Source organism: Leptidea sinapis, chromosome 37 (genome assembly GCF_905404315.1).
Source record: "Leptidea sinapis chromosome 37, ilLepSina1.1, whole genome shotgun sequence".
NCBI lineage: Eukaryota > Metazoa > Arthropoda > Insecta > Lepidoptera > Pieridae > Leptidea > Leptidea sinapis.
The window spans coordinates 3,176,906-3,248,994 of NC_066301.1; the positions used below are offsets into that span (position 1 = coordinate 3,176,906).

At 35.8% G+C, this 72,089-nt stretch overlaps 1 protein-coding gene across 1 annotated transcript; it reads right to left on the reverse strand.

The window, feature by feature from the left end:
* Positions 1-4,556: 4,556 nt before the first annotated feature.
* Positions 4,557-50,491, reverse strand: LOC126975686 (lachesin-like). The gene is made up of 10 exons (XM_050823687.1): positions 50,294-50,491; positions 26,490-26,587; positions 18,324-18,528; positions 17,170-17,328; positions 11,460-11,588; positions 10,101-10,238; positions 9,106-9,255; positions 8,544-8,627; positions 7,235-7,336; positions 4,557-5,343 (listed from the first exon to the last, which is right to left on the reverse strand). The coding sequence occupies exons 1-10, from the start codon at positions 50,358-50,360 to the stop codon at positions 5,324-5,326; spliced, it is 1,152 nt and encodes a 383-aa protein (XP_050679644.1). The 5' UTR covers positions 50,361-50,491; the 3' UTR covers positions 4,557-5,323.
* Positions 50,492-72,089: the final 21,598 nt, after the last annotated feature.

Genomic DNA, 72,089 nt, shown 5'->3' on the forward strand with positions numbered 1-72,089 from the left:
TAGAGATAGATTAGATATATTTTTGTACATAAACACACATTTTTAATAATAACCTACAACTTATTCGGTCTGAAGGGCGCTGTAGCTAGTGAAATTACTGGGCAAATCAGACTTAACATCTTATATCTCCAGGGTGGCGAGCGCAGTTGCAGTGCCGCTCAGAGTTTTTGAGGATTTCAAGAATCCTCAGCGGCACTGCATTATTATAGGCAGGGCGTATCAATAACTATCAGCTAAACGTCCTGCTCGGCTCAACCCTTTTTGTCATAAAAATAAGGTTTCTTTAGTCCGACTTTATTATAGATATCTCGACCGATTCTCGTAGTAAAAGATAAACTTTAACCATCCCCTAGTTATGTGTTCCAAACAATCGTCTCAACTTTCTGTCCGCTCTTAATCCCTTTATTCCACTTGAATACAACCTTAGTATATCTTATGAGTTATTTAGTGCAAAAACAATATTGAACGAATGTTATTTCGCGGCAACTTTTCCCGTCTTAAATCACCAGATTGTCGAGGTCAATTCGTGTTCAATAAAATAAGGCTTCGTCTCAGCTTAGTCTAGTCAATCTAGACATTGCAGGTGCAGGATTACAACAAGCTGAAAATCAGAAAAATTGTTCATTCCCGTTCAGGAAAAAAAAATAGTCGAGGTAGAGTTGTTCTTGATTTTCCGCAAAATGGTAAGTTCTATTATATAAGTAACTCATACAAAATTTATAGATCATAAAATTATCTATAAAAAATGTATTTGATTGAAAATGGTTTATTTTGATTTTATGCACCTTCACTCTCATTAATGGCTTAATTGACCGGTCTATCATCACCATAATAATGGTGAAAAACAGATTGAAATAAATGCTTTATAATTTGAAATATTTAGTCAATAATGTGTAATGTCATTAAGTCGAAAAAAAAACCAAATGCATTTTTAGTTGTGACAGAACTTATGGCCAGACTAGGGCTGTATTTGATATAACTCAGTTACGGCCATTCCCAATATTTAGTTTATCTCTTACTTGAGATAAAAATCGTAACTATCGTTGAAATTTTTGTCCCAGTAAACTTATCGACGGTAACTCACCTTATCCGTACACGCTGTCTGTCAATGGGACGACGTATAGCTTACCAGCGATAGAAGTTTGTATAAAAATTGCAATTCACGCGTCCCAATATAAGGCGATAAGAATGACTTCTAATATACCCGATATTGGGACAGCTTCAGATTATTGACAGCATTATTATAGTAGAAGGTAGTAATTTATCTATATCTATTTATAAAATAAAAAATCTCTACACAGTATATTGTGAACGGCCGTTAGACATGAGATACTAAGTGTATTGTATCTGGCTTTCAATCAACATAATATCAAATATTCTTTATTATTCTCACACCGCTTCTTCAGTGTTTAAGGTCATCATAAACCATTAAAAAAAAGTAAACAGAATTATGTCAAATTACCATCTCAATATATCTAAATGCATAGTTGTCTTGAAATAATGGTTTAGAAATTGGACTTTACTTCAACTACCCACACTAATAGTTACTGAGACACACACACATACATAATTTACCGCGCACACCTTTGTGATTCCTCCGGGCGGTGTAGCAAGTGACTCCAATTTGGCCTAATTGATGTATATACATATTATATGTATACACACTATTACACAAATTATCTTGCATGAAACTAGACTAACATAGCCTGTACTATGCGTGCGACGTGTAACGATATGTTTAATACGATATCCATGCGACACATGCATAAATACTTATATACATCTACGACTCATTCAAATTCAAACAAACATTCATATTCATCATAATTATAAATGATTGCACCGGGATTCGAACTCTGGACCTCTAACTAAGTAGGCTATACGGTCGTCGCGTCGTTAGATCGTTTTTTCGTTTTCAGCCACATTGTTAGTTTAATGTTTTTTTTTCTGGCTGTAGTACACTTGTGAAATGTTTTAATAACTCTGATCGTGAAATCTGAGGTTCTGGTGATCAATAAAACAGGGTCAACCTACTCAGACACCAGCTGCTCACAAATAGCGGTTTAAAAATGTTACATTTAAGTTCCACTGTATTAGTTTAAGATCTTTTGTGGGGAGAAATAAACAGATATTATCTTAATATAGTCCAATTTTGATTTTTTTAAATATTCGCATTATTTCATCATAAGAATATTTTAGAAGTTTACTGTTTTACTTTTACCAAAAAATATGTAAAAGAACAAGTACAGAAGTCTCACTCCGCAAAACCAATTATAACTAATAGGGACTCTTGAGCACATACAATAAGGTATAATTCAGATCACACGGCGCTAATAACCTACATTTTTATTCACCTAGAAGTTGCCTCACTTTCTATCGCGTGACTTTTTCCTCTTTTGGCGACATTAGGGTTGACTTCTTTACCTAAAACTGTATCTACCTACCTAGTTTAAGGTGAACTTATAAAAATAGATTAGTATTTTGTATAATATAAATAAGTATGTAATCGTAATTTTAAACCAATATTCTTTCGCTGTCAAACCTACACTAGTTGCAGATAGTAATGTATGCGTTGGAAGACCACGACATAGTTAATCCTTTAGTATAGGAAATATATAGATATAAATAAGCTTTAATAGTTGTTTCTCCATTTTTAAAAGATCGGCTGGACCGGTGAAGTAGGTGAACAAAGCTCGTGCGTGCGTCACTACACGTGAGTCCTTACTGGATAGCCACTCTGTAGAGGCCGCAACGCATACTTACGATATTGATACCTACACGGGGAGTAAAACTACTAATATAATTTATCTGTAATATAATTTTCTTGAAGTTTCAATTTAGGCAAATACTATGAAGTGATATGATATATTTAAATTAATTAACATTTCACAGAAATTCACAAACGACTAGAAATAAATATTGATATTAGAAGCAGCAGTTGCAGCAGTTTCAGAAACTTGAAGTACCCTTACACTTCCACAAGCTGGCCTGAACTTACACTCAAGAATTAATATGAAACTTCGTGAATATTCATTATTCATTTCAGCTGCTGTGCCGGTGGGAGGAACTTCCAGTTTATTAGTATTTAACCTTATCTCAAGAGATTCTAACATGATTTCATTAGGTCTCTCAAGTGCTACACGCTTTATTTTAAACTTCATTTTATGTTGAACCGATTTTAGTTAAATTATAATAATTATATTGGAATTTTTCATATGACAGTAGAAAGTTTATTTATTTATTTAATTAAATTGCGTTACATGCGTCTTAGTTACTAAACAAAATTGTAGTACTAAATTATTATCACATGCACCTCGTAATAAGGCATAACAATGAACGACAGAGGGGCAGACATTCAAATATATTTTTCCTCTAGGTATTCATTAATAGAATAGTAACATTTTTCCAAAAGTAACTTTTTCAAAGAGCTAAAGTATTTTTTAATATTGGTTTCGGCTTTTAAGTGTTCTGGTAACTTATTATAAATTTTCACTGACTGGAAAGGGACCGGAACTGTGTAATGTTAATTTAGATTTAGTTTGCATAAGATTATTTTTATAGCGAGGTGTGTTGAGCACGTCTATGATTTTAGTGTACAGATTTGGGTGTTTTCTTACAAACTTACATATTTCGAATATATATGTCCACGGTAATGTAAGAATATTTAGTTTTTGAAAATGAGGTTTGCAGCTTTCTCTTTGTTTAATATTTGCAAGCACACGAATACATTTTTTCTGAAAAAAAAAAAAGAGTTCGTGTGCATCTACAATGTTGCCCCACAGAATGACGCCGTAGTTTAGCCTCGCTTGTGCGTAGGCGTGGTAGGCTGTCACTGCCGTTTTTAAATTTGTAGATATCTTTAGTTCTCTCTTAAGATAAATGATGCGAAAAATAAATAAAATTAACTATCTCTCGGATATGCCAAATATTCAGGTCTGACGGGTCTTATGTCGAAAAGGAATCTCCAAATTTGTAAGCTTTTATGCGGGGGTTTCCAAAGCCTCTGCGCAGTGACTAATCTAGGGCACTGGGATGCATTCCACAAATATTTAAGATTTCATTGAAATTCTAGATATTCTGTATGTCTCTTCTGATGGTACCTACCCATTTTATGTTAGTTATAGAAAAATACAAGCACCGTATGCTTTACCAGTGGGAGGCTCCTTTGCACCGGATGCCAGCTTGATTAAGGGTACCACAATGGCACCTATTTCTGCCGTGAAGCATTAATGTGTAAGCAATACTGTGATTCGGTCTGAAGGGCGCCGTAGCTAGTGAAATTACTGGGCAAATGAGACTTATGTCTCAGGGTGATAAGCGCAGTTGTAGTTCCGCTTAGAATTTTTAGGTTTTTCAAGAATCCCGAGTGGTTTCTGCATTGTAATGAGCAGGGTGTATCAATTATCATCAGCGTCATGCTCGTCTGGTACCAGTTTTTAATAAAACAAAAATATATTTATACAAAAAGAGACTTCATTGAAGTACTAGTGTAAAATATATAAATTGTAATAAAAGAAAATATTGTAAAAAAAGAGGGTAATAAAAAGGGCGTAACATTAAGGTCAAAATAAATAAGCTTTATTTATTTTTCTCCCATAAAATAATTACAGAGCACTAGCAGATACTTACTGTTATTATTAGGTTAATTGAACTGACAAATATACATAGGTTCATAACTTAGATTAAGGATTGGTCACCGCTGCGCTCCAACTAGATACCGCAGGCGTAGCAGAAAATTGCGGCATGTGTATGTGTGACGATGACGTGCCACATGTTCTGTTGAACTTTGCAACTAAAATTCCAGGTTGCGTAGTAGGACTGTAAAAATAATACTACAAGAAATAAGATAGACACTGGGATCACATATCATCAGTAATTATATTTTATTTATTTGAATGTAAAATAACACAAATTTTGAAAAATGCCATTGAGTGTCAAGATGCCACGCACACAAGCATCTAATAGTTGCCGTAATAAAAAAAGCTATTGTTCTTAGGTAGTGCGGTATTTAGTTGGAGTGCAGCGGAGACTAATCCTTTAATCTAAGGTCAATAATTATTATTTTCCTGCTTATAAAATACACAAAAACAATTGTATTTTCACACAACATTTTTGATGTAAAGTTTGTTAAAGTTCACCTACATGGCGACTGTAACAGCTTACATTAACGGCAACACTTCACTGAAATTTGAGTTTATCTTAACACTGCGCTGATCAGCACCACCACTGTTGTGGAGAATGATGGAACGGTCATTGTGGCCGCATCATGAGCTGGTGACCAGACGTCGGACCAAGGAGACTGTGCCTGCTCCTTGCTTCCTGGTCATAATGTTGTTATCATCTCTGTGTAACAAAAAGTATGTTAAAATATTATCTAAACAATTTGTTATTTCTTAAAGTGACCCTCAGTTCTGGGATTAATTATACAAATTAAATTTGAAAACAGAATTTATGAACGCGTTCCGTTGCGTGAAGCCAAAACCTGAGAGATAAACAAGACATATTCAGAACAAGACAATTTATGAACGTTACGTCATTCGAACAGTTGGCTCAGTGGAAGAGCGCTCGCACGGAGGTCACAACCCGCATAAGGTCATAAATTTTGTTTTCAAATTTAATTTGTGTAAAATATTATCGACGATTATTTACTGTATGACTTCCTACCTTCATAAAATAAATTACTCAGTACCTAATTTACCTTTTGAGCGCTAAATCATTACAGCAATAGAAAACTAATATTAAATAAGTGCAAAAAACCAGTAGTATTTTTTTTGAACAAGAAGGACAAACGACCTTACTGGTCATCTGGTCATAAGTGATCACCAGAGAAATCACAGGAGCCTTGCCGGCGTTTAACGGGCGGTGTACGCGCTTTTTTAAGGTACCCATGTCGTATCATCCCGAAAACACTTGTATGGACAAGGAAGCTCGTTCCACAGCTTTGAAGTACGTGTAAGAAAGCTCCTTGTAAACCGCACTGTGGAGGACACATCCAGATGGTGGTGATGATATCCTAATTTGTGCGTCCATGTCGTGCGAAGGTGGAATTCGGCGGCAGGAAAAAGGTGAAACAGCTCTTCACACTCCCCGTGATAAATGCGATTGAAGACACACAATGAATCAACGTCTCTACGCAACACCAAGTGATCCAGCCGTTCACAGAGCACTGGGTCCCCGACAGTTCGAGCTGCTCTGCGTTGCAAGCGTTCAAATGGATAGTAAGTAGAATTGTAATGTTTTCTTAAAACTGTACCAATTTTTTTATCAGTATTACAACAAGAAGCCATGAAAGAATTAAAATTCAAAATTATGAACCAGTATTGGCAATCATAAAATGTACAATAGTTTATATTATAAACATTTACATGTGCATTGTACCTACAATATTGACATAATATAGATAAAAAAATGTTGTTTGTATCAAAACATGTGTACCCATTTTGAAATATTATTACGTAATAACTACCAATCCATGATCTCTTGTGCTCTTAGCATTCAAATATTAACCCACTTTTAACATTAATTTAATTAGGATATTAGTCCCACCATCTGGATGTGGTCCTTCACAGTGCGGATTTCAAGGAATTTTCTTCCACGTACTACAAAGCTGTGGAATGAGCTTCCTTGTGCGGTGTTTCCGGGACGATACGACGAGGGTACCTTCAAAAAAGGCGCGTACACCTTTCTTGAATGCCGGCATCGCTCCTGAGATTCCTCTGGTTTTATACATCTAAGAACATGTACGTTAATTTGTCCTCATTTTCCATAAAAAAATTAATGCAAACGTAGCAATTAGCTACATTGAAATCAATCAATTTGTAAAAAATATTTGCAATACTCTCTTACTCACAGTACTCTCTTTTTTCCTCGAATACTCTGATTAATAAGAAATAACCCAATAAGAAAAGACATATTAATCTGTTGAAGTATTCGTAAGTAATAAGCAAAATTAAATTTCTAAAGAACAATTCTCCAATATAAAAATTTTACAATTTCACAATGATTCTCCAAGATTCTTTGTATGGCATTCAATTGAACGAAAATTGCGAAAATGAGTTCTCAATTGTGAGTTAATTTTCGCAAGCTCAATGTTACATCTTTCCAAACGATACTGCTGAGTAATTGAACGCTCGATTCTGAAAAAGTAACACGAACTAGGTCACACAGTAATTTTCCAACTTACGTTAACATTGAGTCAATTGCACGAACTTGTTAAAACTGTATGAATGCCTACCTAGATTTTGCATTTGATGTTGGCTGAGAACTACATAAGTATCTTCTTGAGCTAGATCCTCTGCCACATCTCGATCTTGTTGATCCATATGCTGGTCTTCATCTGCATATAAAACGTAGCATATTAATAAAACTCTATTAATAATTCACTGTTAATTTATTATAATATCGAAACATGATAGTTGAACGTATAAACTAAGCTTTTTCGCCAAGAACATTAGAACTTTATTCTAGACATACATATTGTTACAAATTGAATACTTCTACTTTTATTTTATTGAAAATTTGGAATGCGTTTATTGTTTTATAAATTTCGATAAATTCTCACCATAACACATTTTATTTTCAGGTAAATAAATTACAAAAATGAAATAAGGCATTAAAGAAAACACAATTACAGTGATTGCCTTGCTCAAAGTGGGTCTGGAACCGTCAGTCATTTTTAAGACACTTATTCTTCAGTATAATATATACACATGCTTTTTCGAAGACCATAAAAAATCGGGGCTGCCGCATACTGTTAGAACTAAAAAAGCTGTGAAAGTCATGGTTCAACAAAATCGTAGAAGGAAACAAAAAATTATTTAAATTTTTATGGCAAAAAAGCAGATTCCCTCTAGGATTCTTCCAAGTATCTTGATAGAAGACTTGTTACTCGTCGATCGTCGATTGATATACAGGACATACCCCCAATTCCCTACAGTTAAAGAGAGTGGCTCAATACATGCTGTCTTGATGCACCAGTCTAAATCAACAAAAAAGAAACAAAAACAACGTCAGATCTTATTGGCGATCTATTATTAAATGGCGAATTATTTGCATCATAAAATATCAAATTAAGTAGAAAATAAAAAGGACACCTCACATGTCCCACTCTCAGTTGGTGAAAAGGCTCGACAAAATAATAGTATAATTGTATTAACTGGCACTGAATAATAAATTTCACATAAATAGCTATTTAGGGAAACAAAAAGCATTATCATAATGGAACCAACCCTACAACGAATCGCTGTTTTATACTATCTGCATACAGAGTACGTGTTTTGACGCAAAAAGGTTTACAATTTACGCGCCTTTCAACCTCTTTAACCTATTTATACGTTCCAAATTTGCTTTTGGAGCTGATGTTTATCGACACTTTCCCTGTGTTTATTTCATTTTTATGTTTATTGACCTGCGAATACAAAAGTACGATATTCATTGAAGTGTTTGTAAATATGTAGTTATAGAGATTTTATTTCGTATTTTGAGGATTATAGATTTTGATAGATCTAATAAGACTCAAGAAAATAAGTAGTAAGTTTACTTACATGACACTACATTTGTTGTTGGTTGAACTGTTGTCGTTGTCGTTGTTGTTGTGGTCGTTGTTGTTGACGTCGTTGTTGTTAAAACTGTAAAAATTTTACATTTGAGATTGATTTTTAACAAATCATTAGTGCTGTTGCCTTTTTACCGTATTTGGTACGGGACCATTTCTAAGGCTATTTATTCACTTATGAGTTTCCAACGATCCTGCCACGACTGGTTACGTGTCGACTAGCACCTTCATAGCGTGCTGGTACTCTTGCGATAGAACACTCTCCCAGTGCTTCATCATCATCATCATCAGCCGGAAGACGTCCACTGACAGACAAAGGCCTCCCCCAAAGATCTCTATGACGATCGGCGCTTCCCTCATTCTACGTAATAAAGCGATCTTGACCAATCTTGTGGGGGGCCTATCAACAGTGCGTCTTCCGAAACGTGCGTTTCTGCCTCACTGGCCATCTGTCCGTCGAACTATCTGCCCTGCCCACAGCCATTTCAGTTTCGCAATCAATTAGGCTGACTTTGATGCTTATTAGCTATGTATAAAATATTCTAACGTACTGTGTAAGGATATTTCCGCTTGAGCGTTTCCAAGGTAGTTGTCCACGTGACAGCGATACGAGCCCGCGTCCTCTCGTGACATGTCGTTTACTTCCAGCGTCATGGTGTGCCGGTACTCTCGCGTTATAACGCTCACCCTGTATTTGCTACCTGTGTGTAAAAATATACTTGGAGTACACAAAAAAGAATTGAATATGTTTAATTACCACTTGTTATGTTTGAGGTTTCAAGAATTTTTATAAATTTGGATTTAGTACGGGTTCTGCTATATAATTATTGTCTTTACTAGGACATAGCGAAAACGTAAAATTAAGTTTTTGAAGTGAAACTTCTTTAGAATCGTTGTCAAGATCCCTAGTGTTGCGGATGACCATAGTGGTTGTCTCACCACTTCCCTTCAAGTAAGTCTGTTGTCCCATCTTATATAAAAATATAATCCATTCTAATAGTTGGCTTACAAAGGTTGATTTTTGCCGCACGACTAGACCACACGTCGAAAATTGATCGTCTTATTGACAATGCACCAACGATGCAAATGACCATAGTCGTAAGCCCCAAAGCCATCCGACCTTTGCCGTGTGGCGTCGAGCTGCATGCGGCAGATGATTAAAATCAAACGTGTAAATAGTAGAATGCAGGCGAGGCTCGCCGTATGAGGTGTGTTTTGCGCTGTGTTGTTCCACTGAACCATCTCAATGCCGACACGTAAAACACCCACTCTGTTCAGCATTTTGTTTGAAAATAAACTGTTTTTATCGACCAGTGTGAATGGGGATGCAATTCGATTTTTGTAACAGATGCGGCAGGTGACTTGCCGCACGGCTAAAATCGACCCAGTGTAAACTCCCTATTATCAGCTATTTAATTAATCTGAGTGATGCATAATACTCTCGCCGAGTTTAGTACAACTCTATAAAGTTAACCTTACATTACAATCCTCTACATTTGAAAGATGTTTTCTGCCCATTCCTAATAATTCAGAATAATTTACTTACTATTAGCTAATCTCTGTTCACCATTGAGTACCCAATACATGCTACGTATGGGATACGCTTCCGACGAGCACTGAAGACTAATTTTAGTACCGGACAACGCACGGATGGCAGCACGACCAGGCCTTATTGAGGGGGCGACTGTAATTAAAAATAACATTAAAAGGCATAAAAGGCATTTATTTTCTCAAAATTGATTCCTCTAGAATTATTTTTGATGTCATTTCTAATATAGTATATATATAGATACTGCATACAGATAATCTAGTACCAGGCTGTCCGATCACTTAGATATTTTATCATAGAGCTAATTTTTAATAAAACATTTAAATTTATTTATAGATAATGCCTGAACAGTGGTTGGGACTTAATTATAAAAGTGTTATACATTTACCCTTAAAGCTATTAAGTATCTCATATGGTATAGAAGCGTATGTCTGGAATTAAGTATAAAACTAAAATCCAAGTAGTTCTTTTTATTCATATGGAACAAGATTTAATAACAAAAAAAAGTTTTAAATATTTAGTGACACCTTAGTTTGAATAAATACGTAAGTGTCCATCCCTACTCTGTGGTTTGACATAGTAGCTATAAAAATTATTTTATCTAAATTTAGAGCCTAGCGAATCTCTCTCAAGAAAAAAGCCTTTGTATTGAAAGCGATTGTATGAAACGTGCAGTCATTGATAGATTGACAGATGACGGCTATAATCTTGTAATAAACGGAGATCGCCGAAATCCACTACGCTTTAAGAAACTGTTCGCTTTCAAACTTGGACGGATTTTACTTGGTCGCCAATTGCCATACTGTAATTACTAATACTTCAAACTTATGTCAAACCACTGCACGTTTTATACTAAACTAAATTTCAATTTTTGCTCAGGTAGTCTTATTTTATAGTATTTACATCCTCTTTGTAAATTTAATAAAAAGTACCAACCGAATTATGTTTAGACTTGAAATTATCATAAAGGTTACTTGTTTACCGCTTGTAGCCGTTACCATGTTGCGTATTGAATTTTCGATACTTGTGGCTCGATCGGTATGGGTCAGATCTAAGCCCTATAGCATATTTTCCAACATATAATTGACTTGGGCTCTACATACATTAGTACATAAAAACCATAATATTCACCAATACTTTATTAAATACACAATATTATTTGCGCTATTAAATTATTTAGTAAATTAAACAAATTTTCCCTAAGTTCAGCTGTTAGGTCATTTTTGTGTTAGAAGAATATTGAGACTGACAGATCTTCAAAATAGTAGAGTTTGACATATAATAAATAAATCCTACAGTTTTATATTGATGTAGGTATAGATTAACAACTTAATAGCAAAAATGTGATAGACTCACAGACAACACGAAGCAATATTCTTTTGCTAACAGACGGCGGCACCCCATTAGTGGCTATACATAGATATGCTCCTGACGTAGCTCGCTCCACATTTGATATGTTCAGCCATTTCCCGCTCCATTTCGATACTAAAATAAACAATTATAGTTTTTAAAGTAATCATAATCTAGTCCCGGGCTGTCAGATCACTTAGATATTCAGTTGTGGAGTAGTAGGATTTACGACAGAGCCATTTCTTAAAAAACATTAAAATTTATTTATATATATTGCCTAAACATTGGTTGGGACTTTATTATGAAAGTGCATACATTTACTCTGAAAGCTATTATGTATCTCATGTGGAATAGAAGCGTATGTCAGCAATCAAGCCGCAAATAAGTTTTTAAAGAAAAAACTTATTTTTCGGCGTTGCGCACTTCTCTTGGGATGGGTATTATATGTTAATCTCTCGTCAGGACACGTGACCTGATCGAAAATAGGCAAAACTGTGGCCACCTCTTACACAACCACCAAAATAATATAAAAGTAAGTATATATTTAACATTATTAACCACAATATAAAATATATCACAATACATAAATATAAAATATATATTTTGAACATATAAGATATATTATTTGTACATATTGCGGAAAAAATGAATATGCATTTAACCATTTAAATGCTTGTACTTTTATTCTGATAAATAAAGCAATTTGTGCGAAATTATTCCCTTACCATTCCAAAATCGTATTCAAAAACGCACAATGTTAATGTTCAAGTTTTCACATCTGCCGGTACTCCTGGCGTGCAACCCGTTATTTTTTTAAGTTTACAGTTTGATTCAAACGTTACTGTACTTTAAATTAGCAGGTTTGAGACGTTAAATATTTAGAAGGCATTCAGTTCTTCTCTCACTTGTTTCCATAAAAATATGAATGACGTACGATCTCATTCTTTAAACATACAAAAATGGTTAAAGATGTTTTTGTACATAGACTAATAATGTGCATTATGCAATACAATTATTCTGTTTTTTTATGAAAATAAGGGACGAGACATGCAGGACGTTCAGCTGATGAGTATTGATACGCCCTGCCCGTTACAATGCAGTACCGCTCAGGCTTCTTAAAAAAACCCTAGAAATCCTGAGTGGCACTACAATTGCGCTCGTCACCTTGAGACATAAGATGTTAGGTCTCATTTGCCCAGTAATTTCACAAGCTACGGTGCCCTTCGGACCGAAACACAGTAATGCTTACACATTACTGCTTCACGGCAGAAGTAGGCGCGTCCCAGATTCAGAAAAACTACTTTTATCAGATTAGATCATCAGTCAGAGCAGAAGTACAATATCGTTTTGTTTATTTCTGTAAATATTATAAAATAAAAATTGTCACAATTATAATTGCATCAAAAAGTAATAAAACAGTCTCCTTCATTTTCAGCACGTGTCGCCTTATGACTTTTGTCGTCTGGCCTCACGCCAGCAGTGAAAATGATTTATCTCACAACATCTCGTTATTTACTCGTTTTCAATATCAAATGCAACTTACATCTATAAGTCATTGTCAAAATGTGTGCACGAGATATTTGTCTCTAACGAACGTAGAGCAAGATAGAAAAAGAAAGCGAATTGATTGTGACTATAACTGATTTTGATTAACAAGTTGTAAATAGTCAGCCACGTTTGGAATTAGCTTACCAGTGGAAGACACCTTTACACAGGATGCCGGCTAGATTATGGGTACCGCAATGGCGCCTACTTCTGCCGTGAAGCAGTAATGTCTAAACATTACTGTGTTACGGTCTGAAGGGTGCCGTATAGCTAGTGAAATTACTGGGCAAATGAGAATTGACATCTTTTGTCTCAAGGTAACGAGCGCAGTAGTTGAGCCGCTCAGAATTTTTGGGTTTTTTAATAATCCTGATTGGCACTACATTGTAATGGGCAGGGCGTATCAATTACTATCGGCTTGTCGGTCCTGCGTCGTCAAAAATCGTCTTTTGAATATGAAACTTGCAAACCACTAGCTGACACACACACGGCTGTCAGGGCTAGTATATTCTAAGGCTATTATATTTTGTAGAAATCATAAGCGACATTTTATTACACAATATTATACCGTAACGGAACTACGTAACCTCACTAAAGTTTCTCCAATATTTTAATTTACGAAAAAGATTGTTGGAACAAAACATTAAGCGAGTTAAAAGCGTTTGCAATTCGATGTTTCTCATCGTTTCTGTTTTGCAAAGAGAATTGATATTCTGTATTTCGCGCTTAAACCAGCCTGTGGAATTAAACCATTTTCTTACAATTTAATTGCTGAATTAATTCGTCTTGTACAATATAGACAAACGTCTATGTAAAATTGTATGTCTATATGTATAGCGTAAAACTGAAGTATAAAGTGATAGTTTTAAATGTAATTACTATTTTTGTTATCTAAAAATGAATAGAAATAAGACTTTATTGAATAATATAATCAAAAAACAATATCGTAACTACACACGCAACATTAAGAACTTAGCGTGAATAACATATTTGTCATTAACTGTATTTTGTTTTATTATGGAAAAAGAGGACAAATGAGCGTACATCAAGTACCAGGGTCACCTGGTGTTAAGTAGTTACCGTCACCCACTTTGTCTTGTAACACCAGAGGAACCGTACGCGCTTATTTGAAGCTACCCATTGCGTATAGTCCCGAAAACACCGCACGTGGAAGAAAGTTCCTTGAAAACCGCACTGTGGAAGGCCGACACACATCCAGATGTTGGGGATGATATCCCAACTTTTGACGTGTCATGCAAAGGTGGAATTCGGCGGCAGGAATCAGGTGAAACAGCTGTTCGGAACAGTCCCCATGATAAATGCGGTAGAAGACACACAATAAAGTGACCTCTCTAAGCAACGTCAGGTGATCCAGCCGTCCAGAGAGCACTGGCTCCCAGACAATTCGAGCTGCTCTGCGTTACACGCGGTCAAATGGGTGCACCTGTGTTAGCTAGTGTTATGGCTTCCAGTGGCCAGATATTGTGGGTTCGAGTCCCGCATCGTTCTTTTTTTTTTCAAATTTTATTTGTGTATTAATCCTAGAAGTGAGGGTTATCACTTTAAAAACATAACAAATTGTTTAGATTTACAAGGGCGACATCTCAAGTCAATTTCCTAATATGTATCTGCATATATATATGGGTTGAGCAGGTTATCAACTGTAAAGTAGATCCTGTAGATGAAGCCACAACCTAAGAGTTGAGCAATACAAGATTTTATGACGATACGTCACTGGAACGCTTAGATCTGTTTGTTAGAGCACTGGCTCGGAACGACAAAGGTCGTGGGTGCGAGTCCCGCATCGTTCATAAAATTTTGTTTTTCAAATTTTATTTGTGTATTAATCCTTGAGGTTATCACTTTAAAAACATAACAAAATGCAATTAAATAATACAAAGCGTGGCTAACCTGACTGACCCGACAAACGTTGTTCCGTAAATAATATAAAATAATGTTTTTTTTTTGTATTTATCAATAATATTTCGTAACATTAAGAATTATTTCGTAAAACATGCTCCCTGTTGTTATAGTGAAATTGTTTTACAGAAAATACACAGTTTCGCATTATCTCATAGAAAATATGCTCATAAAAAACAATTATTGGAAATAAAAATAATAATGGGTCCAGAATCGAAATGAAAACTATCCTAAATCCCAAGTTGGACTAAACTGCACTCCATGAAGTTTAGGAGTAAACTGGAATTAAACATCGGGACACTAGATTAATTTTACATTAAGATTAATGAAAGCTTACAATAAAATATAGTTTACAACTTAATTAAAACTAAATAATAATGCCCGAAAGCTGTTTCAAATCCAGTCCTCAACTTAGTTGCTATAAAATAGATTAAATTTTCGTTGGTAGAGCTGTGGCAATGGCTAAAACACTGCATACAAATGTCTCTGTTATCGCGAAAGCTTTTTGCTAAATCAAGCAAGCTTACATCCCGCTTTAGTCCATATAGTTTCGCACAAAATAGTATTGTAATATCATAATACAAAGCAGTCTATAAATTGTTTTTGAATACATAATATACAGACTATTTTGAATTATACAATTTATATATTGGATGTAGCGCCCTACAAACTAATTTGTTTTGTATATTACAGCCATTGTAAAATACTTTATTGATTGAAACGAGTAGTCGTTGAGATTCTTGTATGTTCTTCTCGCGAGCTCAACTTTTTACGATCATTTTATTGGTAAATTCAGTAATTGTAAGAAATATTTGTATTGACGATTCATAAGCGCTTAAGCCTAATTGAATAAAATTATTTGACTTTGACTTTATAATACGTTTTGTTTTGGTACTGTATATTTATATAAACAATATTTCAAAAGATATTACAATATCTGACATTGGAACTCTTTGGTTGTAGAGTACAATCAATTTATGTTACCCTCACTTGTTTTGACACTGCAGCGTTATTATGGATTTTACATGTTTTTTTACACTTTTATGACAATAAGGGACGAGACGAGCAGGACGTTTAGCTGATGGTAATTGATACATCCTGCCCATTATATTGTGGTTCCGCTCAGGATTCTTGAACATCCCAAAAATTCTGAGCGGCACTACAATTGCGCTCGTCCACGTCTTCGAGAGATAAGATTTTAAGCCTCGTGTGCACAGTAATTTCACTAGCTATGGCGCCCTTCTGTGCTTCGGTAAACAATTACTTACACATTACTGCTTCACGGTAGAAATAGGCGCCAGAAAAGTGTGCATAATGCAAAATTTCTAATTTTATTCTTTACCTTGAATATAATTTCGCAGCTCAGCAGAGCTTCCCTACACTGAAAATCGGTATTTTGCAGCTAGTTAGCAGTGTTTTGTACGTATGCATGTTGTATATCCCACCATGAAATTTGGCCATATCTTAATTTTACTAAATCTTAACTTGGTTTTACAAAAACAACCCTCAAAAATGATCCAGATTACCTTAGTGCAATGTCATAATACCAGATTCAATGAAAGGGCATCTAATTTGCTGAGAGACAGTAACAGTGAAAGTTATAATAGGCGACTTAACATGGATTTATTGCTACAACCCCAATACAAAGGAACAGAAAAGAGCTTATTTCAGGAACAGACGAAACCAATTATAAAGGCACACGTGCTCATAAAAGATGCAAGCCTATTCATACTCATTATCTGTGACCACTACATAATATATAAGAAAGTCCTTCATAACGTCTATCTGTCTGTCTGTTCGCTATAAACTCTAAAACTACTGCATCTATCTTCACGCTGTTTTTACCAATAAGTAAAGTTTTTTAAGTGTTAAGTTTTTCTATATTTTTTTTTAAATAATAACGAAATTTGTTGGAGATGTCTGAAAAAATAAGCCGTCTGGGAGCTTTAAATGAAAACGCTGCCTAAAACCTTTGATATATAACAAAGTAATATATAGTGGAATTGTGTATCTTATATACGTCTATAAATTCCGGGATGGCTTATGTCTATCTCTTAAAGATAACATACTATATCCATTTTAATATTTTCATAATTGGCAATTATAAGGCGATAATGTGAAAAGCCGTTTGCACAAATACGATATTAATCCTTATCATTTTCTATTTGCAGAACAGCGTCAGTCGGGTCAGCTAGTAGTAATAATAAATTATTATACTAATATATAAAAATAATTAGTAAAGTGTCATCACCTAAAGTTTGATTATCAATCTTAAAATGCCTGGAGTCTTCCCTCCTCCACGTTACGGTAGGTGTAGGAGTTCCAGAGGCTACACAGCGGAGGGCAGCACTCTCTCCCTCCTTCAGTTTGATGTCACTGCTACTGGCTTCGTCATCAATGTTCGGTGGTACTGTTAACATTAGCAGCAATAATTTTCATTTATCACAAAAATTACCCGCAAGTTGGTCAGTGTGGACATAAATCTATCTCAGTGTCACCTAATATTTTTATGTTAGGTGACGCCGAGATAGATTGCGTATTATTTTTAATATAAAGATATAAAGTTTAAAGATATACTTATTTGGTGGAATAAACATACTGAAACGGCAAATAGTCAATGCGTTACACGAGTAAGTCAAAAAAGTAAATGTCAATTAATACAAAACATAAGTTATTGAGTACAGTAGCTGCATCATCCACATACACCGTAAATAAATAAAGGTATTTTGTGAGCATTTTATAAGCGATTATAAAAAATATATACAATAACTTTTAGGAATCTGAAACCGAGTCTCCGGCAACCGGATCATCCTGCCACCACAAGCAGGGCCCGTTCACGAACATGACGCATGAGCAAGCCATCGCCTTCCTCACACATATTTTAGGGTAGGGGACGACCCGTTACATGTCGCCGCCACAAGCAGTGACATTTAAAATATGGGGCTGGTGCTACTGCTTCGACTGCCGAAGACAGCAAGCATCGCAAATATGTTGGTCTTAGAGAGTCATACATATTTGTGCCATTTGGTGTCGAGACACTTGGCCCGTGGGGCCCAGAGGCGCGGAGAATGTTCAAAATACTATCTTCGCGCCTCAATAAGGCTACCCAAGCGCTGGCAGCTATTTCAGTCAACGGATCAGCCTTGCTATCCAACGTGGTAATACCAGTATTCTTGGTTCCACTTCCACTTTATGATAGTTTTAATTTTATGTAGTCATAGTATTGTAAATATAGTTGATTTGTTTTGTTTAAGTAATCAATAATTTTGAGTTGTTTATAATAACTTTAGATTGGAGCTATAGCTAAACTAGGCTGATCCGTTGACCAAAATAGATTTGATAATGGATTGCGAGTTTGAAATCACAACCACATCTAATGTATGACAATAGTGATTGTCGACTCACCCACAACGTGTAACTCGTGCAGCTGACTCATCATGGGCTCGGTGTTCACCTGACACATGTAGCTGCCCCCGTCCGCCGGCGTGACGTCACGCAGCACCAACGTCCAAGTGCCATCGCCGTGGATCACGCTGATGCGGTGGTTCTTGGTTATTACGTGAGCTGCAATCGTGAGCACTGTCTGCGTGTCGACACGGAGCCACGCCACCTAGGTGCAAGCCAATATTATTAACAATCACATGTGTCGTAAATTATTTTATAAGGAAGATCAGTCTTGTATGCATTGTTCAACTCGCAGGTTGTGGCTTCATCTACAGGATCCATTAGAGTTTATAAACTGCTCAAAACTAATATTTGTGTATATGAAAATTGACTTGAGGTGTCACTATTTCAAATCTCATCAATTTGTTATAGATTAGTAAGAGCTAAAAAAGAGGGACATCTCAAGTGAATTTCCTAATATGCAAATATTGGAGTTTAACAGGTTATCAACAACAACAACCTGATAGTTGAACAAGACATAAAATATTTATCAACGAAATGTCACTCGGACGGTTGGCTCAGCGAAAAGAACGCTCGCACGCGAACGTACGCGAGAGGTCACGGGGTCGAGTCCCGGATTGTTCATAAAAAAATAATAATTCATTTCGTTTTCAAATTTAATTGGTGTAATTTATCCCAGAAGTGAAGGTTATCACTTTAAAAAAAATAACAAATTGTTTGGAAGATGAGATCAAACAAGTGTACAATCATTTGATGCTTTGTGATTAGCCGGCATTTTGTGTGACAGACAGTATTTAGAAGCTTATTCAACTCTTTGGCTATACGTGAAAGAAAGGAAAACTGCATTTTCCGGCAACAATACACAGTTCATATCCCCCACGTGTTGAGAATGATAGTTAAATTAATGCCATGTGTTGTATAAAGTCACGCCCAATATGGCGTTACCTCTTTTAAGGAAGAGTAGGACAATACAATTTTCCAGTGGGATGCTCCTTTGCACAGGATGGCGGCTAGATTATGGGTATCACAACGATGCCAACTTCTGCCGTGAAGCAGTAATGTTTAAGCATTATTGTGTTTCGTCCTGAAGGGCGCCGTAGCTAGTGAAGTTACTGGGCAAACGAGACTAAACATATTATGTCTCAAGAAGACGAGCGCAATTGTGGTGCCGATCAGAATTTTTGGGAATTTCAATAATCCTGAGCGGTACTACATTGTCATGGGCAGGGCGTATCAACTACCATCATACGAACGTCCTGGTCGTCATAAAAAAGTATAGGTTATTATCATATTTTTTGTGGTTAACGCGCAAACTTGAGACTTCTGGTAGTTAAATTTAACAAGGTTCTCTTAAGGATGTACATTCAAGATAGGTTATAAACAGCATTAGAGAGTCTTAGAGTGTAGTAATCCCTTTTATCCTGGGCTTAAAGAGTATATAATATAATAGAGTATATTTCAAGCGCAAGACCATCCAAAAGCAATATGGCAACGTCTTAAAACTTCTACTGTATTTTTAATACAAATTTGTAACGCCTTTGTTAGTTTAGAAATATTAATGATTTCTAGCGATTCAAATTATTTATTTCGAGGCTTATAATTACAATAATCGAATGGGATATGAAAACAAAGAATTCTATTAATTGCCTTGTACAAAGTTGGTATTGGCAATCGGTCATTTTGAAGATACTCTCAAAGCTACGTATCAGTCATATATTTATATATCATAGATCGGGGTGGCCGCGTGCTGTTAATAATAAAATATATAATAACTTTTAAGAATCTGAAGCCGATCTTCTGGCAACAGGATCATCCTGCCACCATAAGCAACGCCCGTTCACGAGCATGACGCATGAGCCAGCCAGCCAGCTCCATTACAGCCATAATTCACCATCATGTTAAAAGGAAACAAGAAATGTTATCGCGATAAATGAATATTCACGGTAACCGTATCGCGTATCATCTCAGAAGACATGAGCTTGGTGCCCATCGTCGATATAGAGGATATTCCCTGAAGCAATCTCTGAAGTTAAAGCAGACACTCAATTAAAATGCTTGCTGTCAAGATACGCGGGTAATAAGTACAGTAATATCTTTTTCACTGAGGAGACACTCACAATCATGGGAGAACAAAAAAAGAAAACGCGTAAGCTCAAATCTTCAAGAAAGCTTTATAAGTTGTCGGAAAAGTTCAACCTGGTCATCATTCGGCGTGAGACGTATATACTACCTATCCTAGTATGATACCTATCCTACGTTGTACGCCACAGTTCTGAATCTGGGTCCGGACAACACATTGAACATACATCACGCGTGTTAGGAGATTGGGAACTGAAAGGGTTTACAGTATCACTGGGACTGTGACTGCGGGCAAATTATGACCTCAGCTTTACACTCGACCTCATAAAATTATTATTTGAAATATTATAAAATATATATATATATATATATACATAAAAGTAAAACTATCATTACGGGAAACCGTACCAAGAATACTGGCAGCATTTTCACGTTGGATAGCTAGGCTGATCCGCTTACAGAAATAGCTGCCAGCCCTTGGGTTTCCAGTAGCCAAGATAGTACTGTGTACATACCTCTGGGCCCCACGGGCCAAGTTTCTCGACACCAAGCACAAAGATGTATAACTCTTTGAGACCGAACTTATTTGCGACGCTTGCTGTCTTCGGCGGTCGAAGCATATAATGTACATATATTTAAATTTGCCAAGTTGTTATTATTTCTGTCAACCATTTAAGTAGCAACGTGACAAAATGAGTTACAAAGCTAAATTTTTATTAAAACGAGATAAGATTTCAGCTGAAGTGTAGCAGTGAGAGGCTCCTTTGCACAGGATGCCGGCTAGATTATGGATACCACAAAGACGCCTATTTCTGCCGTAAAGCAGTAATGTGTAAACAATACTGTGTTTCGGTCTGAAGCGCGCCGTAGCTAGTGAAATTGCTGGGAAAATGAGAATTAACATTAAGATGTTAATTGCTCGTCACCTTGAGACATAAGTGTCTCAAGGTGACGAGCGCAATAATTGTAGTGCCTAGTGTTTTTCAAGAATCCTGAGCGGCACTGCATTATAATGAGGAGGGCGTATCAATTACCATCAGCTAATCGTCCTGCTCGTATTGTCCCTTATTTTCATAAAAAAAAAACCACGGGCATAAGAACGAGTTGTTAAAGAGCTTGAGTTGTTTCAGGCAATAATTTTTTCCTAGTTACTAGGCACGCATTACCCTAACTTGGCTGGAAGTCAGCGTAACATACTTTATAAGAGTTTGAAGACATCGTTTAGCCTAGATCTGGATCCCTTGGATCATTAATTAAAGTCAGATTTAGAAGACATGGCCTACTTTACACGACACGCCGACAACTAGTCGCTCAAGAAATTTATGAAACATTCAATTAGTTAAATTCACATAGAAACAGTGTATAAATCCAAACAAAATCCCAATATAAAGGTGGTCAGTCAAATAAAATCTCAATATAAAATTCAAAGAGAGTCATTTCGAATAGAATCCATTAATGTTTCTTGCTAGGACATCAATAAATACATACATATAAGTTTTACTAAGACCACAATACGTATATAAAATAAATGCATTTTTAATTGGTTACAGCACGTATTTTTTTTTTGTACACAAACAGCAAATATGTAATTGTTATTTATAATTATTGTTATTTTTGGGATCGATAAGGGAGGACCCCTTCGCGGCCCCGCTCTCACATCGTCTTTTTGACCATTTTAATTTGATAAGTTATTTTAATTTTGAGAAAAAGTCAACCAGACTTAATTTTAACTCAATGACAAAAATTGAAAAACATCGCGGTATGGTGTACTTCAGCATTTTTTTCTGTTACCAATTTGATATTTTTAAATGTCATCTCTCACTTCTGGGATTAATTACAAAAGTTAAATTTGTAACCAAAATTTATGAACGACGCGGGACTCAAACCCGCGCCTCTTATCTATGTCTTGCTTAAGAGTTGAACAAGACATAACAAGATTTACGATCCATGTTACACTCGATCGATTGGCTCAGTTGGTAACAGCGCTCGAACGAAACCCGACAGTCGCGGGTTCGAGTCACACATCGTTCGTAAATTTTAGTTACAAATTTAATTTATTTTTTCTCATTTAATATTTCAACAAAATATTCTTTTCTTCTAAGAAAATAAGGGACGAGACGAGCAGGACGTTCAGCTGATGGTAATTGATATGCCCTGCCCATTACAATGCAGTGCCGCTCAAGAATATTGAAAACCCCAAAAATTCTGAGTGGTATTACAACTGCGCTCGTCACCTTGAGACAGAAGATGTCAAGTCTCATACACCCAGTAATTTCACTAGCTACAGCGCCCTTCAGACCGAAACACAGTAATGCTTACACATAACTGGTTCACGGCAGAAATAGGCGTTGTTGTGGTACCCATAACCTATTCAAAAACGACATAACAATTATAAAGATGAAAAGCAAACAGCTTTTTTAAGGCAGGCCCTCAAAAATACAAATTAATACTTAAAATTTAAACTTCTTTTTTACCTTATAAAATTATAATTTTAAAGCGTAGAGTCACTCTTATACCAATGTTCATAATTATGTCATTAATGTATGTAAATTGTGTAACCCAGCCCCTTTGAATTAAAACTTCCAGCTCTCATAAAACAATGTAACTAAAATTATCATATTGTTACAAAACGTTATTAAATTAACAATAAGTGGTCGCTCAGTAACCCGACAATATTTCATTTTTTTTAATAATGAACAAAATATTAGCTTTGTTGGAATCCTACTAAAAATATAAATGTAAACGTATATGAGGATGTTTGGATGTTTATCAAACACGCAAAAATGGCTTCAATGATGTAACTTAATAATAAAAAACTTTATTAATAACATAATTACAGTGCAGGATATTGTAGGTCAAAATTTATATTATTAAAAAAGGAACCTTTAACAAAATAAGTAATTTCAACATAATGTGTAACAATAATTAAAACAGACCTAGTGGAATTTAAAAAGGAATATGAAAACTCAGTATACGTCGAGCGGTCCGAGGCTAGACACTGATTTTCAGTGGGCACCGTGTTTCGCAGCTCGGACAGCGACCACGACATACAAATACATTTATAGCTTAAAATACTTACATAATACTACTATACTAAAGGAAAACTAATAAAATATAATATGTAACCCTACTATGATGTTTATAATTATAACATTACAGTTATAACTTTATGTGCAAGAATATAAAGCGTGGATTCAGACATAGGGTTGATATTTTTATTTAAAACATGAATCGATCTCGATAACCAAGAACGTTGAGTGTACTTCATCTTTCAAGATGTATCGTATATTTTTTTTAAACACAAGTCGCATAACTCTTGTCAGTATTTCTATCGAACAGTATGTTAAATAAACTTTATAACTGTAATAGAGTTCTTGGTATCTGACTAGTATTTGACTGGTATGTTTTGGTATACAACTGAAATTACAAGACAAATAAAGCAAGACGCAAGGATAATTTTCTTTATGGTAATATAAGATTTTTTATATAATTCTCAAGAATGAAATCAACAACTTGGGGCTAAATGGACGTACTACCAATTTAACACAATGATTCAGTCTGAAGGGCACCGTAGCTCACTAGCTGCGTTGCCCTTCAGACTGGATCATCACCCTTCATCACTGGGCAAATGAGACTTAACATCTTATGTCTCCAAGCTGACGAGCGCAGTTGTAGTGCCGCTCAGGGTTTTCAAGAATCATGAGCGGCACTGCATTTAATGGGCAGGGCGTATCAATTACCACCAACTGAACGTCCTGCTCGTCTCGTTCCTTATTGTAATAAAAAAACGCAGGAAGACAAATTTATTTTGTAACAGTCCCTGTATTTAAAATCTTCCAATTCGTCAAAATACGACACCCTATTTGTAAAAATAAAACCGATATTTTAATAAATTATGTCCTAACAGCAACTAATTTAAAATAACACCATGATATAAATGTTTTTCGGCTAATATTTAATATGGAAATAGTTTTGTATCGTAAGAGCAAGCACTTATATTAATCATTATTAATCAAATAAATATGAGATTAGTAAATGACCCTGTAATATTATTAGGCCCCAACATATATATTCTTAAAGAATTAACTTGTCCTTAAATAAACATTTATAAATTCATACCTTTACGTAATATTATCAGGATGAGTTTGAAAAAAAAACCGCAGATGTGCTTCTTCAAAAATTCTAATATTTACTTTTTATATCATAACGAATAGTAAGATTTTAATCAAAAAAAAAATGAATTACGAACTGGTAATGATTCCAACGTTTCTTGTGAAGATATGAAAAATATGATAAAGAAACTAACGCGTCATATAAAAAGAAGAATTAACCGCTAGTTGCAGAAAGCTCCCTTAAAGTTAATGTTTCATTAAATATAATTCCGTCACTTTCTTTTTCATTTTGACAGTCAAAGATTACATGTGATGTGTATTATTACATAATACATTAACTTTAAGGATGCTTTCTGCAACTAGCGGTGAGCCTGTTAGTAATGTAGAATCTGTCAAATATTAAAACAAGTACGGAAAAATCTTATGAAAAAAGAAATGGAGAAATTATAACAGAAAATAAGGTGTGCGAAAATCTGTTTTCTGAAAATATTAAATGTAATGCAATGTCTATAGAGAGAGCCATATTCCCTATTGAAGCACTGAAAGACGGGGCTGACTCCTCAGATGTTATAAAGTTGCACCAGAAAAAAGAAAAAAATGATCCCAAAAAGTTCCAGTCGTATGTGACAGAGGATGTAGATAGACATTAGCTTGAGGATTTTGTTGCCATAGTAACTCTCATCCTTTCTAAAGATGTTAATGCCGAAATAATCAAAATTTTATACGGTTAAAAGAATTGTGGAATCCATCCTGAAGCCGTTATGTTTGCCTTTATGTATGTCTTTATTCGACTCTCAAGTTGTGGCTTCATCTACAGGATCTACTTTACAGTTAATTGATTTCAGATGTCGCTCTTTCAAATCTTATTAATTTGTTATTTTGCGTTTTGTGCAATTGATCCCAGAAGTGAAGGTTATCTTCAAAAAAATATTATTAATTTTTGCATCAGTTATAACTTTCGGTAACTGAATTTTCGGAAAGTTATTTATTAAATTAGTAGTTAGGGTTGGAAGTTCAGGTGTCTAATAAAACAAATATCATAAATTTGTATATACGGAAAAGTATATAATTATAATATCAGTATGCTTAAGCTATTCTTTGCTTTAGAGTTTATAATGTTGTACATTGTGTCAATGTGTAAGAGAAAATTAGCTTCATCTTCTTACTAGTGAGTTAAAATATAGTATACTTATAGTAGGTGAATGGTGAGGGGCTTGTTGATATTTCGCACAGTATTTATCTAATCTGTTTTGTAATTGTGGTTAGTGGCAAGCAGATCATAGTCACATTAAGACTGATAGATATAGCAAGTATGGCATCAGGTGCCCAAAAATTTATTCGCAAATGCTTTTAAAACTAATCAGAAATATATTTCGTTGTTAACTACCATCGATACTACTCTTGAAGAAAAATAAAGCCCTATTTTGATTTTCTAACAACTGTTCTTGTTTCTGCCATTTTTATCTGTATTGTGTAACTAAAAGTAAGCTGCTGTTAGTCGGTGTCAGCCAAGTTAGGTGTGTAACTACATACATAGTTATAGGTAAGATGTGCTTGAGTCACTCGCGGGACGTGAGGAGGCGAGAGGCGGCGGGAGGACACCGGCTCCAAAAATAACAATAACCGTAATTAGATTAATTGATTAGATTGTTTAAAAATACGCAATTATTTTTATATTTTTCAGTGGATATTATTTATATCTATGGTTCGGAATGGTGTTTTTGAAGTCGGTTGTTTATTTGTTATTTTTTTTTATTTCTTTTTTCTAAATTACACCGTTGCGGAGCCGTGTAGGGCCTTCAGTTGCAGATAAATAAAAAAAAAACCTTAAACACTGACTTCATTAAAAATTGTTTAATATAAGTTATATGTATCAAAAGTGATGATGTGTATTACATCATAAACAGTTATTCTTCAATTTCTTATTTGATGACAATAATTTATTTTCATCTATTTGGTATTATAGTTTGCTTACCTTAAATGTTTGCAGGTTATCAACACTGCAGGTGAAGACGGCATCCCTGCCTACAGCTACGGTGACATTTGACCCTGGACCCACGAACCGGGGGAGATCTAAAAGAAAACAAAGATAATTTAAGTCCAACTTCTTCTCAAAGATCAAAACGAATTCCCTACACAAGAATAAAATAAATCTATAATAACTTTATCCTAACACACTGACATAATTACCTCTAAACAGGTTAAAACGATGTTAATGATATATATAATAAGTCTAGTGAAATTGTATTGCTCCTGATCGGATAAGCATTGTCAACAAGTGCGACAAGAACTCAAGGCATGACCATGTTCAACTTCGCTTTATGGGCAATCGACAACTTCGCACGAGTTGCACATACTATTTTGTATTATAACTGCGACGATTTATGTATTATTTCCGATTCCATATTCGTTTTTGAACCGTTGTAGCTTAAATTATAATTTAATTTATTAAATTAAACTGTCAAACGTGTCAATCTCAACTCCGTTTTGATATTTCGAAATTTGCGTGTGCCAAATATAATTTGCGTGCGACAAATAAGCTTTTCGCACTCAATGCACGCACCTAATTTTAAAATGGGCAAACGGCTCTTTTTCAAAAGCAACAGCGAGCGCCAAGTTACTACTTTTCCAGCATGAGTAATACAAAAACTATTTGTCATATCAACGTTGTTTGACAAAACACCTATTGCCTCGCATGCTAATGAAGAACTATTTTAAATTCTATTGTTATCTAATTGCGGATCCTCTACCTGTTAGGTAAGTGCTCGGAAGAGCTGTTTAACCTGATTCCTGTCGCTGATTTCAACAATCGCATGACGCAACACAGACTCATCCTTACCGACTAGATTTGTAGCATCTTTCCACATTTAATTTGTCAGGATGTTTTCTTGTTGCCACGTAAATCCATGAAATAATCTTATTTACTTTTTTAAACAGCGCAAATGTCTATCTAAAAGGCCAGCAACCCTTCAGTGATTACCCCGGAATCGGAAAAACTTGGGTGTTGATTATCATTATCTATCAGGTAGGTAACCAAGTAAGCTCATTATTCCTCCTATTCTTTATAACACAAAAAATATAACAATTGATAATATTTTTAACTCAATAAATACTTATATAATCAATATAAGTCTTGAAACTAATTAATCATGTTAATATTTAAATTTGTAACGAATTGTAAACGTAATAATGTGTTTTGTGGGTCTTTCGTAGTAAGTAAGTAAGATTATAATATTATAATAGTAAATAATGAATTGTTTTAAACTCAAATAAACTTTATTGTTAAACACTACAAATATTTCTCTTAAATTACTGAATTTGACATATTATGATCGTAAAAAGTTGAGCTCGTCAGAAGAACATATTAATATTATAAGAAACTCAACGGCCACTCTTTTCAATCAAATCAAAGAGTATTTTACAATGACTGTAATTTTCATAACAAACTAGTTTTAAGGTGCTTCAAATAAGTAAGGATGCTTCGTGAAAATGATGGTCGTGATTACTGTCACAATTAGTAATTGCATCCAACAAATACAATGATTTATTAACTATAACAGATCTGGTTCTGCGCAGGTCACCTAAAATTATATAGTTATATTAATTGATTTAAGCAATTTTGTTATTGTATGATTAAAAATATGGGCTGGGAGTTTCTTATCAGATCTTTTTCCAATGTGAACACCCCATTACGAACAGATATAGCTTAATGCCTTTTTACAAGTGTTGTTGAAATATATTATGTTACTGTCTATTCTATTATATTTCCCACTCAAAGACATTGCGTAAATGTGACGACTCTTTTCAAATTGAATGAGTAAAAATAAGTTTAGGGAATCGTGATTATCTCTTGAGAATCTAATAAAGTGTGTTTGACTGAGATCTAACGAGTGTATTCACGTAACATGTTACACAAACTAAATTCTCAAAAACAAGTTAGGCTTGGACTCGTCCACGCTAAGTAATTGAGTTTGCTGACCAGTCCTTTTATCTAATAAACTTTGTTTTTCTGCAAAGTTCTGATTTCATGTCTTCAGAATGAAAAAAAATATTCTTATGTGACGGTTATTTTAGAAAATTGCATTCGAAATATTATTCTTATTTGTTAAAAAGATGTTATCTTGAAGAAATGATCTTTTTTACATGACATAAAATTATTACTGTAGTTCCTGTTGTAACATACATTATTAATTTGTTTGCGCTGAGTTTGTTGCGCCCATTCTTCTCAGGCCTGAGGCATTCATTTTGGAATGGGTGGTAGTTTTTTGACTTTCAATAAGATTTTTCACATCCTCTTTTGAATAAAAATATTTGAATTTGAATTTGAACAAAATAAAGAATTTTTAAAAATATGAAACTCATTCTAAATGAAGACGTCCACTGCTGGACAAAGGCCATTGTATCGCCAATGGCCTTAATAATCCTTAAAACGTTGAGGCCATTTATCAATCCAAACAAAAACTTTCATCACAGATTAATTCTTACTTCAAATTATTACACTTAGAGCGAGCCATACTCCCTAAAACTAACTGGCCCTAAATCCAGTGGATTAAGGTGATCTAGATGAGGGTCAGATTTCAGCTCTGATAAAGTCAGAACTACAAAACTTTTAAATCCATTACACATTACAATATTTTACATTACTTTTAAATTAAATTAAATTTCTAACCAAAATTAGTGAACCATCCGGGACTCTTAACTCGCGATCTCTCGGGTTCCGTCCGAGCGCTCTTCCAACTGAGCAAACCATTCGAGTGAAGTAACAGATTGAATTTAATTAATCCCAGAAGTGATCGCTTTAAAAATAACAAATTATTCTGAAATGTTAAGTATTTAAACGTTTAGATACGGCAGCGTATCTATGACCAGACTTAATAACACCTTATTTGATGATAATAATTCTTTTCAATCATTAAATTGTACCGTTTCATCGAACATTAAATAACAATGTGATCTAGGTTTTATTAAATAATAAAATAATACTATACTTTTAAACCGACTTCAAAAAAGGAGGAGGTTTTCGATTCGTCGGTATATTATTTTTTTTTATGTTTGTTACCTCAAAACTTTCGACTGGGTGAACCGATTTTGATAATTCTTTTTTTAGTTGAAAGCTGGTGCTTTCCGTGTGATCCCATTTGTCCAGACCTGGCAGTGGCATTTATGAGAAAACCATCAAAGTCTTTTAACCAAACTCTAGAGTTTGGTTATGTTCTGATTACGGAATCCATGACAAAGTAACGGAACTCTTCAATTCTTAGGAGCAAATTAACGATATTAGGCCGAATCTTTTTTATGCTATCCGGATTTTTATTTATCTACCATAACATAGTTATAGTCAAGTAATTGTCGTAGTCGAATATGACGACCAATGGGACTCCTTAATGACTTACAGTAAGGGTGCGATCTCTGGCAGAATTTCTAAGTGTCTGTTACCAAATTGCAAAACACTTACGTTAAATGCTGCATTGAAAAATTTAGTATATCTCCACATATTTATACAAATTGTTAGTAAGTGTACTTTATATTCACTAAAAATCATAAAATAAAAAAATGTAATTGTAAGATAAGTAATATAAAATTATTGCCTATTTTTATACAACCTTATTAATTAATCTAATTCTAGTTACGATTCTTGTAATTTTTGGAGTCGGTGTCATCCAAGATAGGTTTGTAACTACATACATAGTTATTGGTGAGATGTGCTTGAGTCGTGAGAAGACGAGAGCGGGTCGCGGCGGAAGGACAAATTGGCTTCAAAGAAACTGGGCGTCATTAATAGAGCACGGCAATACTTCAAGCCGGCCCAAATACTAGCGCTCTACAAAGCGCAGGTCCGGCCACACATGGAGTATTGCTGTCATCTCTGGTCTGGCGCACCCCAGTATCAGCTCGATCCATTTGACCTCGTGCAACGCAGAGCAGCTCGAATTGTCGGGGACCCAGTGCTCTGTGAACGGCTGGATCACTTGGCGTTACGTAGAGACGTTGCTTCATTGTGTGTCTTCTACCGCATTTATCACGGGGAGTGTTCCGAAGAGCTGTTTAACCTGATTCCTGCCGCCGAATTCCACCTTCGGATACCACAAGTTAGGATATCATCCTCACCATCTGGATGTGTGGCGGTCCTCCACAGTGCTGTTTAAGGAGCTTTCTTCCACAGACTACAAAGCTGTGGAATGAGCTTCCTTGTGAGGTGTTTCCGGGACGATACGACATGGGTACCTTCAAAAAAAGCGCGTAAACCTTCCTTAAAGGCCGGCAACGCTCCTGTGATTCCTCTGGTGTTGCAAGAGATTGTGGGCGGCGGTGATCACTTAACAACAGGTGACCCGTACGCTCGTTTGTCCTCCTATTCCAAAAAAAAAAAAAAAAGAAAAAAAAATCGTAACTAGAATTAGATTAATTAATAAGATTGTATAAAATACGCAATTATTTTATATTACTTATCTTACAATTATTTTTATACTTTTTAGTGCACATTATATCTATTGTTTTGGAATAGTGTATTTGAAGTCGTTTGTTTTTTTTGTTAAATTTTTTTTTAAAAGATTAAAACGTATTTTTTTACATAAGGTATTTAAGCTTATGTAATTAAATACAGTTAAAAGTATACGCATACTAATCTTTTAAAAGTATTTTATTTATGTGTGTAACAGTTACCTTTAAAAAAAATACTATTGAATTAAACTAAATACTTAATCAAAAATTAACATTTTAAGCTTACAGTGACGGTAATTTATATTTTAGAATCAATACCCAATTAGAACTCCTTAGGAGGTCATCGGGATGCTAAGCTGCTTGGGGGAAGTAACAAATTCAATTCTTAACAATGAATAAACATCGGTAGGGGAATTTAAAGAATCCTCGCAAATTTTCTTGCCATTACAAGCTCGATGGACACCAAGTCAAAAGTGGTCTCCCTCTTTTATGTAGACAATACCATCTTGAGAGCTGAATATCTTAATCTCCTTAGACTTAAATATACCCCAGAAGGATTCAACGCTTTTATTTCTAACAGTAAAACTCAATCTAAGTATCGGAAAACTAAATAATGTTATTGCTTCTACGACTAAAGGGCGGATTTAAGTAATAAGAGTCGATCAGTGCGCACAACCGGCGCGGGCGCTAGCATGAAGACGACTGCGACTTCTCAATGAGCGCTCTACTGATGGACAATAATAACTAACTGGAATCACGTCACCGACAGTGACGTACACATTGACAACTTCAAACACACTTTGAAAGATGACGTTCGCCATCAGTTTAGCCCAATACAAAGAGTAGAATATAATCATACAGGCCATATTACTTTTATATTCTAATTCTCCGACATACATTAAGATAATTTTGTTTCTGTGATCATTTCACGCCTGTATAATATAAATTGTCATTTAATTTCAAATTAAAAAAGGTTTTCGTCAATAATATTCGATTAAATAGATTTTGTAAATTAGGATACGCTTCAGAAAACTTCAGTAAATATACGATTGAATTTATCGGATCGAGTGAAACGTGAAAAGGTTGGCGAATTGAAGGGTCCATACTGATTTGAATTGAAATTAAAATTTGTACCAACGATATTGGCCGCTCATCAAGCATACAGTGCTCTCAATAAATAAACATCTACTTGTATAATAGCTGGTAATTGATACGCCCTACCCATTAAAATGCATCGCCGCTCAGGATTCTTGAAAAACCCAAAAATTTTGAGCAGCACTACAATTGCGCCTGTCACCTTAAGACATAAGATGTGAAGTCTCATTTGCCCAGTAATTTCACTAGCTACTGCGCTCTTCAGACCGAAACACAGTAATGTTTACAGATTACTGCTTCACGGTAGAAATAGGCACCGTTGTGGTGCCCATAATCTAGCCGGCTTCGTGTGCAAAGGAGCCTCCCATTGATAAAGTTAATCATAAAATTACTATAAAATCCTTGATAAATACTTCTTTTGATTAGTTTCTTTTAAGGGCTACTTAAATGACCTTCCTCTTCTCTCTTTGGTACTACTAACCTTCTTTTTCTTATACTTTTTCTCTTACTATGTACTTACGACCTTAATAGGGGGGTGCTACAATAGCGATATTCAATGAACAGATGGGTACAACTACTTAACCGTAAAATCATAAGCAAATAAATCTTAATATTTAAGTGAATCATTGAAATTTTCAAACTTTATTTTAAAATTATATAATCTGTAATAAGTCTTATAACATATTTACAATACTATGATTACATAAAATTAAAACTATCATTACGAGGAAACGTACCAAGAATACTGGCAGCATTTCCACGTTGGATACCTAGGCTAATCGGTTGACCGAAATAGCTGTGAGCACTTGGGTTGCCAGTAGCCCTATTGAGGTGAGAAGATAGTACTTTGTACCTTCTCCGCGCCTCTGGGTCCTACGGGCCTAGTGTCTCTACACCAAACGGCACAAAGATATGACTCATTGAGACTAACATATTTGGCATGGCTTCGGTAGTCGTAGCAGCAGCCCCGGCACCAACTGACGTAACTTGGACATGAGAAGGAGGCAGAGTGTCGACGCAAGTCGCGTCCCAGACCAATTTTATATATTTAAATGTATTAATATTTTATTTGAAATTATATATTTAAAAAAAAATCCTTACGTAGGCGGCGTGGGGCAAGTAGGTGTCACATTAATGTGTAAGCATTATTATGTTTTGGTCTAAAGGGCGCCGTAGCTAGTGAAACTTCTTGGCAAATGAGACTTAACATCGTATGTCTCAAGGTGACAAGATCAGAATTTTCAGGTTTTTCAATAATCCTGAGCGAAACTGCATTGTAATGGGCAGGGCGTATCAATTGCCATCAGCTGAACTCCTGCTCGTCTCGTCCCTTACTGTCATAAAAAAAGATTATGGTTAAGTTGCTCAACAATAATATAATACACCAAATAATATGAGGTTTCTAACATAAAAAAAACAATCTGTGTTACCTAAATTGTGTGAAAGAGATGAAACCTGAAGCCTTCTGTGTCATTTCTATAAATATACTAAAGTTTTATATTATTTTGGTTAATGAATGAACATTGAATATAAACAAAAGGGGAATTAACGAAGGATAGTAAGGATTAGAGATCAGTGGGGCGAGGGATATCAGGAGGAAGGACGTGATAAAGAGAAGAAGACTGAGAGAAGAGTCGAGAGCAACTGAAAAAGATGTGATTAGGAGATCCTTCATCAAGTCCACACTTACAAGTTTTTGACAACTGACAAGCCAATGACATTAAAATGATTGGCATGACAATGATTTGACAGTTTCCCGCTAAATCAGTAAGAATCATGTATCTTAGCTAAAAATGGCAATATTACGTACTATAGAGACGTATTAGCTATCGGAGGTTTATCAATTCATCAAAGAGGACGTAATTATTTTCACGTAACAAGAAAAGAGACTGCTTAGGTAAATATTGAAATTTAGTTTAGTATGAAACATGCCGTAAATTAACATAAGTTTGAAATAGTAGTAATTACAGTATGGCGATTAGCGACGAAGTGTAATCCGGCTAAGTTTGAAACCGAACAGCTGCTTACAACGTAGTGGATTTCGGCTATCTCTGTTTTTACAAGATTATAGCCGTCATTTGTCAATCTATCAATGACTGCACGATTCATACAATCGAGTGAATCGCTTTGTTTAGAGAGTTTCGCTACGCTGCAATTGATTTCGAATAAGGAATGTTATCGAACGTTCGATAGGCTTAAAACACGTTTTAACTAATATACTTAAATAGATTCCATAAGCGTTTTATTATGAATAAGGCGGATAGAAGCTACGTCACAATTGCGTCACATTTTTCCTCCCAGAGCGTTATATAGCCGGATCATTTCACTCCGAGAAAGATAAACGGAGCGTTTTGTGGCTGTTATATCTAATAAATGACAATCATCCAGAGAAAAATATTATTTTTCCCGTTGGGCTTGGTTGATTTAGCACGTTAGCTTTTTTATTTACTTAGTGGCGTTTGATTTATGAATTATTTGTTACAAACAATGAAGCTTAGAGGATGGTTAATAGATATACAGTTTGTCCAAAGCTTGGGAAAATAAATTCCTTTAAAAAGGCTTAGTTAAATTTAATCTTATTATTAAGTAAAAAAAAAGTTATCAAAAAATAACCGACTTCAAAAAAAACTATTCCAAATCAATAGATTAGAAAACCGTACCTTCGAGATATCCACGTAAGTAGTATTCATAATACATTAAGGAGACCTCATATAAAATCCAATTTAGGACTTAACTCCCTAATTATCAGAGCTGGTGCACAATATAACATGCTTGTTAGAAAACACCCAAATATTCTATGATCCTCATGGCTCACTTAAGAATAAAATACTAAAATACTATTAAGTCATACTATAAACTAGCTATTAACATTAATTAATTTTCACATTTACTTTTATTTGCACTTAGTTATTAAACACTTAGGTACCTTTAATTATTTAAGTCAATGCTGTGCATTTCTTTTATAGGTGATCATATTAGAACTATAAATAATGTTAAGTTTATATTAATTGTAAAAGTCTTAATATGTATTCTGTTGAAGTGCCTAATAAATAAATAAATAAAAAATAAAAATATGTATAATACTAATGCCCTAAAAAGTAAAAAAAATATTACGTAAATAATAGTACAACACAAGCACATCTCACCTACTCGTACAACTATGAATATAGATAAAAAATACCGTGGCTGACACCACAATTAAAAATGGAGTTTTGTCTAAAACGCTAAACGGATATGATTGTAATGATCAGTATTTACAAAGGTAATTCGTTAAATGAATATCTAATAAGATAATATAAAGATAGAAATATTCAAATAAATTTTGTACTCTAACTGGATGGAAGATATTTTTATATTCACGTAGTGGAGGGTTAGGAAAATGTTCCGCCTGCACGGTATATGAAAGAAACATGAACGATGAAACGTGCCACTTCATATCTATCAAACAAGTTATTTTCTTTTATTATCTTCATACATTTATTATTATAAATATCATAATATAAAATGCTACCGGGAAAAAAGTGTTCATTAATTAATGATTGCAATAATAGCCTACATGGATTTTATATATAATATAATATTTTAAATATTTAACTGTTTACGATGAACAATTACTTAAATGAAACCTTGGAAATTCTTTACTTTTAAGAAAAACTGTTTGCTTCATCACTTAGTTGAGAAATATAATAGAATAATGTTTGAAAAATACAAGTTACATAATATTGTCTATGTGTACTGTACAAATAATTTTCCACATCTGGGTGTACTCAAGTATTTTATGAGGTTATAAATATTTAATTCACATATTCTGACGTGGCAATGGAACATGGTATTTTTTTTTACCCGACTTCAGAAAACCGCAAATTTGACAATTTATTTTTGATTTCTTTGCTAAGCTTGTATAACTTGAGATTCACGGGTATCAAATGAATTTTGAGTGACTGATTAATACTAGTAAACCACCAAACATTAAGTATATCTCATGGTTTTTTAATATTTTGGAATGGTTTGGGAATAATTTCACACGAATTGCCTTATTTATCAGTATAAAAGTACTAGCATTAATGTGGTTAAATACAATATTCATTTATTGCGCTATCGTACATAAAAATGACAAATTATATTACTTAAAAAATTTACACTTCAGAACTTTTACAATTATTTTACATTAAAAATTTATCTCTCAGAAAAATCAATTTTCATCCATAATTTCAACGACCATCTTACGAATTTTCGATCAGGCTACGTGTCCTTATTCGAGTTTAACATTTTATACCCATCCCAAGAAAAGTGCTCAACGCCTCTAAAGAAGTTTTCACTTCAAAAATATTTCATTATCAAGAAATTGCTGTACTGATTAAATAACAACAAGATCTATGCTGGAGACCCGTCAGATATATAATACCCAGCCATCATCCCGACATTGTACCCTCGCCCTATCCGCCAAATTGCAAGCAATTTGCCAACCGTCGTGTAGAAGTATATTTGACTTCCGAGTATGTCACATACTTCCTGTTATTTTACCATTTCAGTAAACGATGTCTTGTATGGTTTTCAATAAGTTTACAGTAAAAGCTAGACTACACAATTATTGTCTGTTATTTCGTCAACCATCTCTCAAGTTTAATTTATATAAAGAAAAAAAAATGCACTTATACGATCAAATTGAAAAAAAAATTTCCTTGTCCAGATATTTACTAGTTGTTGCTTACTTTTTGTATAAAATGGGAGATTAAAATCTTAATCAACAACTGAAATAAACATTCTCCGCCGCCAAACTGCCAAACGCCTTTTTCTGCCGTGAAGCAGTAATGTGTAAACATTACTGTGTTAGGGTCTGAAGGGCGCCGTATCTAGACAAATTACTGGGCAGATGAAACTTAACATAATATTATGTCTCAAGGTGACGAGCGTGTTAGATTATTAACCTTTTGTGTTAATATTCAATAATCATAAAGTACTAAATAACACTGAATAAAACCTAATGTGGGTGATTCAGTGTTAAAAGAGTAATGTTTTGATATCTTAAAACTAAAAAGTAGCTCATTTGGGTTTTAAAGTCAATACAGCCAATAGTTCTGTTCGACAGCCAATCAGGAACAAGCAGCTAGGATTGCCAACCTGAGACTACTAAGGTTTCGTTGGTATAGCGCAGTTATGCTTATACACATTTGGCTCGTGGCTGCTCACCGAACGGACACGTCAGAGTTAAGAATTTATAATTATTATTCGTTATATTATTCTATTTTCTGTTCTGATATTATTATAAGTTTTAATACCTATTAATAATCTAATAACGTCACTCTATGTGAATATTAAATGAGGCTAGTAAGTGTTATTTTGGTATTTTAACATAAGTACATATTATTAAAGATTCCTCAACTTGTTGGATGTATGTTGTACAGTATATTTTGTAATATTTAAAAGATGAGCTGGGAGTTTCTTATCAGCTCTTCTCCACGTGTCAAACCTCCTTTACGAACCGATGTAGAGTCATGACGTAATAAATATATACCACAAATTATATATTCGCTTTACTTGGAATTATAATTAATACTCTATTTCTCGAAGCCATTCTAACAAGCGTAATTGTAGTAATTGTGAGTGCACTGCATTGTAATGGGCAGGGCGTATCAATTACCATCAGCTGAACATCCTGCTCGTCTCATCCATTATTGTCATAAAAGGTTATGCTTAGAGCACAAGCATTAATCATTTTGGAACGTAATATTTGTAAATATCGTATTACCTTCTTACAACTAGGATCTCACCGTGAAAGCTTCTTTAGAAGTAAGCTTTTTATGTCAACTGGATCCAATAACAGGAGATGCTTCTGTATTTTTTGTATGTTTGTTACCTCTGCCTTATAGTTAAGGTTTTTTTCTTTCGCTTAAATGGGTATAGTCCCGAATTGTTACCATTTTTACAAAAAATATGAGCCGATAATGGAGAGGATAACTATGCGAACTCTTCAAGAAGCGATTTAGTTTTTTTCAACAACAATACAGAAAAGTATCATTGGGTTATCTGGACCTGAAAGTGAAGACCACATATGGCCATCAGAATGGTAAAGGTAAGATAATTTCAGGTGTGGTGACAAGATAATGAAACGACTATATACAACCAAATTCAAAGGGAAAAAAAGATAACCGAATATCAAAATGGCGTAAAAAAAATTGTCGTTTTTTTTTTGTAACAATGTTATTGTGAATTACATTAATTTCACTTTGTATTTGAAAAAATGTGTTCCTTTAAATTCTGTATGTGACATGAAAATCAGCCAAAAAATTCAAATATTCGAAAAAATAAGAAATGGCCACTAGTAAAATTAAAAAGAAATATATATTTTTTTTTAAATTACTAAAACTTTCGTGAGTCATTATTAACTTATTTATTACTACGGCTTTACTCACGTTTTATCGGTGTGGGTACCGACTAGTTTCAGACCATTCGGATGCGGGACTTTATCGCGAACCTACCACACTCACCCGGAAGAAGGAGCTCCGAATAGTACGAAACTAGTCGGTATCTACGCTGATAAAACATGAAAGCTGTATTAATAAATAAATATTTTTTTTTACCAACTTCAATCATACACGCTGACCCACACACAAACTCACAGCGTTCCCGCAACTCACCTTTGTTGGAAATTTCAAATTTAAATGCAAATTTATTTTTCGACTCAGTTCCCTACAAAATGTTATTACATTTTATTTTGTGGTGATACCTAATTTAATAGTGTTAATTAAGGTTAATAAAACAAACATAAACCACGTTTATAAAATTCTTTTACAAGAGTAATACAAATGTAAATTACTTACGCTCATTTTTTTCATTTTCATTAATAATTCACCCAACGCAGCTTTGTTTTTCTAAATCAATACTTTAAGGGGCTTAACAACAAAACGGAGGGTTAAAAACTAATGTTTTTTTTTATAGAATAGGAGGACAAACGAGCGTATGGGTCACCTGGTGTTAAGTGATCACCGCCGCGCACATTCTCTTGCAACACCAGAGGAATCACAGGAGTGTTGCCACCCTTTCAGGAAGGTGTACGCGCTTTTTTTGAAGGTACCCATGTCGTATCGTCCCGGAAACACCGCATAAGGAAGCTCATTCCACAGCTTTGAAGTACGTGGATGAAAGCTCCACGAAAACCGCACAGTGGAGGACCGCCACACGTCCAGATGGTGGGGATGATATCGTAACTTGTGGCGTGTCGTGCGAAGGTGGAATTCGGCGGCAGGAATCAGGTTAAACAGCTCTTCGGAACACTCCCCGTGATAAAAAGCTACTCTTAATATTTTTAGGATCTTTTTCAAAAAATATCATATTTGGAACTCCTTGAACAGCCTACAATGTATCTTTACTGATATTAAAAATACTAAGTTAGTTTGTTACGCTTTCTCGCCTTTACTCTTCAACCGATTATATTGAAATTTAACACATGTTCTCAAGGGTACGGAAAGGACGTGGAGTATTTTTTAACGCGAAATTTTTAAGAGCTTCGTAAGGCTAAATTAATTTTAGTTGAAAGAAATGGTGAAAGAAAGCTATCGATCGAAAAAGAAGCACTTTTAAGGTACTTCGGATGGTTTCAAGTTAATTTTGGAGTATTTGTGAAATCGATGATTGCCGCCGCATAAATACCTTACAAGTTATTTAAGTATCAATGTAAACTAAAGGTATCGTTTTTAAGATTCTCATGGTTACAGAGACTAATTTGAGGTAATTTCTTATCTAAGATGGCCAATGGGCAAAGTTATTAGAGAACGAATTAGGTATCATTTTTGAAATTCAAGATGGCCTGCGCAAATTTCTGATTCCAAGAATATGGATATTGGTTGCAAGTTTCTCGAGTTAGCAGATATTTGGGATCATTGTTGGAACCCAAGATGATTGCCACGCAAATTTATGATTACAACAGTATGGATAACATTTACAAGTTTCTCAGTAGTGCAGAGAAAGAATTTGGGTACCAATCCAAGATGGCTGCCACACAACTACTCGTATTATGATTATAACAATATGAATATTGTTTTTAAGTTCCTCGAGATAGCAGCGAATTGGGATCCATAAAAACCCGCCATTCAAATTTATCACTGCATCATTATGGATATAGTTGCAAATTTCTCAGTGCAGAGAACTAATTTGGAATCTAATCCAAGATGGCCGCCAACTGTTATGATTTCAACAATATTAATATCGTTTCCAAGATTGTTGTGGTGGCTGAGAGTAAATTCAGAATTAATAATACAATTTTTAAGTTTTATGCATCATATGTACGTATATATAAATATATATATGTCATTTAGTTCGACAGCTATCACACCAGTGAGCTATTGCGATTCTATTCATTGCGATGTTTCACATGTTTCAGACACAACACAATGTATATTTTTTAATGGAGTTACCGACGTCGGAATACGCAGTTAACGCGGACATACTGTGGATAAAAAGCTTGTATTGGATTAAAACGTAATGATGTAGAATAATGCTTTGGACATACCTAGTTATAACGATAAGGATAAAGTAAATAGCCCATTTATTATCCACGCATGGATTGAGAAGACTGTGGAAACATCAGTTTTCTAGAGAATACCAAGATTCAGTGCTCTTGGCAAATGTTACCATGATTTGTTATTGTTTCCTTCATTCTTTTCTGGCTTCATTCTTCATGACTATGATTAATTCATTCTTTTATATCACAGATAATTAAGAATATGGATTGAAAAATCAATAAATAGACAACAACTAGAAGGATTCCTTTAGTGGAGGCGCCATAGTTAATAATTGCGAAGTTATAACTACATAAAATTACTTCGTTGTTTTTACTAAAAGTTACAGCAATTAATAGTACAATTTTTACTCTTACACACACAATTGATTAAGTTTTGACGGGAGCTGAAGTGAAAGGTCAGCGCATTACATAAAACTGAATACAATATGAGATTAAGGAGTTAGGGGGATATAAGCAGGTTATTTGGGATTTGGTAGTACTTAGACGAGCCACTTCATATTTAAGTAGCATATATATAAACATTTTCTGTTCAGAGTATCATAGTTCTTAAGCGGTTATTTTGAGCTTATTTTATTTAACGTATGGACACCCCCATTATTATTTTCCCCTAATATTCATTAAATATGAAAATCATTTCATACAGAACCATAAATATGTAAATATGATAATATATAAATATGACACTAAAGCAAAAATCATCATAGGTTGGGGAAAAGTAACGAATATTTTTGAAAGTAAAATTTAAATTTATTTATTAATGTTAATATTTATGTATATTAATAGAAAAGGAATGCACAGGCATCCTGTGCTGAGCTAGATTATGGGTACCACAACGGCGTCTATTTCTACCGTGAAGCAGTAATCTCTAAGCATTACTGTGTTTCGGTGCAAAGGGCGCCGTAGCTAGTGAAATTACTGGGCAAATGAGACTTAACATCTTATGACGAGCGCAGTTGTAGTGCCGTTCACAATTTTTGGGGATTTTCAAGAATCCTCAGCGACACTGCATTATAATGGGCAGGAATCAATTACCATCAGCTGAACGTCCTGCTCGTCTCGTCTCTTATTTTCATAAAAAAAAACCTTTACTCCCTATACTCTATTCCTCGTAGCCATTCTAACACGTGTTTATATAAATAAAGATTAAGTGCGAATAATTCGATCAACTGCTATCAATACTCTGTTGTAAAATGGCTATAAACTTTTTCCCAGTTGACTCTTTATTAACGACTGTACTGGTGTGTCTACGTTATGAATGGATATCATTTAAATTGGTGCGATACATAAATCAGGAGCTGAGCACTCAGACAATGGAATCACTATCATTATTTACGGACGCGCTCACCGACTCCGAGATCCAATATATCCGTCCCATTCAATACATAAAACCAAACTTTTTAGTTCGATTTTATTAAGCAAAAGCATCTAGTCCACAAATTTATTCGCTATTACAAGAAAAGTTAATAAAATAAAAACAAATACGGGTTGCACTTCGGGAGTAGTGAAAACTTGAACATTAACATTGTGCATTTAATATTTTGGAATGGTATGGAAATTTATTGCGCTATCGTACACAAAAATGACAACTTATCTATATATATAAAAATTAATTGCTGTTCGTTGGTCTCGCTAAAACTGGAGAACGGCTGGACGGATTTGCCAAATTTAGGTCTTGCATTATTTGTGGAAGTCCAGAGAAGGTTTAAATCTATATATATAAAAATGAATTGCTGTTCGTTAGTCTCGCTAAAACTCGAGAACGGCTGGACTGATTTGGCAAATTTAGGTCTTGAATTATTTGTGGAAGTCCAGAGAAGGTTTAAAAGGAATAAATAGGAAAATGCTGCTAAATTAAATAAAAACAACAAATTTGTTTTTCCTTTGATGTGTCCATACGAAATTTCTATGAGAGAATTTATTGTCGCGCGGTTTGACAGTTCTGCTGTGAAACAATTTCATTACGACAGCAGGGTGCATATTTTACGAAGTAATTTTTGATAGATTTATGAAAAACATTACTTTATTTATTATATATACAGAACAACGTCTGTCGGGTCAGCTAGTATTACATAAAAAAATTAAAACTTCAGAACTATAACAAATAAATTAACATTAATAAGTTTACTTCTCAGAAAAATCAATTTTCATCCATAATTTCAACGACTCTTTCACCATCACATTACCAGCATCATCATCGCCAATCTCTAAAATTGATACAATAGGTTTATGGTAGTTAAGAAAGGTTGGTAAGAAACAAAATAATAGGTTACAAAGAAATACAAGTATAACTATCGCCTTATGGAGTCTTCGCTAATGGCAAAGCTTAAAAACCAAATAATTAATTAAACTGTGTAAATATTTCACGGCTAAGATTTTACCAGCGGGAAATACTTTGGCCGGAAGCCGGCTAGATTATGGGTACCATAACGGTGCCTATTTCTGCCCTGAAGCGGTAATATGTCTCAAGGTGACGAGCGCAATTGTAGTATCGCTCAGAATATATGGGTTTTTCAAGAATTCTGAGCGGTACTGCATTGTAATGGGCAGGGCGTATCAATTACCATCAGCTGAACGTCCTGTTCGTCTCGTCCCTTACTGTCATAAAAAAAAATGATTCGATCCTTCAACCTCGCGGTGTTTCGGCTTCGCAATCACAATGATTCAACCACTGGTCCAATGACCGTATGATCAGGCCATGTGTCCTGACGCGAGTTTAACATTTTATATCCATCTCAATATAAGTGCTCAACGCCACTAAAGATGTTTTCACTTCAAAAATCAAAGATTAAAAATAATTAATTCGGCCATATTCTCTTTCTGATCAATTATGCCGCAGGTATAAAGCATAAATCTTCAAAACTCTTTAAGAGTTTTTTGAAATTAGGTACTTTGCATGAAATGAAAGTTCCCCAATCCGGATCAGATTGAATATTCATAGAGTGAATTGAGAAACGCGAACGATATTCCGAGCTCTTGTTTTGTATTGAACGGTTTTGAAATATCCATTGAGTCGGTATTGAAATAATTTGCCGAATAAAAGCCGAGCGTATAAATCCCTTACTTCAAGCATTTTTTATTCTATATACAGTTTGACTCAACATATTTTTAATATTATTTATATTGCTCAAATAGCCATACTTTTTATTGGTTTAATTATATAGAAGCTGGTTTAAGGTAAGCTTTTTCGAATTGCAATGAATCTGAAAAGCCTTATGGCCTTACAAATAAACTTGATATAAAGTTACAACTGAGAATAAACCAAGAATATGCAAAATGGTTACAAATAGACATTTTGTTTATGATTGGTTTATTTGGACTGTCTGATATTCGGAAAACTGCAGATTTTTTTTTGTCTTGAGAGTATTGTCCGCGATATAGTCATAGTTTTGCATAGTTAATGATATCTTAGTAAAAAAATCTTTATATTTAATTAACAATATTTTTTTTTATTACAACTTATTCTAATATACAAATACTGTATAATTACGAAAGGTGCTAATCTTATGGAAAGGTAAGCAAAACTTGTATATGCTAAACTTGTAAATTAAAAATAAGCTCAATTAGGTCAGTTAATTTTTTTTCATTAGTGTTAATAATTAATGTACTTTAGTGATGACACGAATTATATTTGAAAACAAAATTTATGAACGACGCGGGACCCAAGCCCGTGACCTCTCTTTTCTCGTTCAACTCTCAGGTTGTGGCTTCATCTATAGTATCTATTTTATTTAAAGTTAAAGCAGATTCGAGTTAAATCCAGAATTGAGGGTTATCTATCACTTTAAAAATATCAAATTGTATACTTTACTGGCATTTAAACTAAGTAGATAAACTATATGACGTGTCGTTATCATCAAATAATTAAACACATGGAATCTTTATGGACTTAGAACCAACTTACTGTAGTTAAGGAGAGAGCTACGAGTACAATATCTTATATATAAAATTCTCGTGTCACGGTGTACGTAATTCCTCCGAAACGGCTCGACCGATTTTCGTGAATCTTAGCATACAATCTTAGATGTCTTACATCTATTTTTCATCCCCCTAAATGTTAAGGTTGGTCCACCCAAATTTTTTTTTTAAATTTGTTATTTATGATTCAGCATTAAAAATACATACAACTTCAAATTTTCACCCATCTACGATTAACACTTACTTTTATATCGCGATTTTAATATTATTCTAATCCATCCACAGACAGGCAATAGAGCTGCAATATGGCAATCGAATGTAATGATTGTTGTAGTACGATAAATTTTATGTATGATATATTTGGTAGGTCTGAGAATCGGTCGTCATCTATTTCTATACCCTAAAAATTTTAATTATTATATTTTTTTATTATTATATATATCAATACAACGTTTGCTGGGTCAGTTAGTTATAATATGTATTTCAAAAGTAATATGATTAAGAATAATTTATAGGAAGAGTTCGAATATTGTAAAAAAAAAGAAATTTTTAATATCTTCTCAATAAAATATAATTGCAGAAATAAATATTACTTATACGTGTAATGTAATACCCGGAACCTATTAAAAAAAATATAAAATATAATATATACATAATAAATAAAATACTGTTTTTTATGAATAAGTCTAAAATATTTCATAACATCAAGAATTATTTCGTAAAATATGCTCCCTGTTGTTATAATGCAATTGTTTCACAGCAGAACTGCCAAACCGTGCATCAGTAATTTCTCTCATAGAAAATATGTCCATATAAAACAAATATTGTAAATAATAATAAATATGAGTTCAATTCGACATAAAAACTGTTCTATCTCTCAAGTTGGACTAAACTACACTCCATGAAGTAATCCCCATTAAAATCCGTACATTCATTTAGGGGTTCACTGGAAACAAACATCAGGACACTGTATTTATATACACAAGCTAGCTGACCCGACAGACGTTGTTCTGAAAATCTTATATATACGTGGCTAACACTGAAAATGTTTAGAACTGGCCAGTTAGAAACATTGATATTAATTTTTTTTTTTTAATTTCAATTTTAGAACTCCTTGGTTACCTAATGTATATTTCATTCATTTGTCATTTGTTTTTGTGAATTGGCGGCAAATCTAAAACTCTTGTAACACGTGAAAATGAACCTAACGCGAGATAATTTTCCGTCAATGATTTATTTATATAATTATATATTTTATACTTTCGTTGGGCTTACTCAACAACAACGTTATGAGAGGCGATTAGCATTTCTTAATGAAGCCCCATCTCGTACCACTATCCATACTTTCACCATACTTTAACCGACGGCCAGAAACACCTTCGCACAGACAGGTGTCGCCAATGAATGTTAGATAAGTTCAATGGCGGTTACTCAAATGCTGTATTTGACATCGTCACAGGTGATGAAAGCTAGATATATTGCTACGAACCCAAAACCAAAAGACAATCAACTTAGTGGGTGTTTCCTTTCAAGGATTGGCCAACTAAGGTAAAGAAAGGAAGAAGTCAAGGAAAAAAGATGATTGCCTCATTATTTGGTCGGAAAGGACATTTCGCGACAGTTGTGCTAGAAAATGGAAGGACAGTTTCTGCAGACTGGTATGTCAATCGCTGTTTGCCTGTTGTCTTGGAGAAAATTCGACAGCAGCGCCCTCGAAGCAGGTTCCTTCTTCACCACGACAATGCTTTAGCATATTCCGCAAAACGGACTGTCGAATTTTTGACTATAGCAGGTGTGGAGATAATGAGTCATCCGCCATACAGTCCTGACCAGGCGCCCAGCGACTTTTATTTATTCCCAAGAACTAAAGATAAAATTCGAGGTATTCGCGTTACGAGTCCTGAAGATGCGGTGAAAGCGTACGAAAATGCCATAGAAAGGACCCCTAAGGAAGAATGGGCCCACTGCTTTTCTCAGTGGTTCCATCGAATGCGACGATGTGTTGAGAGGAACGGAGATTACTTCGAAAACAATAAAATTTTTGGCAACTTTCTACATTAAGCCGTTTTTCATTTTCTAAACATTTTCAATGTTACCTAGGTATAATACTCCTATCGCGGCTTTTGTTATCTAACTCCAAAGCGGCTAAACCGATTTTTATGAAATTTTGTGTACATTTCGGATAGATGTGAGAATCGGCCAACATCTGTCTATCATATCCCTAAATGATGGATCAGGTCAAAAAATTATTTGGAACATTTTCCGTGATTAATTCGGTATAAGACTACGGAGTGCCAAGTTTCTACGCAGTGCCAAGTGATGGAGCCGATCACAGAATAATAGATCCTCGACTATTAGGGAAGCTCTGCGTTTAATGCGGTCATATGGTTCAAGGTGATGCTAGGACGTACGCGACCGCTATACATTATGTGGTTGGGGACATGTGTCTTATAGAAGCTACGAATGTACGCCATCTTGAAGTAGTTACAATATTTACTTTATAAGGACCAATAAACAGTACAACAATAATATTTAACTATAACTAATACATATAAACCTTAATTATTAATTGTGAAACCAACTACATTAGATAAATAACCACAACCACAGCTAAATTATATTAGAGAGATAAACACGTACATCTATATAAACAAGAAATAAAATTTATGTGCTTAGTAACAATCAAAATAGAAAAGAGAAAAAAAAGACCAAAGCAAAGTACAGATTATGACGGCTGTGATAATAAATATTATTGTTTATTACATAGGTATCGGTATTTCATTTACTATTTACTCTATTTAAATTAAATTATAATGTAACATAAGGTTGAATAACTAATTTAAACTTTTAAATCTTACTAAGTAGTTATCTTTTAATCATACTACCTAATTAATTTTTTTAAAACATCAATAACTCCTACTCTTAAGGCGCGGTCATACCTCAATATTCACAAAAATTGGTACCTTAGAGAGTCGATTACAACACAACGCAATGAAAATATTCCGGCGGAAAAATTACATTACAAAAAGAAGGACTTAAACAAAAATTTGAACCGAATAGAATATTTATATATAATTTAAAATATCCAATAAATATTTGGAAGTTGCTTCCCAAAAATAAACTTTGGAGTTAAAAATCTCTGAATTTTTAGCGATAACAACATACGTTTTCTTAAAGAATTTAAAAGAATTAGCATTTTTCTAAAACTTACACCGAACAAATATTCATGCTTCGTATAAATCCCTCACTTCAAGCATTTTTTATTCTATATACAGTTTGACTCAACATATTTTTAATATTATTTATATTGCTCAAATAGCCATACTTTTTATTGGTTTAATTATATAGAAGCTGGTTTAAGGTAAGCTTTTTACAATTGCAATGAATCTGAAAAGCCTTATGGCCTTACAAATAAACTTGATATAAAGTTATAACTGAGAATAAACCAAGAATATGCAAAATGGTTACAAATAGACATTTTGTTTATGATTGGTTTATTTGGACTGTCTGATATTCGGAAAACTGCAGATTTTTTTTTGTCTTGAGAGTATTGTCCGCGATATAGTCATAGTTTTGCATAGTTAATGATATCTTAGTAAAAAAATCTTTATATTTAATTAACAATATTTTTTTTTATTACAACTTATTCTAATATACAAATACTGTATAATTACGAAAGGTGCTAATCTTATGGAAAGGTAAGCAAAACTTGTATATGCTAAACTTGTAAATTAAAAATAAGCTCAATTAGGTCAGTTACTTTTTTTTCATTAGTGTTAATAATTAATGTACTTTAGTGATGACACGAATTATATTTGAAAACAAAATTTATGAACGACGCGGGACCCAAGCCCGTGACCTCTCTTTTCTCGTTCAACTCTCAGGTTGTGGCTTCATCTATAGTATCTATTTTATTTAAAGTTAAAGCAGATTCGAGTTAATCCCAGAATTGAGGGTTATCTATCACTTTAAAAATATCAAATTGTATACTTTACTGGCGTTTAATTAATATATATATTTTGAATAAACAAAAGAAAATCATTAAAATAAATGCTCATTTGCAGCTTAGCCTCATGATCAACACAAATATTGTACTACTGGTTGTAGCGTTTACAATCCTAGTCAGTCCGCACCTTAACGAGGAAGCACGATTACTGAAAATATCTATGTGTGTAAAGTTCATTATAATTTTTAAGGAGACTAAATAACGGTGCACGAAAATCAGCGTTTTCCGTGCTTCTATTATTTGCAAATAATTATTTCTTTTTTACAGCACGCACATGTGTGCGAACTGGCACTAAATAGCGTATTTTATTAAGAAGATCAATACAATCGTAGCGATTGTGACAAATGTCATATTATAGCATCACTTCAAGATTCTAGATTTTAGATCCAAAATGCAATACTTTTTTTAACAGTTCATCATAAGAGATAGTTATGGAATATCGGATAGGTTTGTTTGTTATATACTTATAAGAGCTCGTGATTATGTCGATGAAATATGTTAGTCAATCGTGTTCCGCTTAGATATAACGTGGGGGAGCGATATTACCAATGGTGGTGATTCGCTCGAACAAACAGTTTCAACTAAGATCGTCGCAACGTAGAAATCCACCGTACTATTTCTGATTCGGAATTTGTTCAAACTTTTTATTACAAAATGTTTCTTTCGTAACTCATATCAATTCTCAACTGAATATCTAAGCGATGTGAGTTCATTGTGCATGAGAACTAAGGCAATGAGTGGAATATAACAATTTCACTTTTAGCTGTATATTATTCATCCGAGACGTTGGAATATTATATAATAAGTCACCATTAATATAATTTACAACACAGTGTGTAACTGCCTGTTAGAATAAAAAAAAATCCTATGTTTCATTTATATGGAAAAGGAGGACAAACTAGGGTACGGGTCACCTGGTGTTAAGTGATCACCTCGACCCACATTCTCTTGCAATCAGAGGAATCACAGGTACGTTGCGGGCCTTTAAGGAAGTTGTACGCGCTTTTTTTAAAGGAACCCATGTTGTATCGTCCCGGAAACACCGTATAAGGTATTTCATTCCACAGCATGTAGTACATGGAAGAAAGCTCCTTTAAAAACCGTACTTTGGAGGCGGTCCTCACATCCAGATGGTGAGGATGATATTCTAATTTCTGGCGTGTTGTGCAAAGGTGGAATCGGCAGAAGGGATCAGTTAAAAAATATGTATTTTATTATTATTATATATATAGAATAAAATTTAAAAAAAATATATTTTTAGAAAATTTCTAGTGTATTTAGATAATAGAAATATTAAGTAAACAAATTTACTGATGATCGAACTCAGGGGTATGTACGGCGGAGGTGGACGCTACATCTACGTTTCTCGTTCTTGTACATAAAGGGTATGCATAAATTATAAATGTCAAAAAAAGGCTGCAATTGAGAGGCCCTTAAATGCATAAAATAACCCTGAACTACACAATTTTATAAACTTTACTTTATATAAAAGACGATGAGAAAAGTTTGCGATGCTGTTTTGGATCGGATTACAAATCAATGTGTTTAATATTACGATTTCTGCATTATTTGTATTATATGAATCATTAATTAAATGCTTATAAATCATGTTAATTGTTTGTCATCACGACTAGACCAGGTTGTTAAATTACAACATCGTAATTAGTGATTTTAATTTTGATTGAAACCAAACATTGTTATAAAACATTGGATATTATTTGTTTTTTTTTATAAATATTCTTTACTAAATATTTTAAAACATACTACAATAACAAAATATAAAGTAATTAAGTAAACTTACCAACGGAGTCCGAACACTTAAAGAACACTGAAACTCCAATTAAAGTTATAAGCGCTGCTCGAGACATTGTCACAAACTACCACAAGTCACCGCATACAAAACACATAATATTAGTTACAAGAAATATCACGACTATCACACGATATGTTTAAAATATGTCGTATTCGGTTATATTTTAGGTACCGCGGTAATATCCTCCAGCGCCTTCGAATATCAACTGTTGGAAGTAAACTTACCCGCTCTAGGACTGTCGTTGGCGCATGCGCTTTCCTTTCAACTTAAATGCAAGGAATCCTCGCTTTCTCCAGATATCTCAACACGTATTTCTTCTAGTTTAATTTAAAAATATCTTTGTTTAGTGGAATTCTATTACACAACTTTGACTCACAAGATTATTAGAGATAAAAGTTAAACTGTATATAATCCATATATAATCTGTATATAATCAATACCATCATTTTATTAAATCTAACATATTATACTAGTGGGAGGCTCTTTTGCACAGGATGCCGACTAGATTATGGGTACCACAACAGCCCCTATTTCTGCCGTGAAGCAGTAATCTGTAAGCATTACTGTGTTTCAGTATGAAGAGCGCCATATCTAGTCTACGTCTCAAGGTGACAAGCGCAATTGTAGTGCGGCTCAGAATTTTTGGGTTTTTCAAGAATCCTGAGCGGTGCTGCATTGTAATGGGCAGGGCGTATCAATTACCATCAACACAACATCCTGCTCGTCTCGTCCCTTACTTTCATAATCAAAATATGTATAGGTATATATCTAGTTTATTTTCATACATTTACACACAATATATAACAAAACACAAATAAACATAAGTGAATCTAATATAGTATTAAGTAATAGATCATTTTTATCACAAACTTGATGATAAATCCTTCGTCAGCAGCCAGAGCGTAGCAAGGTGAATTGAATCACAAAATTGTATGACATCGCGTTACGAATTCACTTGATTGATGATATTTAGCTTACCGCTCAACCGAAGCACCTAATGTGTGTATTTATGAGGAGCAGACGAATTAACAATGTTATAACTTAATCAAATGAAAAGCAGTGTTAATAATTAATACAGCTATGTTGGAGCCGCAATTGTGTATTCTAGTTATTGTAATTTTTTGTTATGGCTAACTATAGTGCATATAGATTCCTGTAGATAATAGAGAGATAACTATGGACAACAGACGCATTTGTATATGTATATACCACAACGGCGCCTATTGTTTGCCGTGAAGCAGTAACGTGAGAGCATTATAGCATTTCAGTCTGAAGGGCACCGTAGTTAGTGAAATTACTGGGCAAATGAGACTTAACATCTTAATGTGTCAAGGAGACGAACGCAGTTCTAGTGCCCCTCAGAATTTTTTGGGTGGCACTGCATTGTAATGGGCAGTGCGTTACAGCTACCATCAGCTGAACGGCCCTCGTCAAGTCCCTTATTGTCTCATTAAAAATGATTGCCTTATCTTATACCAATTGACTCTCGCGCCGGTTAATAATCAATTGTCACCGGACACCGGTTCAGTCGCAAGCATATTAATTCATCAGTGGTAAACGAAATAATCGCATCACATAAGAGTACATGGTGCCGAGCCAACACAAATTGTTACCAGGAGTTCCTAGAGGATTGGTGGAGGCCCTCAGCTGCAGACCAGAAAAAGTTGCAGTCTTTCATTAAAATAATTGCAATACAAATATGTTGTACCTATTATCGGAATACTGGGTCTCGAAATCTCGAGCGATTTCCAATTCCGTGGCTATCTGGAGAGCAAAGTCAAATTGGCTTCGAAGAAGCTGGGCGTTATTAATAGAGCACGGCATTACTTCAAGCCGGCCCACATTCTAGCGCTTTACAAGGCGAAGATGCAGCTACATATGGAGTATTGCTGTCATCTCTAGTCTGGCGCACCTCAGTATCAGCTTGATCCATTTGACCGCGTGCAACGCAGAGCAGCTCGAATTTTTGGGGACCCAGTGCTCTATGAACGGATGGATCACATGGCGTTGCGTCGCATTTATGACGGGTAGTGTTCGGAAGAGCTATTTCACCTGATTCCTGCCTCCGAATTTTACCTTCGCCACGACACGGCACAAAATAGGATAAAATCATCCGCACCATCTGGATGTGTGTCCTCCACAGCGCGGTTTTCAAGGAGCTTTCTTCCACGTACTACAAAGCTGTGGAATGAACTTCCTTGTGCGGTGTTTCCGGTACGATACGACATGGGTACCTTCAAAAAAAGCGCGTACACCTTGCTTAAAGGCCGGCAACGCTCCTATGATTCCTCTGATGTTGCAAGAGAATGTGGGCGGCGGTGATAACTTAAGACCAGGTGACCCGTACGCTCGCTTGTCCTCCTTTTCCATTACAAAAAAGTTGATAATTTTACAATTTGTAATGGGATATTAATTATTAATTTCTAATTATAACACTCATCATCTAAGTAATAGCTGTTATAGAAAGAAGATCTATTATTTCATTGGATTCAAACAAATAGTTGACGTGGACATAATATAATGATAATTAAGTTTTCTTAAGTTAAAGATGCACAAGAAAGTAATCTTACTTTAACGAATACTTTCGAGCTATGTAGAGACTTAAAGTTAACATTTAGTTTAAATTCCAGTTGTTGTAATATTTCAAAAGTGCAAACAGGAGTCTTTACTATAAAGCGTGCACTCCAACCGGTTCACCGCAAACTAATGTACAGAGTGGAGACGATTTCAACTTTAATGTCGATTTGATGTAGGGTAACCATTTATTTATTTTACTATCAAAATTAAATTCTAATATTTAATCATTTTCCGTCAGCATAAATTTGGTTTCATTGAATAAGATAATATTTGTTTATATTCAAAATTAATCTCTTGTAAATTTTTCTTTTGTAATGTAAATAAAATTACATTAAGTAATGTTGTAGTTTAGGTACGGAGTACTTGGAAAATTTACAATTGTAGTTAAAAACTCGATTGTCAGCACAGCATGCACCTAATGAGCTAGCTATTCATTACATAATTAAATACATTGTTTCTTGTATTGAATAAGGTATTTTTGTTTCCATTGGTATTTTTATTTGATTTATAACATTTCGTATCCAAATTTGTAATTAGATAGTAAAATTTAACAACATTTAGTATTGCCACCAGTTAGGGAAATATTATGTAGGAATGCTATCAATACTCCTAGACTACACAAATTGTATAATATCTTTTTAATTACCACTATGCATTCATTTTTTGTTTATTCTATTTTTTTTATTCATGTTAATAGAAATTAAATGTTATTGGTATTCATTTTAAGATTGGTACACCGACTCTTACTTGTTTGACTCGTTTATGCAATTTAACCATAATGTTTACACCAGGAACAGACATAAGCTTATAATGCCTACTACTCGGCTAAGTCGAGCTTGTAACTCTTTTGTGGGGCGATGTATATGCTTTTACAATAAGATCCCAGAAAATATTCAAAACAAAAGTATGACTATATTCAAAAGAATTGTTAAGAAACGTTTGTAGGTGGGTGGCGTGGTAAAGGTAATAAATTATAGTTAACATAAATGACTTTCTTAATGATGCCACAGATTGGGAATGGAGCGACCGTCCTCAGGCTATTAAATAATAAGATTCATTGTTGAATATAACTTTGTAAACATATTTTTTTGATGAAATTAAAGCCCGCTGTATTTGTTGCGCCCATTCTGGCATTATTTTTGGAATGGGTGCTAGTTTTTGACTTTCAATGTCTGATGTCGCATTCTATGTTGAATAAAAATATTTGAATCTGAATAGACGAATATTATAATATACTACCTGACCCGATAGACGTTGTTCTGTATATAATAAATAAAATAATGTTTTTATATGAAATTGTCAATAATATATCATAACATCAACAATTATTTCGTAAAATATGCACCCTGCTGTCGTAATGAAATTGTTTCACAGCAGAACTGTCAAACCGTGCGTCAATAAATTCTCTCATAGAAATTTTGTCTGGACACATCAAAGGAAAAAGAAATTTGTTGTTTTTATTTAATTTAGCAGCATTTTCATATTTATTCACCTTTTAAACCTTCTCTGGACTTCCACAAATAATTCAAGACCTAAATTTGCCAAATCGTTCCAGCCGTTCTCGAGTTTTAGCGAGACTAACGAAGAGCAATTCATTTTTATATATATAAATATAGCTAAACTGTAGAGATTCTAAATTTGACGTTGATTTTTATACTCATGGTCACCCTAATGTCGTTTACAAAGTGTACGACACACATGTTTAAGTAGTGGAACTAGGATTAATCTAGCCACAACTTAATTATGGTCACACTATTGTTGTGTTGAACGTCCAAACTTCCTAAAGCATTGTTTATTTAACATTATATACTTGTTCAAACATTACTCAATATGTAAACAAACTAAAAGTGAGTCAAATTATTATAAAGTTAATGGCTACATTTAAAATAATTTGGTTGTGTTAACAATAATAATAGTATATTATTAAAAATAATATAATCTCTAATAAATCTAATAAATCTCGTCAAACAATTACAAATAGTCTATTGTAAATAGGTAAAAATTATTTAATGTTTTTCTTTATCATTCCACATTGATTCAGAATGTAATTGATACGCATATATTTTCTTTTTAAATTAGGGTTCAGACGTACAGGACTTTTAGCTGATGGTAATTGTTACGCCCTGCACACCTCAAAAAATTTGAGCGGCACTACAATTGCGCCCGTCACCATGAAACATAAAATATTATGTCACATTTGCCCAGTAATTGAACTAACACCCTTCAGACGGACACACAATAATGTTTACACATTATTGTTTCACGGCAGAAATAGGTGCCGTTGTGGTATCCATAATCTAGCCGGGATCCTGCGCAACGGAGCCTTCCTCTGGTAATTACTTAGCCTCAAGCTTTTTTCGATATCTAACATTATAATATGATAAAAAAACAATCTACTCATCACTCATTCAAGGGTTACATTTTTTTACTTTATATTTGATTCTGCACTTTTGCCAAACAAGAGCTACTCTCTTGTTTGACAAAAGTGCAGAATATATAAAAAAAACTATTTAAGATCTTAACTCGGCGTACTCTTATGATCATAAATATTTAAGTGGTTGAGCCACGTTAGGGGCACAGCCAAATTGGGCCAGTCCGCCAGCGTAGTATCACTCTCTCAGATAAAACCAATGTAAAAAAGCAGATGAGTCGCTGTAATTCGATGGATCTGTAGGGGAGGTCTAGAAAGAGACAAATGGCAGCACAGTTTACAAATGGACTATTCCAGTAGGGTATCAGAGTTAATTATTATTCCAATTCACAATCAGGACCTATAGATACACGGGCTACCACTCGTAGTCAGAAGGTTCAAAGTCTAAGTACTCTAATGATGAAAGTGACTCTTAGCGGAATAATATTAGCATGTCGTAGGTTTTCTATAAATACTTAAGTATGAACATCCACCGCTGTGTGTGTGAACGAAACTCTACTGCTATTCTTTGTTCATTGTGTGAATACATTGTTGTTAGACTGGCATATCGATATCTCGGGACTCAAACGACGCAAGCAAAAAAAAGAGACTCTCCTGATCAAAAATTAAAAAAACAACAACTATATGTAAAGTTGTAGATAAACTTTTAAATAACTATAAGTTCATTATAATTAATAGAAAAACCTACTTGAAAACACAATAAAATTTCAATAATTACAAAAAAGCGGCCAAGTGCGTGTAATACTCGCCCATGAAGGATTCATGAATAATTTAGAAGTTCTTGTAGTTAGTTGTAACTTTGATCGATGTTTTAATAAAAGTGTATTTTTTTCAATTAAGTTATTGATAATACGATTTATGGCGTAAGTATTGAAAAAAAATTACTTACTAGATCTCGTTCAAACAAATTTTCGGTGGAAGTTTGCATGGTTATGTACATAATATTTTTTTAGTTTTATCAATCTCTTATTTTAGAAGTTACAAGGGGGGGACACATTTTACAACTTTGGAAGTGCCTCTCGACCAAACTATTCTGTTTAGAAAAAAAATGATATCAGAAACCTCAATATCATTTTGAAGACCTATCCATATATATCCTATCTATATACAACACGTATGGGTTTGAAGGAAAAATTTTTTTTGAGTTTCAGTTCTAAGTAGAGATTTTTTTCTTTTTGTGTGTAAAAATCTTAATGCGGTTCACAGAATACATCACATCTTCGTACGAAGTTTCAACTGTATAGTTTGCATAGTTTCAGAAGAAAATGGCTGTGACATACGGACGTACAGACAGATAAATCTATAAGGGTTCCGTTTTTTGCCAGTTGGCTATTAAACCCTTAAAAAAGAGGAAAAGAAGATTTAGCGTTACAAGTAGTAAAAAACTGTACAACAGTAGTTCAGGATAGAAGCAATTTTATAACTATACAGAGTAACTGATTATAGAAATACTACAAAATTAAGAAGCGCCTGTTTTAATTAATTAACTTTCAGAGTCCTCAATTAATTATGAATGAGCTTTGAATTAGTCAGCTACGAGGAGTTTGAAGGCCTTTCTTAACCGACTAATAAATGACTAGTTCTCGATTTTTATGTATGTTAACTCAGAACTTTATCCTCTGTGGACCGATTTGGATTTATTATTTCATTTAAAAGGTCTCCAGTTTTTTTTTTATTATAAAAAGTTCAAATCGGGGAATGCAATCTATGAGAAATTCAAAGAATTCCGCAGGTTTTATAGGTAAATATGGCGCATGTTATGTATTTGACGACCACTATAGCCCAGTGGTTAGTGACCCTGCCTACTGAGCTTAGAGGTCCCAGGTTCGAATCCCGGTAGGTGCAATCATTTATATGATGAATATGAATGTTTGTGTCCGAGTCATGGATGTTTATAAGTATTTATATGTGTTTAAGTAAGTATATTGTATTAAATATATCGTTGTCTTGCACCCATAGTACAGGCTAGGCCTAGTTTCGGGCAAGATAATTTGTGTAAGAGTGTGTTAATATTATTATTATTATATAACATACATTATTCTAACGCATTTAGGGTGGGGCTCCCCCGTCATTGTAGCGCATCAGCGATGTTTGCGAACGCACATACAGACGACTTTTACGCACTCATGTGGAAACGAGTCGCATCGCTCATGCGCAGGTTGCGGGGGAGATATATGTTGAGTGTTGTTGTTGATAAGCCTGACTGCCCCATACTGAGGCATGGGATACACACAGTATGTCGTGGCAAGTATTTAAATTAAATTAAATCAAAATTAAATTAAATAAATTTTTATTTTATTCATTTAATTAAATTATGCAATGTGAAATATTATAAACTAACATAGTTCTTAAGAAATTCAAACACTTATGGGCCAACAATCTAAAATCAATAGATATTATTTATTTTTATTTTTTATAGCGTTTTTTATTCTCAACTGACAAAGAAGACTACAAATAACACCTGGAACTGTTCAATAATAATTAATTCGCTAATATAACATATATACTGTTGTAAAATATAGTTGTTTATATATCATTATTACTCTGTGGGTAAGATAAATGTATGGTTCTTGTAACATTATCTGTGGTTATCATAATGGGCGTGAAACTGAAATGTGATTATCTTTGTAATGGACGCTTAGCTATATTTGAACTTAAAATATACTACTTCAATTATTAAAACTGGATCTTTATTTTAACAATACTTCATATACTCCAACAAAAGTCTTAAAAGGGTTCTTATAAAATTGTACCATCACACTGTGATAGTGATAAATTTTGAAAGGTACGTTTGTGAAGATAAGAAGCTACTATGCGGACTTATCGGGATGGGAGGCCTAGAGCGTGGAGTTTATATATTAGGCCTTCGTGCCAGACTTTGTCAAAAGCCTTGGCGACGTCGAAGAAGACAGCGATTGTCTTCTTACGTTTGGGATAGAACCCGCTGTAGATGTACTCTACAATGCGGTGGACTTGCTGAGGACAAGAGTGTTTAGCACGAAAGCCGAATTGTTGATTTATTATTAAGGGAGGGCCGTTCGTTGGAAAGAGATGCTTTCTCATACGGAACAGAATAACCCGTTCAAAGACTTTCCCCATAGCCTTGAGGAGGCTGATGGGGCGATGGTTGGAGGGGATATTGAGGGGTTTTCCTGGTTTAGGGATCCCTATAACTATGGCCTCTTTCCAAGCGGTTGGAAAGAAGCAGTGGTCGAGGCAGGCGTTGAAGAGGAGGACAAGAAAGAAGATCACCTGCTCCGGGAAGTGTTTGAGCGCCAGGTTGGAAATACCGTCGGCTCCTGGAGCTTTGCGAGGTTTTAATCCACGGATGATGGATTTAACCTCCTCTACAGAAGTTGAAATGGGATCGTCGGTGAGAGGCATTGAGTTCAGACGGCTGACCTCATTCTCCACCGACGCTATGTGGAGGGGTTCGAACGAAGAAGTGCTGGGTGAGCATTGTGAAGCAATGCTTTCAGCAAAACACTCCGCTTTATCCCTGTCCTCGAAAGCTGTACTGCCGTCGGGGCGTATCAAAGGCGGAGTGTGGAATATTGCGTCAGTACGAAGGGCTTTCGCCACTTTGTAATACGCCTGGTGTGAAGGGGATATGTTCTCCATGAGTGAATCCCAATTGGAATTCCTCAATTCGGAGAGACGTAACCTAACTTGGCTCTGGAGGAAGTTAGCGCGTGACCTATAGTTGGGCGTTGGGTACTTGGCGGCTCTTCTGAGAGCTGCATTCTTGGCTCTAATGAGGTTCATGACATCAAGCGGGAGCTTATGGCTGTTAACCTTAACCACCCGCTCGTTGTCATGGAGAGCGGACTGCACTGTTTGAGTAAGTGCTTTTACCGTGATGTCAATCTTATCCGTACTATCGAAATAGTTAGACGAGATTGCATACGGTGAATTGTGGGCATCAAAAGTTGATGCAAGAGATTCCCTATAACCCTCCCAGTTGGTGAGGGTTTTAGGGTGTGTGGTGGTAGGGGTGGGGGCATGGGGCCTGAGCTTGAGGGAGACTGGACGATGGTCGGAGCCCAGGTCATCGAGTGGTTCGATCGCCCTTAAATTAAGAGCGACACCCTTGACCAAGGCGATGTCTAAAATATCGGGAGAGTTTGCTACGTTATCCGGGTAGTGTGTTGGAGAGGTGGGACTTAGGACGTCTAAGTCCATAGACCTAATTAGACGGCGGAGCTTGATGCCATTCCCGTTTGTGGATAGGCACTTCATGTCAGCGTGTTTGGAGTTGAAATCTCCAAACAAGATGACCGCGTCACCTAGTGAGAGGAGAGTCTCAAGGTCGCTCTGGAGAGGGATCTTGAGAGTAGGGAGGTAGATTGAGGCTATGATCAGAGACGGATGACCTGACATGCCTAACTGACAGGCGGTTGCTTCCATGTTGGTAAGCACTGGAGTAGCGATTTGCGAGCAATGAAGGGATTTCTTGTAGTAAATGGCTGTGCCTCCGCCACGACGGTCGTCGGCTCTGCCATTGTGTACAAGAGAGTAGGAAGGGATCGATAATCCCTTTGAAGCGTCGGGTTTAAGGAATGTTTCTTGGATAAGCAATAGATCGATGTCCTTATTGCGAACAAATTCCTTAATCTCTGGGAGGTTTGTGCGCAGGCCGCGCGTATTGAATGAGACAAGTGTTAAGCCCTGAGGCTTCACTCGCCCCATGTTCGGTGATGAAGCGTTACGCGATTGGGACATTAGTACAAAGAATTCACCAGGTCTTGGTGTTCTATCATTGCAATAAGGCGCTCAGCATGAGACCTAGCTGATTTGAATTTATTGGCGAGAATGTTGAATTCTTTAATGTCGAATTCTCCATTCTTCAAGAAACTCAGGGGGTTATGCACTCCTGAGTCTGGTTGAGTAGGTGTTGCCCATCTGCGGCCACTCGGGGTGACTTGCACGGGGCGGGAATTGACATTAGATGTCTGGGAGATCGGGGCTGCTTGTCTCCAAGAAGTGGAGAGTAAAGGCCCGGTTGTCCTGTTCCTCAATTGAGGGAAGTTCGCGCCAGTGGCCGGAGGTGGCCCTGGTTTTGAAGACTGCTTCTTAGCAGGCTTCGTTGTTGAGGGACGAGGGGCGCGGGGACATCCGCGGTAGTTCGCGGGATGTCCTTCCTGCCCACAAAGGACGCAAGCTGGAGGAGTCTCCGCATCGCGAGTGCGTTTGCACTCCTTGGTTGTATGCGGCTCTAGGCACTTGACGCACCTAGGCGGGGCTGAGCAGTTTGCAGCTGCGTGGCCATAAAGCTGGCAGCGATGGCACTGCCCTGGGAAGCCCCGTCTGTGTGGAGCTTCTACACGGATGTTAGAGAGCCCACATACGATGAGCTCTCTCTTGAAGATTTCACTCGACTCGGGGACATTTGTAAGGATAACCAGAGCCAGTGGGTATTTCCTGCCGGATCGGCTGTACATTTTGTGTACAGCCTCGGCCTTGAACCCTTGCTTGGTCAGGTCCTCTAGGATGACCTCACTGGGGAGCTCATATGGTACGCCACGTAGAATGGCTTTCACTTTGCGCTCTTCCGGGAGCGCATAAGTGTGGTAAGCAACACTCTTATGAGTGAGGAGGCGAGTGAGGACTCGGAAGTCCTCCGTAGTCGGGACGACTACGCGGATGGCTTCACCCGTGTTTGTAGCTCGGGTGTATTGCACCTTTTTATCGGCGCAGAGCTGTGCAACATAAGTCCACTTTGCCTTGTCTCGTATGAAGATAGGCGGTGGGGGCTTATTTGCAGGGAGGACAGGCGTGCAGCGCGTGGCTGGCTTCATAGAAGAGGTGACAGAGACCTCGGGCAAGCTAATGTCGAGAGACATTAGAGGGACAGGGGTTACCGCGGAGAGTACGTTATCCGACGTGGTGGCTGAGCGCTTGGACTGGCGCTTCTTCCTGGATTGAACCAGTTTGAAAGGTTCTCCAGAGGGACAACGGGAGGTGTTGACAACGGAGCCAGTGACGGTTCCGTTGTCAGAGTCCTCAGAGGAGGACTGGACTGGCCGCTTTCGGCCGCAGGAGGCGGAGTCGGAGAACTCCATGTCCTCGGAAGTAGGTTTGTGAGCGGAGGGCTCATTGGGGGACGCGGGAGAGTCAGCAAGGGGCTGACTTGGACTGTTGACCACGGAGGAGAGGCTATCGACTAGAGATTGGTCGAATTGGATATTTGCGGCTTTAAGCAAAGCCGCAATCTGGATTATAATGGCGTTGCGAGGGTCCGCTGATGGAGCCATACTGATGAAGAAGCCTCCCCGCCGAGGGCAGGGAGCAACGGGGGTTGGAAGTGGTGGCGCGGCTATCCCTAATGGTTATAGCCGCGAACCGTCACCCTTGGGAAAGCCCAAGTGCAATGGGATCGGGTCGTCCGGTTTCTCTCAGGTCAGGAGGCCTGAGAAACGCACCGGGTCAACGTTAGCCGAGTTAGTTGTCACCGTTAGGTATCCTTCAGCTCAACCGCGATGGCACGCAACTCACTTACCACAATAAAAATTGCTGTAAACAGGCTGCGGGCCGGAACGAATTCGACGTAACCAGTCGAACTTGGCGTAGTATACCTCGTACCACACGTAGCGGAGCTGCGTAGCGTAGCACTGGGCGTAGCGTGGCGGCGTAGCGGAGCGTGAGCACAGGCGCGTTAAGTAGTCTGCTCGGCGCGGGGGCCGAGACAAGAATGATCGGAACTACTAAATGAAGTCATTTATATAGTATCCGTATTAAGGCCTATTATATAGCACTACGTCTCTAAATGAGATTTGCTTAAATTTATTAAAATCATTAAAATAACTGTGCTGCATATAACTTAGCTGCATCTAATTAAGTAAAAATATATTATTATGTGTGGATCTTACATTTTTTACCTTAGAAGAGGTACCATATTTTAAAATACAGAGAAATTATTAGAGATTATAAACGTGCACTATCCAATCCAATCTACAAGATGACATATTCACAAACACTAAATATTTGTGTAAATATTATCATATGGACAAAGAAAGCCATGTTGCACATTATCTTTTACTAGCTGACCCGACAGACGCTGTTCTGTCAGTAGTAAAAAAATGATGAAAGTATTCGGGAATAACGTAGTCTAAATTGTGTAGTAATAAAATGTTATATAGATTAGGTGATAGCGTATTCGTGTAAACAGCTTTTACATTAAATAAAATAAAAAGCCTTTTAATTTGCTCCTATGAACTAAGTAACATTTTGTTTAGTGGATTAGTAATTATAATTAAATAAAGTAATTTTTGTTAGTATTTATTAGTTAAGGTAATATTTATTTGATTTCTTCCATAGGAACCCCCGTGCGGTTGAAGGCCTCCTCCAGGTTGTGCCATTTATCCCTATCTTGTGTCAATCCGAGCCAATGCTTGCCTGCGGTCTCGCGTATGTCATCTGACCAGCGTTTGAGCGGACGACCTAGTTTGCGCTTTCCACTTCCTGGTCCTTTCCACTCTGTGACCACTTTCGTCCAACGCCCATCCTCAAGTCTCGCTACATGACTGACATGAGCTTTTACATTAGCGCTTTATAATTGCCAATTTTCGGATATATAATTAATTAATCCTTAAGAGATAGACATATGACATCGCGGGCAATTCTGTAGACCTATAGAAGATACAGTTCCATCATATATTATTTTGTTATATCTCAAAGCGACAGCGTTTGAATTGAAAGCTCTCAAGCGGCTTATTTTTCGGACACTTCCAACAAATATCTATGATGTATACAATATAACAACACGTATATGTATACAAAATAACAACCTTCCTCGAAAACCGTGCTATCCATTGGTGAATTATAATATTCAGAAGCGGAAAGTCTACTATAACCTACTCACTAAGAATTAAACACACACACACACATTAATACATACATAAATACACATTTAATTTTATTTATTACTAACTGACCCAGCAAACTTTGTATTGCCGAAATTAAAATCACGATACAAAAGTAACTGTTGATCGTAAATGGTTGAAAATTTGAAGTTGTATGTATTTTTTAATGCTGACTCATAACCAAACAAATTTAAAAAAAGTTTCATAAATATTCAAAAAAAAAATTGCCGTGGACCACCCTTAACATTTAGGGGGATGAAAAATAGATGTTGTCCGATTCTCAGACCTACCCAATATGCACTCTAAATTTCATGAGAATCGGTCAAGTCGTTTCGAAGGAGTTTAACTACAAACACCGCGACATGAGAATTTTATATTTTAGATTAATTGTTTCGTTTGTCATTGTCATCTGTCGAGGAATACAGTTTTAGCTAGTTTCGGGGTCAGAGGTCAACTCCTTTTAATATCACTGGAAAACCGTTTTTCAATGTCAAATTATTATTATTATTAACGATATAGAGATGTAAATAATGAGTATATTAATAATAGAATAAATATTAAACATTTTGTAATTAAAGTTATTTCCAGTGAGTGTAAAAAAAATGAAATAAAGTTTTATTATTATAGTTTATCGCGAACAGACAGACAGGCGCGTCGGAGGATATTGTTTGATGATTTGTAGTGATTAACATGCCGATATAGATTCAAGTTTAAGCTCACGAAGTCGCGTTAACAGCTAGTATTACAATTAAAATACAAGAACACAGCAACGCATAATATTTTTTACTTATTTCCGAGTCCACAACCGAGCTGTAAAATATATTGAACGTGAGTATTGTCGATTGTTTTTATATTACAAGAACTTAGATTTAGAAAACAAAAAAGACGGAGCGTATGAAATGGTAACGATGCTAAACAAATCTTATAACTATATTTACAATACTATGAATACATTGAATTGAAACTATCGTTACGGGGAAGCGTACCAAGAATACTGGCAGCATTTCCGCGTTGGATAGTTTGGCTGATCCGTTGCAGAAACGTTTAAACACTGATAATAGATATAAACTTCACAATAAATATTAATTTCCACAAATTAAATTTGGAAACAAAATTTATGAACGATGCAACCAAGCCACAACCAGTTGAACAAGACATATCAAGATTTATGAACGTCACTTCACTCGGAAGTCACAGTGGAAGAGCTCCTCGCTTGCACGGAACGCGAGAAGTCGCGAGTTTGAGTCCCGCATCGTTCATAAATTTTGTTTCCAAATTTAATTTGTGTAATTAATCCCAGAAGTGAGTCACTTTAAAAAATAACAAATTGTTAAGATTAATATATGTTTTATTTGAACATTCCTACACGTAGATAAGAGTGAGACTTATAGTTAATGAATCATTGTACTTGTTGGCTGCAATTACTGATTGTGACAGTAATCACGACCATCATGTGTACGAAGTGTATGTGTAAGGATGTTACACAAACAATGAGCTTAAGCTCTAAAGGTTGATGCATCCAATATACAATAATTTTTATTTATACAGTTAATTATTTATTACTTTTCATGTAACAATATATATTTTATTTAAACACGACTCATATATTAGATGCAGCACCTTACAAACTAGTTTGTTATATATATTACAGGTATTGTAAAATACTCTATTTGATTGAAAAGAGTGGCCGTTGAGTTTCTTATAATATGTTATTCTCACGAGCTCAACTATTTACGAACATAATATGGTAAATTCAGTAATTTAAAGAAATTAGCACGACAGGCCACAAGTTAGGATATAATCCCCACCATCTGGATGTGTGGCGGTCCTCCACAGTGCGGTTTTCAAAGAGCTTTCTTCCACGTACTACAAAGCTGTGGAATGAACTTCCTTGTACGGTGTAACTGCGACGATACGACGATACCTTCAAAAAAGCGCGTATACCTCCTTTAAAGGCCGGCAACGCTCCTGCGATTTCTCTGGTGTTGCAAAAGAATGTGGGCGGCGGTGATCACTTAACACCAGGTGACCCGTACGCTCGTTTGTCCTCCTTTTCCATATAAAAGAAGATATATTTATAGTGACGATTCAGAAGCGCTTACTGTAAGCCTATTTGAATAACGTTAATTTAACTTTGACTTTGAACTAATACTACTTGGAGTACTGTTGTGAAATTCTTGTACTTAGTTTATTTGATTACTTAGTGAAACTGATATAATACTTCAATGGCATGATTTAAGTTACGCTTTTTTTTTTTTTTTTATGGAATAGGAGGACAAACGAGCGTACGGGTTACCTGGTGTTAAGTGATCACCGCCGCCCACACTCTCCTGCAACACCAGAGGAATCACAAGAGCGTTGCCGGCCTTTAAGGAAGGTGTACACGCTTTTTTTGAAGGTACCCATGTCGTATCGTCCCGGAAACACCGCACAAGGAAGCTCATTCCACAGCTTCGTGGTACGAGGAAGAAAGCTCCTTGAAAACCGCACTGTGGAGGACCGGCACACATCCAGATGGTGGGGATGATATCGTAACTTGTGGCGTGTCGTGCGAAGTTGAAATTCGGCGGCAGGAATCAGGATGAACAGCTCTTCGGAACACTCCCCGAGATAAATGCGGTAGAAGACACACAATGAAGCGACGTCTCTACGTAACGCCAAGTGATCCAGCCGTTCACAGAGTACTGGGTCCCCGACAATTCGAGCTGCTCTGCGTTGCACGTGGTCAAATGGATCGAGCTGATACTGGGGTGCGCCAGACCAGAGATGACAGCAATACTCCATGTGAGGCCGGACCTGCGCTTTGTAGAGCGCTAGAATGTGGGCCGGCTTGAAGTATTGCCGTGCTCTATTTATGACGCCCAGTTTCTTTGAAGCCAGTTTGGCTTTGCCCTCCAGATGGCCACGGAATTGGCAATTGCTCGAGATTTCGAGACCCAATATTCCGATACTAGGCGAGGCTTTAAGGGAAGTGTTCTCGAAGAGCGGTGATACGGCAAATGGGGTTTTTTTAGTGGTAAACACGCAAACTTGAGTCTTCTGGGGGTTAAATTGGACAAGGTTCAACTTACCCCATTCCGCGACCTTCTCGAGAGAGGACTCGATAGAAGACACAAGTTTCTCCCGGCACTGGTCGACGTTTTCCCGAGAGAGACCTGCATGGCCCGTGTATACGGCATCACCAGTGCTGTCGTCTGCATAGCAATGCATGTTGGCGGTGTCCAACATATCATTGATATGCAGAAGAAACAGCGTGGGAGATAGCACACAGCCTTGGGGCACTCCAGCGTTCACGGGCTTGGGATTCGAGCAATAACCGTCGATAACGACCTGTATGCTGCACCCAGTGAGGAAGCTGGAGGTCCACTTGCAAAAGCTCTCGGGAAACCCAAATGATGGAAGTTTTGCGAGGAGCGCCTTGTGCCATACACGATCAAAGGCCTTCGCTATATCCAGACCAACTGCCAGGCCTTCCCCCTTGGTTTCAATAGCCGCCGCCCATCTATGTGTTAGGTATACCAGAAGATCGCCAGTCGACCGACCATGGCGAAAGCCGTACTGCCGGTCGTTGATCAACTGGTGACCCTCAAGGTATACCAAGAGCTGGCGGTTAATTATGCTCTCCATGTTTTTGGAGAGTAGGGAGGTAATAGCAATAGGCCTGTAGTTTGCCGGATCCGAACTGTCTCCTTTTTTTGGGATCGGATGGACAAGGGCTGACTTCCATGAATCAGGGACTACGCCTTTTGAATAAGAGTGCCGGAATAAACGCGTTAGCACCGGCGTCAACTCAGGGGCACACGTTCTAAGCACGATTAGAGAAATGCCATCCGGCCCGCTCGACTTCCTGACGTCCAACGAAAACAGAGCTCGCCTAACAGTTTTCTGTCGGAACTGTACTTCAGGCATGGAGCTCTGACACCGCGGGATGGTCGGCGGTGTTTTTCCGTTGTCGTCAAGAGTCGAGTTGGAGGCAAAAAGAGTGCACAGGAGATCGGCTTTCTCTTTTGCAGTATGGGCCAGGGTGTCATTCCTCATGTGCACCGGCGGCATGGACGGCTGGTTGAAGTTACCAAGAGCAGCTTTCGACAACGACCAGAACTTGTGTGTTCCGGTCGGGTAACTGGAAAGCTGCTCGCCAATTTTGACGACGTGCTTCGATTTCGCACGGGCGATTTGCCGCTTAAAAAATCTGGAGGCACGGTTATATTTCCTCTTCAGAACTTTGCAGTTCGGATCCTTTGAGCCCAGCGCCGCAACCCAAGTTCGATACGCCTGTTTTTTGCAGTCAGATGCTGCTTTAACTGACGCATCGAACCAGGGCTGTGATCTGCCACCGATCGGTACTACAGAGTTTGGTATAAAAATATCCATGCCCTGCAGTATCACATCGGCTACTGCAACGGCGCAGGCACTAGGATCATCCGAAGGGAAACAAACCCTGCCCCAAGGGTAGGATGCAATAAAGGAACGCATCCTATCCCAATCTGCTGACTTGTAGTGCCAAACGCGGCGGGTCGCTGGTGGTCTGCGACGTTGGCGTCGGATAGGCACTACACTCCTGACCACGCAATGGTCGGACGTTCCGAGAGGGGCGTCGACAGAGACCTGGTAACCATCGGGATGTGTAGTCAGCAGAAGATCTAATAAGGACGGCATGTGGCTATCCACATCCGGGAGCCGCGTCGGCGACTCAACCAATTGGGACAGACCATACGCCAATGCAAAATTATGCACAGATCGCCCTGCGTAGTCTGTGGTACGTGATCCAAGCCATACGGCATTGTGCCCGTTGAAATCACCCAAGACTACGATTTCAGCGGAGGGGATCTGAGCAAGCACGTCATCAAATGCCGCTTGAACGCAGCCCATGAGGTGATCCGTTTCTGCGTTACCACTATGGGACCTGTAGACACACGCATAGATGCGGACGCGGTCCTCTAAATCTACGCGGAGCCAGAGAGTAGACAGGCCCCCACCCTCAAAATTGCCGAGACGGCGACAGCAGATATCCTCCCTAACGTACACACATACCCCGGCATGAGGCATGAAATTATGCTCAATTTTGTACCCGGGGTACGTTAAATATGACGTATCGCTAGGTCGAGATATCTGCGTCTCTGTAAGGAAACACAAGGCCGGCTGCGCCGTCTCAAGGTGGTGGTGGACGGCGTTTAAGTTGGAGTGAATTCCCCGGATGTTACAAAAGTCCACATTAAGCGTGGAGTGGGGTGCCGTGGTGTTGCTGCCCTATTTGTCCTGTGACATACGCGGTACTGTGCCCTCCCCAGAATACGAGGGGCAGCCCGAGCGCGAATGCTCGGGGAGGGATTCTCCGGCTCTACAAGAGCCGGTACGCTAAGTGCACTCCGTCTATCGTTTCTCAGTTAATACTTCGTGGTAGCTGCGGCTATTGTGAACTGTTCTACAAGCGTCATTGCACCCTATTTCGCTCAATTGCACTCCACAGTGACGTGAAGTGATCGCTCAAACGAGTTTTCGAACAATCGCAAAATATAACCGTTCATGTAACAGTGGGTTGCGTTATTGTCATCACTTTTGTGCGGAATTGGAAAAATGGATTGTGCATGTTTTATTACCATTGTTTTACCTTGACATTACATTTTAAGTTAATGTTACTGACGTTAATTTAGATATAAATAAATAAAAATAGCTTTATTAATTCCACAATAGTTACATCAAAGTTACATAAATTTGCTTAGTTTTATATTTAATAATAATATTAAACTATAATAATTATATTAATAATTAATTTTAATAAATCTACTACTAATGCAATTTAATCTCCTTCTAATGTGGACCCCCCTCAGGGTAAAATCCTCCTCCAAAGAATTCCATTTCTCCAATTCTCTCCCTGCTTTGGATACAATCTCGACTTGCCACCCGGCGCCCGGGCGACCTCTCTCGAATTTAGATATATGCATATCGTATTGTAATATGAAATAATTATATACATATCTTAAAATTAGTCAAAAGATTTGAGAACGTAACAGCTGTCTTCAATTAAGTATACAGAGGAGAGTACAGAGAGAACATATTCACTAATAATATAGTTTACAACAAATCACTGTTATATTCTTGCTAAATGCTTCTACACGTGTCAGCTTTGGGACAACTGCACTAAAACTGCACGAAGCAGCATCAGAGTGCAGTATAATAGTGCATACCGTATTATGATGAGACTGCCCAAATATTGCATTGCGTCGGGCATGTTTGCCGACGCCAGAGTCCCTGATTATTTCGCAGTGATAAGATCACGAGTTGCTGCTTTTTGGCCTCGCATTCGCGAATCCGAAAACGAAATTCTCAGTGTATGCTCTGAGCACCCAGAGAATCCTATACTCCATTACTGGCTTTCGGTGCATCGTGACATTAACCGGAAATAGTTTTATCAGTACATTACTTTTTGTACGAACCCCCCTTTGGGGCAATTTTAGTTTTAAGTTACTTAATTATTAAGCACTGTGATGTATACAATTTTATTTTATTTTTATGTACATCTTATTCTATTTTATTCAATTCACTGTAATGGGTTTAAAATGCCTGAAATAAATGACAAATTATTATTATTATTATTACTATTAGTTTGTAAGGGTTTTAAGGCCGCTATTCCAAGAAATCGCCAAAACAGCGCATAATTGAAACCATTTCTAAACAACCTACTTCTTACCAAAAAAGGTATATGTCTACCGAATATGAGAAGAATATTTATTTTTCTTTACATTTCTATCTTTAATAGACATTGCGAAAAAATCACCGAAATACCCCTTACTTTTACAGTTGTAGTCTTCTTAATCATTCAATCTAGATAAAAAATTATAAAAAATTATTAACTGTATACCAATAGTATTTAACATGACATAGTTTTGTTACTTTTCTAAAGATAATTGTGTTATGTAATTGTAATAAATTAAAAATCCTTCTAATTCTGAATTAAAACAATAGGGATTTTGTACAGGAGAGGTAACCTAAAGTTGGTTAAAGTTCATGTTAATGCGATATAATTAAATAGAATAATGTCAATTGTAGAACTGGCCTAGAATTATCTTCCATTAGTACTTCTTTACGGCACTGCAATAATATAGACAATAGTATTTTCTTTGAAAAACGTGTGTTTAAAAAATATTATTAAAAAAATTTAAACAAAAATATATATATTTTCCCATTTTATGATTTATAGGTCAATTAAATAAATAATAATAAAAATTTAACTTTTACCCAAACACCTAATGTAAAAGTATTTTTACAATGACACGCATTTAATTTTATCTGATTTTTTATAGTATATTACATAATATAATAATACATTAATTATGTACTTATTTTATCACCTAGACATTTCATTTCACAACATTTTTTTAAAAACCTGAAATTACTTATAAGATTTTGTAGGAGACGGACGCATCAAAGCATTATGAGGTCATAAGTCACGACAGCCATTTTAATTCGCTCCAGGAAAGCGGTGCAGCTTGAACCAATTTCTTCACTTGAAGGAATATTACTCAGACCAACGAACGATAAAGAACGCGCAGTAAATAATTATTTTCTGTATCAGTATTTATGAATACATATTATAATAAAATCGTAACTCATTTAAAACGGCCGAATATTTGCCGCATTTATCACGGGGAGTGCTCAGAGGAGCTGTTCGGGTTGATTCCAGCGGACGAATTCCATCACCGGACATTACTTGCAAAGTACCATCCGCATCTCCACCACCGCGCGTTTTGCAAGAAATTTCTTGCTTCGCACAGCCTCTTTGCAGAATCAATAATTACCGGCTGCGCTTTTCTCGAACAGATAGATACAATTTAGGGACCTTCAAGAAAATTTCCATAAAGGCCGGCAACGCATTTCTTGGCACCTGTCCTTGCGGATGGATAACATAATATATATCTACTTATTACTTTATTATATATACTTTTATATATATATATATTATATTTTACACACAAAAATAGTATTTTACAATTTACTTTAAGTACAAATAGTTTATATTTGTACCATTCGGATTTTACCGTTTACTACAATCGTCGCATGTTATAAATAACTAAGAGAAAACTAAGAATATACTATACGACATAATATCAGTACTTCAAAACTAATTACAATATGACTTCAAAGCATTTATTACAATTAATAACATTAAACCCTTATTCTAATTTTTACAAACTTATTATATAAAATTACAAACAAACAAACCTAGCTCTTACCGCATACTTATTTACAAGTACTCTTTAATTCACTTACGTTTGTGTATTATTGTTATCTGTTGAGGGTAAGGTAGTTTTATTACGACATATACAATGTGAGATACATTGTGTAATTAATAAAAAAAAACTACACTGTGTTTTCATGCGATGGCCAAGTTAATATATTTATCATAAATATAAAAGATTTTTAATGTTATAATATGGTCACTGTAAGATGATGTTAGGTTAGCGAAATACGATATAAAATAAAGCCCGCTGAGTTTGTTGCGCCCATTCTTCGCAGGCAGTCTGGCATTCTCCTTGGAATGGTAGTTTTTGACTTTCAATAAGTGATGTCACATCCTATTTTGAATAAAAATATTTCAATTTGAATATAACAGAAGGACCCTTAAGTAGGGACTAAATAAATTGACCGACTTGGTATTAATCCATGGATCTCACAACTTTTACTGTAGAAGATCTGAGTTGCGAGACGTGTTTTTTTTTCAAGTTATGTTTTTGATGACACTGAACTTTTGACGGACGAAAGAACTACTGAATATATTTAATTCTTAGCTTGCATGAAGATCAACAAGATATCGGGACAACGTATAGGGTACAAATTATCACTTTAGATGCAGGCATTGTGGTTTGGTACCATGCGGGCGACGTCGCGGGCAGTAGCTAGTTTTAACATATTT

What these genes read in the sequence shown, in the direction of transcription:
- LOC126975686 (XM_050823687.1), bottom strand. Translation starts at nt 50,360, where the DNA reads ATGTCTCGAGCAGCGCTTATAACTTTAATTGGAGTTTCAGTGTTCTTT. An exon ending in GATTGATAATCAAACTTTAG is followed by an intron (nt 11,589 to 17,169) that starts GTGATGACACTT and finishes TGTTTATTTTAG; the next exon opens with TATCGAAATGGAGCGGGAAA. An exon ending in TGAACAGAGATTAGCTAATA is followed by an intron (nt 9,256 to 10,100) that starts GTAAGTAAATTA and finishes TTTTACACACAG; the next exon opens with GTAGCAAATACAGGGTGAGC.